The sequence below is a fragment of the Ipomoea nil genome, unplaced genomic scaffold, assembly GCF_001879475.1.
Source record: "Ipomoea nil cultivar Tokyo-kokei standard unplaced genomic scaffold, Asagao_1.1 scaffold0302, whole genome shotgun sequence".
Lineage (NCBI taxonomy): Eukaryota > Viridiplantae > Streptophyta > Magnoliopsida > Solanales > Convolvulaceae > Ipomoea > Ipomoea nil.
Window position 1 is genome coordinate 971,615 of NW_017616730.1, and position 62,775 is coordinate 1,034,389.

The 62,775-nt window shown below is 35.8% G+C and overlaps 6 protein-coding genes and 2 long non-coding RNA genes across 10 annotated transcripts; 4 read left to right on the plus strand and 4 right to left on the minus strand.

The window, feature by feature from the left end:
• The first annotated feature begins 3,631 nt into the window (after positions 1–3,631).
• On the plus strand, positions 3,632–4,856 carry LOC109160766 (adenylate isopentenyltransferase 3, chloroplastic-like). Its single transcript, XM_019309010.1, has one exon. The coding sequence runs from the start codon at positions 3,717–3,719 to the stop codon at positions 4,713–4,715; it is 999 nt and encodes a 332-aa protein (XP_019164555.1). The 5' UTR covers positions 3,632–3,716; the 3' UTR covers positions 4,716–4,856.
• A 5,865-nt stretch (positions 4,857–10,721) lies between these two features.
• LOC109158729 (protein HUA2-LIKE 2-like) lies at positions 10,722–23,851 on the minus strand. Its single transcript, XM_019306630.1, has 16 exons — positions 23,265–23,851; positions 19,847–19,923; positions 17,568–19,307; positions 16,951–17,371; positions 16,542–16,650; positions 16,308–16,420; positions 16,022–16,200; positions 15,393–15,915; positions 14,861–15,323; positions 14,615–14,788; positions 13,331–13,470; positions 13,172–13,248; positions 13,007–13,068; positions 12,752–12,870; positions 11,347–11,514; positions 10,722–10,994 (listed from the first exon to the last, which is right to left on the minus strand). Exons 1-16 carry the CDS (start codon positions 23,382–23,384, stop codon positions 10,962–10,964), a joined length of 4,518 nt encoding a protein of 1,505 aa, XP_019162175.1. The 5' UTR covers positions 23,385–23,851; the 3' UTR covers positions 10,722–10,961.
• A 4,404-nt stretch (positions 23,852–28,255) lies between these two features.
• On the plus strand, positions 28,256–32,304 carry LOC109159293 (CSC1-like protein At4g02900). Its single transcript, XM_019307400.1, has 12 exons — positions 28,256–28,447; positions 28,566–28,910; positions 29,055–29,204; positions 29,310–29,445; positions 29,530–29,631; positions 29,720–29,839; positions 29,918–29,998; positions 30,071–30,411; positions 30,600–30,845; positions 31,014–31,338; positions 31,437–31,670; positions 31,889–32,304. The coding sequence occupies exons 2-12, from the start codon at positions 28,597–28,599 to the stop codon at positions 32,105–32,107; spliced, it is 2,268 nt and encodes a 755-aa protein (XP_019162945.1). The 5' UTR covers positions 28,256–28,447; positions 28,566–28,596; the 3' UTR covers positions 32,108–32,304.
• A 2,150-nt stretch (positions 32,305–34,454) lies between these two features.
• On the minus strand, positions 34,455–52,968 carry LOC109160811. The gene is made up of 3 exons (XR_002050816.1): positions 52,854–52,968; positions 48,863–48,873; positions 34,455–34,465 (listed from the first exon to the last, which is right to left on the minus strand). It is a non-coding gene; the product is annotated as an uncharacterized LOC109160811 (long non-coding RNA).
• LOC109160786 (endo-1,3;1,4-beta-D-glucanase-like) lies at positions 34,566–36,630 on the plus strand. Its single transcript, XM_019309033.1, has 7 exons — positions 34,566–34,825; positions 34,974–34,995; positions 35,518–35,638; positions 35,822–35,912; positions 35,994–36,083; positions 36,175–36,275; positions 36,375–36,630. The coding sequence occupies exons 1-7, from the start codon at positions 34,678–34,680 to the stop codon at positions 36,513–36,515; spliced, it is 714 nt and encodes a 237-aa protein (XP_019164578.1). The 5' UTR covers positions 34,566–34,677; the 3' UTR covers positions 36,516–36,630.
• Positions 34,973–35,511, minus strand: LOC109160817. Its single transcript, XR_002050817.1, has 2 exons — positions 35,396–35,511; positions 34,973–35,161 (listed from the first exon to the last, which is right to left on the minus strand). It is a non-coding gene; the product is annotated as an uncharacterized LOC109160817 (long non-coding RNA).
• LOC109160777 lies at positions 36,606–39,035 on the minus strand. Its single transcript, XM_019309021.1, has 6 exons — positions 38,797–39,035; positions 38,570–38,701; positions 38,358–38,480; positions 38,075–38,281; positions 37,821–37,988; positions 36,606–37,094 (listed from the first exon to the last, which is right to left on the minus strand). The coding sequence occupies exons 1-6, from the start codon at positions 38,842–38,844 to the stop codon at positions 36,771–36,773; spliced, it is 1,002 nt and encodes a 333-aa protein (XP_019164566.1). The 5' UTR covers positions 38,845–39,035; the 3' UTR covers positions 36,606–36,770.
• Positions 43,082–45,831, plus strand: LOC109160794 (cyclin-P3-1-like). Of its 3 annotated transcripts, none has more exons than XM_019309051.1 (4): positions 43,084–43,571; positions 44,410–44,810; positions 45,230–45,477; positions 45,558–45,831. In XM_019309051.1, the coding sequence occupies exons 2-4, from the start codon at positions 44,419–44,421 to the stop codon at positions 45,560–45,562; spliced, it is 645 nt and encodes a 214-aa protein (XP_019164596.1). In that variant the 5' UTR covers positions 43,084–43,571; positions 44,410–44,418; the 3' UTR covers positions 45,563–45,831. The 3 variants fall into 3 exon arrangements, with proteins under 3 accessions (XP_019164590.1, XP_019164596.1, XP_019164587.1); XM_019309042.1 differs by having other exon boundaries at positions 43,085–43,571; positions 45,230–45,493; positions 45,574–45,831; XM_019309045.1 differs by having other exon boundaries at positions 43,082–43,571; positions 44,411–44,810; positions 45,230–45,831.
• Positions 52,969–62,775: the final 9,807 nt, after the last annotated feature.

Genomic DNA, 62,775 nt, shown 5'->3' on the forward strand with positions numbered 1-62,775 from the left:
TTTAATTTATTGATAATGAATAATTTTTTTTTTTGAATAAAGACATTGTGAACACATAATTCTAAATTAAAGAAATGCATATGTATTATTTTTTGTTGTAACTACTAAATTATTATTTATATATATAATTTAATAAGAGTAAAATAGAGTACTAACTATGCCAACTTTGATTGGGATGAGGTTCGAACCTAAGACCTTTTTTTTTTTTTTTTTTTTTTTTTTTTTTTTTTTTTATTGAAATCAATGAGTAAGTTAACGGTGAACTAACGGCAATTCTTAAAATTTTAACGGAATTAGTAACGGTGTGTGGGTATTTTAGGAAATTTTAGTATAAAATTTAAATCTGATCAATCTTTTAATCAATCTGAGCCATTCATTTGATTAAAATCTGTGACCGCCATTTTTTCTACCCATTATAGGCCTAACTCTCTTGGACTCTTATTAGTATATAGTAGATATATATATATATATATATATATATATATATATATATATATATATATATACTGGTTCAAATGTGAATAGTGTTTCATGTGCGGTTGGTGGTGTTTCATGTGCGGTCGGTGTGGATCACTATCGAGTATGCATAAATGCACCACACCTTACCAACCTAATGATGCATTTCCGAACACTTTGTGGTGCTTTTATGCGTACATAATAGTAAGTGACGTACGAGAAACACTATCTGCACTGGAATTTGACCATATATATATATATATAAGAGTCATTATATCATTATTATAAATAGTTAGCTCAAAAATTAAAGTTGATTACTGACCGCTGCACCAATTAAAGCCATTTCCACTAAAATATTCTCCAAAATTTAGAACATTATATTAGTCAGTATTATAATTATTATATTCTGTTGCCAAGCTAGGATAACTACCTTGTGGATGGTCATTTCTTGGATCGCAGAATATAATGCGTTACGTTTTTTAACCTATCCGTTAATTAAAATTTAATTCAAGTTGATGTCCCTATAGGACAACTTAAGCGTGATAAAGTTATAGGTCAGTTCCATTGGTCAACTCAAGCAATATGTTCATTATTTCAAGACTAAATATTAACTTTTTGAAATATCAATCCGAGTCCATTTGGGTGGAGATAATGTTAGGCATGTAACTCCCCTGCTAGACCTATAAGTGTTGCAAATAGTCGACTTATATATGAAGTGTGACTTTGTTTATATATAGTCGTCATAATTGTGTGAGTATATTGACATGCCACTTGACTAGTAATCAAACGACACCGCATTAGCCAATTTGGAATGCGTTATTAGAGCCTAGACAACTTGAATTAAATATACATAGTTCCTCAATTCTACGATGTTCTAGATTATCTTATATCTCTTTCATTGCATTTACTAATATGTATTACCAACTCTATTTGATCGAAGATGTACAATCTCTCAATCTCATTATACTTGACCCTACTTAGTATAAGTTTCGACTCCTACCCCTGTTTAATTTGCATCATCATAACTAGTTAATTTGCAAATATATAAGTATTACTTTTGTTTATTTTACCTGTCTCGTTTATTATTTATGAATTAAACAAAGTTTTTTTCTCTTATTTTATTTTTAATTTTCTTATAACATTCAAAATTTAAAATTTTGGAGAAAATATTTGCATTCCATAGGTGTATATTTTCCAATATTTAAATGCACAATTGAATTCTTTTTTATGATGATAAAATTTCATAGTCACTATTTGAAAATATACACTACATTATTACTTTGTAATTGTCTGTAAATCACACCTGGACCACCCTTTGGAAACTTGTGACTTTTAGATTTTAAAGAAAAAAATAAGTTACACCCACTTGATCACTCTTTTTTAACATACTAAATTATTTAGGGAGGTTTGAGTATTAATAGTGATTTTAAAGATTACTAGATAAAGCAATTGGTGCAAATTTCAATTCGGAATATTACTATATTAGCACTAACTCATCACTATTTTGACAAGAAAGGTTATCTATTTTCTTTTGCAAAAAATATTAATTTTACCTAAAAGTATATATTCCATCACCTAATTAGTTATTGTACATTAATTGACTAGAAAGAAAAGAAAAAGGGGGGAAAAAAGTAAGTTATCAATAAGATATATCAAGATATACAAAGTAGAGAACAAAACGAGAGCATTTTATATGTACATTATGTTATCTTTCAAGATTTCTAATATTATTATTGTTGGTGGTGTGAATTAATTCGACAATTCTAATATAAATTTTTGAATTCGAGTTTAAAATGATTGACAAAGTATGAAAAAGCAAGGAGGAGGAGATGAATGAGTTCTTGGTTACTTGGAAAGCGTAAAAAATATAGTATATTTGTATTATCAGAGCGTGATAATCTAAACGTTACTGATATGGTATATACGGGTATGGGTACGTATACGGGTAAGGGTTGGAGCTCGGGTTCCAAACAATGGATCGGGATTCGGGAAGCTCCGGTACAACCTAATGCCCAAAAGTCCCCCCTAGTAGCATTTAATACGCTATTTATAGGTAGGAAAAGGAGCCAGGTTCCAGGTTTCTCGGCATGGCTGGCACGTGGCGGGCATGCACCGACTGCGGACGGAGCCAGGTAGTAGGCCACCACGCGGCGGCTAAAGTCTGAGGCCTGTCAGGGTCTCTGGCCAGCGGTGCGCCCGGTCTCGGTCGGTCGGGTGGCGATAGTCAACTGGTTTCCCTACGGCTTTGGCCACAGCGAAGGGCTCGATCAAGTCGGATCCCTCGGGCAGGACAGTCGGTCGGGCGATCACACTGGCTGACGACTGGCTCGAGGGGACGTGAGGCGGGAGACCCGACCGTCTTATCTGAAGGACGGTCGGTCCCGACCGTATGGTTGGCTTACCGGGGGTATATCCCTATCAGTTACTAAAGAACTAACAGCTTGCTAACATGTGAATGGGTGCAATTTTGCCTGGTGAAAGACACCCCTTGGGAAAAGTATAGGGCGACTGCAACAAGCCAACAACCTCGTAATCCAGAGGCAACAACATGGTCGGGAAAGTATGTATGAACATATGGGAGGGCACATGTTCGAACCCCATTGGGGGCATTGATTCTTTGTGCTTCAATAGATTGAGAAAGTATGTATGAACATATACTACATTGTAACAAAGTCAATAGTACTAAAAAAAAAAATAGTAATACGAATCCCTAGTACACAAATTAAATTTAGATAAATTTGAGGGTGGAGTACGAGTTGGCCCGTGAGTTACACGGGTCAACCCGGATATCCTTCGGGCCGGATTGAGGAAACCCCAACCTAATTCGTCTAAAAAATTAGTGATAGGTGAACAACTTGAGAAGCCCTCCAACCCGTCAACTCTATGTAAATTGATAACAATAACTATTAGTATAAAATTAGTCCATATAGTAATTTTATAAAATATTATTGATTCAAACTTTGTGATTTCATATCTCTAAAATAATACAATATGTGTAATATGATGCTCAATACACTCCATATAGTTACTTTTTCTTTTTAATGGGATTGTGTATTGTGGCCAATATATAAAGATGCAAATTGAAGTTCGTTGACCGGTATATAGTGATCGATGGACACATATACTCTTTTTGCAACTATAAATTCCCCAACTCTTCTCATTTGGTCACACAAATATATTCACCTCAAAGAGAACACTTCCCATTCTTTGCAATTTTATGTGTCCATTTGTCGTGAAATATATAAATTGAGTGAAACATTATGAGTATGAGATTTGCGCCGACATTTATGTGCAAACAAAAATTGCCTTTGCTGCACATGCCCAATGGCGGCGGGATTGACCTGAAAATTCTGCACCGCCCGCAGAAGGAGAAGGTTGTGGTGGTGATGGGGGCGACCGGCGCCGGAAAGTCGAGACTCTCCGTCGACCTCGCAACCCGATTCTCGGCGGAGATAGTGAACGCGGACAAAATGCAGGTGTACCAGGGATTTGACGTGCTCACTAACAAGGTCACCGACGAGGAAGCCGGCGGCGTACCGCACCATCTGCTAGGGATAATCGACCCCGAGAAGGATTTCACGGCGAAGAATTTCTGCAACGCGGCGTCGCGCTGCATCAAGTCGATTGCCGGACGCGGGAGGCTCCCGATGATCGCCGGCGGGTCGAATTCGTTCATTGAGGCGCTCGTTGAAGACGAGGATTCCAAGATGAAGTCGAAGTACGATTGGTGTTTTATCTGCGTCGACGTTGCGCTGCCGGTTCTGCATTCGTTCGTGTCGGAGCGGGTTGATCGGATGGTGGAGAAGGGGATGATTGAGGAGGCGAGAGGCATGTTTAATCCGGCGAGCAGGGATTACTCTAAGGGATTACGTCGAGCAATTGGTATGCAGGAATTAGACCGGTACTTCCGCATTGAATCCGACGAGGAACACCGCGCGAGGCTACTGGAAGACGCCATTAACGACGTGAAGAAGAACACCAGAACACTAGCGTGCCGGCAGCTAGAGAAAATCAAGCGACTGAAGCACGTCAAGGGGTGGAAGATACACCGCCTGGACGCCACGGAGGCGTTCCTTAAGCGCGGCGGCAGTGAAGCGGATCAAGCGTGGGAGAATCTCGTGGTGGCGCCCGGCACCGCCATCCTCAACAGATTCTTGCACAGCCATGCTAGCTCTGGCTCCTTGTTTTTCACCGCCAACAACCTTCTCATCCCGCCTGCCGCCGCCCGAGCCACCGTCGCCGCAGCCGCAATTCACTAGATCCATAAAATCAAATTAATCAGGGAGCGGCTTATTAGCCTTCTTAATTTGAGTCCAGTTAAATCCCAAGATGAGACAGAATTTATCAGTACACACTTTGATCATCAATCAAATTAAGCATAATTCAATAACCTGCTGTAACACACTATGTAATGTTCATATATAATTTCCACCATTAAACAAAAAGCTAAGCATAATCAATACATAATAATTTCTCTGGGTTCTCCAATGTCCATTTTAACTACGGATAAGGTTAAATTAGAACACCAATAAAAAATAATCGAAGAAAGTAAAGAAGATCACATTTACGTTTTTGAAGAGAATTCCGTTCAACGCTTATCATTTTCCAGTTAGATACACAACAGACAGAGAGTATAAAGTCTGGAACAGGAATGGTGCTGAGTGTATATCCATGGAATCTGTCTTTTAATTTGCTGCTACAGAAGTATCACTAGGAAGAAGGGGAATGGGGTCAAGCACTGATGATCATGACAGAAGTTTCTGATAAAATTCACCTGGAAACTCCACGCGATTGGGCGACACAACTGCTCGATCGATCAATCTCTCTCACACCTAAAATCATAATTTGATGGCGAAAATCTGCCCAGATAGTCAACTATTCCCAGAAAAAGATAGATAATCGGATCGGAATAAAATCTATCATTCATTGAAATGTTATGACCACTACGCTTTTCAATCACTTTCGTTCTGCAATTGATGCGCCAGATCGAATGAAGAAGCTCATGTCTTTTCATTTCTCCGTACGCCATGATCGATTCCGCGAGCAATTGAGCATAAAGGTAAGGTATGTAGTTTTAATGCATGATTCGTTATGCACTTTCGACATTTTTAGGGCATTTAATTTGGAGCATTTGAACGCTCCCACTACTCCAAACACTGTACCCGCTTGCCCGAATACACTCCTAATTTTGTTCTCAAAAGGTTGAATCTCCAACTCTAGAGGCCCGAGTCCCTGTACTGTAGCATTTTGTTCAATTTAGTCCCTGTACTTTAATTTTATTCAATTTAATCCCTGTACTTTAAAATTTAGAACAATTAAGGACAATACTTAACACCGTTAACTTTTTCCGTTAAGTTTATCCACGTGGCGTTGGATTTGCCATGTCAGATTGTGTGATGTGGCATAAAATAATGTAATTCGGACCAAAAGGATGTAAAAAGACTCAAACCTTGAATCATTGTTTTAAAGGATGAGTTCTCCACCGCTAAACTACACACAACACTTATTTAAAATTAGTTAAAATTATATAATATTAGTTATCCTTGTGAAGTAATAAAGAATAAAATAGGAAAAGGCATTCACTGATAACTAATATTATATAATTTTATTATTTTCCTTTTTTTTTTATCACTTGTGAAGGCCATAAAAAAGGAAAAGACCTTCACTGATAACTAATATTATATAATTTTATTTTATTCTATTCCCTTTTTTATCATTGTGAAGGCGTTTTCCTTTTTTATTCTTTAGTACTTCACAAGCATAATTAATATTATTATATAATTTTAACTAACCCTAAATAGATGTTGTGTGTAGCTTAGCGGTAGAGAGTTTATCCTTTAAATTAAACTTAAGATTCAAGGTTCGAGTCTTTTACATCCTTTTGGTTTGAATTACATTATTTTATGCCACATCACACAATCTGACATGGCAAATCCCCGCCACGTAGACAAACTTAACAGAAAAAGTTAACGGTGTTAAGTATTGTCCTTAATTGTTCTAAATCTTAAAGTATAGGGATTAAATTGAACAAAATTAAGGTACAGGGACTAAATTGAACAGAATGCTACAGTACAGGAACCTAGCAAGTACTTTGACCTTCCGGATCACTTTTAAATTGACTATTCACTTTCAAAAAGTCGATCTTACCTCCACATCACAAAATTTACAATTTTTTCAATACGTTCCCTACATCCATGATGTATTCTCTCACTTTCACAATAATAAATTAATATATTTTCCTAATAAATATATACACATATAATAAAATAAAATAATGTACAAAAGTTGCCAAATGCCAATAATAAGCTTGCAATACATGTGTAAACAAAAAGAAAAAAAAAAATTATATGCAACCACATCAGCTTGAAGGGTGTCTCTTTCAAGGATAAATCCAGCCTTAAAAGACTTGATTCTAAAAATGATATCAGACCACACCATTCCCAACTCTTTCTCTTTAAGAATTATTGTGACAGAAACATGAGAGATTATATTAATTAGACTCTCAAACTGTAGCAAATCTCTCTTATGCAGGATAACTTTCTCGACCAATTTATGTATTGTGCTATTATGCTCTTTATAGATTATAAAAGTGACTAATTTCTACTTTCCATCTTTGTTGCATATATTGGTTGAACTTACTAATCAATTCCTTTAATACTCGATCTCTTAGTTAATTTCTTTCCCGTCAAATATTTGGCCGTCATTGCACAATAAGATACATATCATATCCATTTTATATATGCACCTTAATTTAATTTTGAATGATGAGCGAAATCTGCAGCCACTACTCGATGATGTGCACGAGATAAACTTTGCTCCTGTAATAACTTGCAAACCACATATGAGATGTAAACCGTACTAAAAAAAATAATGTACAACATGCTTAGCTTGACTGTGGGGGTGTTGGCAAGACCTCGAATTTAATTTGCGTTATAAAACATGATAAATGGATAATAACTTAATGATTCTATGTAGGTTGGGGAACAAAGTCTTTAACTATTTTCAAACTAGGAGACTGAAAGGGAATCAACTAAAAAATATTATAGGAGCACTAAAATGTAAAGATGATAATGGAGCATCGGAAAGCCTAATCGTGGAGGTTGAGTGGGCATTTGAACTAGCTAGATAGCTTCCACTAGTCCACGACTTGTATGACCTTTAAAAGATTTCAAAGCAAATCATGACATGGTGTAACCAAATGGGTGTCATACCACCTACAAAATCAACATTGGCTTCGACATCACACCCTTCTCCGATCCATTTTCAAAATGACATTCGATTCATACATAAATAAGTATATTGTTATCATTGTTTGACTCATCTTTTTTAGTTTATTATTCACATTGATTTCATTCTTCCAAAAGGCTGAACCCCAACCCTAAGGGCCCCACACACCCGGCCCGACAGAGCATTTGGGAGGATGTAAATCATGGTGACTCAACTGAACATGAACCACAGAGGCTAGACCGGTGCTCACTGCGCACAAGAAGCCCCCCTCACTACAATAAGTGGAGGCATGGAGTTGTTAATCATTAGTCTCTTATAACGTATTTAGTATTCACTATTATAACACGAATTCTTTATCTAAATAAATGAGTTTACTATTTTCACTTTTCGATTCATCTTTCTATGTTTATTATTCATTTTGATTTCATTACTAATTTACTATAAGTGGAGTTGTTAGCCATCAACACTCACCCATCAATCTCTTATAATGTCTTTAATTTATTATCATAACATGAATTCTTTATCTAAAGTGACAATACTCGATTCAGACATGAGTAAGTATACTATTATTGATCACTGCGTAGACTCGTCTGATCTTTTTAAGTTTATTATTCACTTTGATATCATTACTTTACTATAAATGGAGTTGTTGGCCATCATCACTCACCCGTCAATCTCGTATAGTGTCTTTACTTTTATTATTCACTTTGATATCATTACTTTATTATAAATGAAATTATTGGCTATCATCACTCACCTGTCAATCTCGTATAGTGTCTTTACTATCATAACACGAATTCTTTATCTAAAATGACATTCGATTATGACATAAAAAAGTATACTATTTTCAATGCTCGACTCATGCATCTTTCTAAATTTATTATTCACTTTGATCTCATTACTCTACTATAAGTTGAGTTATTAGCCATCAACAATCACCCATCAAGATAATTTTTACTTGGTTTTTCTTCTTGCAAATCTTGGTTTTTAGTAGGGTCTGCACGGATAAAGAAAAGAAAAAAATAAAGCAATTTTTCGCGCGTCTTGCTGCAACATGCACACCCAGTACAGTAGACGTGTGCATGCTAGGCGCATTAAAGTAGACTTTTTCTTCTTCTTTTTTTTTTTTAAAAAAAAAAAATCTGAAATTCTCTCTCTCTCTCTCCCCCTCCCTCCCTCCCTCCCTCCCTCCCTCGGTTGTAGCTGACAAAAAACTAAAAAAAAAAACAAAAAACAAAAAACAAAAACAAAACAAAACAAAGAAACACCATACTATTGAGCTTGCTCTTAGACGTGAAAATTCATGAAGTGTATATTTACGAATTATAAGTTCTTGTTTTTACATTATATATCTCATATCAATATTTATAGCTAAGTTAATTTTAATGTATTCTCTATATAAATACTAGTGAAAATGTATATATAGAACTGAAAATGTAATCCCAAGACCCATCACCCATAATTAGATTTGATCTTACACCTACCACCTATATTATTACTCATAAAAACTTGACCAATATATGAGGTTAGGATAAGAGCAAATACGTAGGAACGTAGCATGATTTGAAACAATTCTAAATTAATTTGTCTGTTCATGTTTGTGAGGCATGATACACTAAGACCCACACACCGAGACTAATTATGTTTGTGTTGAGTAGGACCTCAAAGGGTGATAAAACACTCCTTCATGAGTTTTAAAGTAGTTGCACTCCTAGAACTCAAACTCGAGATCTTTTGTTAGCATATGTTACTTGCATATCATGTGAGGCTAGATTTGCAAGATGATGAATAGTCCTAATTTTCTCTCTGTAGATATGCTTTATATGAATCCGGATTCAACTCGAGCTTCAATGATTGGTCAAAATAGTAAACTTTTGTACCATGAAACTCTATTGTTCTTGATTGGGTTAAACTATTGGCTTTTGTACAGTCCTGATTGCATCAAATCCTCCCTGTTCATAGCAGAAGATGCTAATCAGAAGTATTACCTTTGATGCAGTAAAACCAGAAATGATTAAATATGACAGATAAGCACAACTGCAAAAGCTCATTTCACAGATCCATAACATGAAAGAGACTGTTCCTAGGTTGTCTGTTAAGATTATGAACACCTGAGAGTCTAATGTTGAGAAGCTGGCCAGAGAAAACAGGTGAGTAGGAAGGGATCGAAGAGGGTTTCGATCTCTGGGTATGAAGGAGAAACTGAAGAATTGAAGTAAACGCAGCCTGCGTATGTATTTAGGTGTTTCAAACAACTCAATTTTCTCCAGGCCAACTGTCCCACCCAAAAGAGGTCCCTACAATTCAGCGAGGGGATTAGACACTGTGTTCGACGGTGGAAACCCTGGGTATACCCAAAAAAAACAACCTCAATTTTCTTGCAACTAACACAATTTCTCCTGAATGTTTTTCACATAGTACAGTATACCAAACTATAGACTAATCTACAAATTCATGTGAATATTTATAATTGAAAACTAGGCATTAGTACAATAACATCACTAGTATCTATCTGCACCTAGGTATGAAGTCAGTATCAATCATGCCAACAGAGTAGCAGCACCGTGCATCTCCATATGATGTAGAGCCTTGCCCTTTGCTCCCGGAGTTGCTTCGAGCAGCCACGCCTTGACCGGAGTTTCCAACTCCTTATTGATGACAAAGAAGAAGCTGACATGCTTGTATGAAGAAGAAGAATGGTGAAGAATGGGGGTTTGGTTTTGGTATTGAAGAGCAAGTTTATGGGTTTGAAAGTGAGGATTCAGTTATTATATAGTGCCTGTACTATGAGGGGCTGTAGAAGATATTAGGTGAAATAGAGATCAAGTATGTGGTGGCCCGACATCAAATCATATTATTGAGTTCCAACTTCCAACATCACTGCATTATCTTATCTTACACTGTTACTATGGAACACAAATGAAAGAGTTTCATTTGCATGGTTTTGTCTCCTTGCCATGCCAACCCTACCTTGATGTTTCCAGAAAATCAGCTCGTGCCAACTCAATTATGTGCAATTGTTGTGTCGGAGGAATACATTCATTTCAAAATCTAATTAATTTATATTGAACAAGCATTAGCATATAACACATGGTCATAATTAGTATATTACATGGTGGAATATGATAATAATAGATAGGTTAATCACAGATTCACTTCAAGTGCCAAAACAAAGCATAGAATATAAACATTTAGAAGAACTTAACTCATCTGCTAGACCCTTCACTCTTAGTATAAGTATGACCGTTCTTTTCAGCATAAAGATTGTGTAAAGCCTCTCACTCCTCTCCTAATGCCTTTCGGATATCTTCCTGAAAGAAGAGTGCCAGCAGAAAGTTTAATATAATGTCAGCCGAACTATTATGGAGTTTTAATTTGTAAGAGACTCCGAATAGTTCTAGCTTGCACATTGGGTCCAACCTTATGTTACTCCAGCTCAATTGCAGATAATATCAATCAGTTTGATACTTTGATTTGACAATAAAGTTGAAGTTAGTCTTTGGAATATCCTTTAAAGGCTTTCATTCATTGCATTTACCCAATTTTTCAAGTCAATTTTGGAATGATGGGAGGAAGGGGACCTCAAAAACTTGGGCATATGAATCTACAGAATGTATGGGGCATCAATCCACTAAAACATGAAGCAAAGAGAAAGCAAGATACCTCAATTGCAGATGGTGGAGTATTGCTGCCAAAACGCTTAATAACGATCCCTTCTTTGTCAACTAAGAACTTGGTGAAGTTCCACTTGATGCTGGAACCACAAAAGCCACCTTTACTTGATTTAAGGAACTTGTAGACTGGTGCTGCATCTGGACCGTTAACTTTCACCTGATCAAGAATTCACCATAACTTCGTCAACAATTATTGTGAAATTGCAACGGGGCCTGCTAATATCTTATCATGCACATACAATATTACTGCAAATAAATTCTTGATTCTTCCATATCATGTGGTGAAACGATAAGGGCCCAATTATAAAGGAATCAACAGCTCAGGAGCAATGATAGGGGTTGGAATGTGTTCACGCTTTAGCAACTTGTGACATTATCGGTTGACACAATTTCTTTAGATATTAGTAAAAAGCATTGGGAATGTATCAACATGCACACATATAGAAATGAAGCAGAACTGGGAAATAAACAAGCCAACTAACTGTCAGGACCTAGAAAACCTCCTACAAAATCTTTATGTTTATTTCTATAGAAGGGAATTCCTTTTTATTAGGCATGCAAAACACACAAACACAACCAGGAAACCCCAAGTCCGCAAACTATCAGAACACCAGAGAATGACAAATAAACTACTTATAATCATCTCCATTGATGGTAATTCCTTTGACTAGAATTACTAAAACTTATCACCAAGAAAAATAAAATAAAAATTCCAAAGCCAACTCCAATAGATGCACAATAACAATTCAAGTCTCTGACACCAGTTAATCAAAATATACATCTTGCTTTCATTCCATTACATCTATTAGTTGCAAGAGGAAAATTATAAAGCCAAGAGGATATTATATAAGTGATTTATTCTTAGCTAAATGGTTTGGACAAATCCCTTAATTTCTACAACCATCACAGCTGCCTAAGCATTCCTACTTATACTTCATCAAGCCAAATACTACAATAAGACAAATAAAAAAACAGAACTTTTTATCTGATTTAAAGTGACAGGCAAACATTTGACTCTTTGGTGGCTGTCATGAGAATAAAAGGTTGTCAATGGCTAAGGAATCCGGATATTTTGAAAAGTGATTGGGTCTACAATGTCCCGTACGTCCTCTGAGCAACAAACGAGTGTACAGATTTAATGGCAACACACCATGACCATCTTCCTTATGGTCTCCATCTTTTAGATAACCATCCTGAGGGCATTACTAACAGGCTTTTTACAGATTTAGTTGTTGCAAGATTTTCTAGTCGGTATTTTTTTCTTGTTTGTTCTCTCCCCATATGTTTAAAATAAATGACACGCAAACAGGAAATAAAGCGTGAATAACTGATGGCCACGTTAAAGGGCATGGCCTCGGACAAAAGCAAAGGGCCAAAGGCACGAGAAACACTACTTTTTGGAAGATGGGATATTCAGCTTTGAACCTAGTGCAAGCAAAGTCTTGTGCTTCCTCACTTGTCCCTGGCTCTTGCTTCAGGAATTGATTGCAGGGGAAACCTAAGATTTCAAATCCTGATAGGGAAATTCAAGTCAGGCATGTGGTAATAAAGCTCTTATAGCTTCATACTTAAAAAACAGTTCCAAACTCATACACTATAACCTTAAAATGAAAAGAAAACCAAATTGATGGCATCTAAGAATAAATCACCTTTATCCTTATATTTGCTGTACAACTCAGTCAGCTGCGTGTAGTTAGCGTTTGTGAGCCCACTGGTAAACCACAGAAACCATTACCTCATCAAACCTAGCTCAAAAAAAGGGCGAAAAACCAAAAACAAAAACAAAAACCAAGTGAGAGAAAGAGAGAGAGAACCATCTGGAAGCAACATTGACGACGAGAAGCACTTTGCCCTTGTAAATGCTGAGGTCCACATCATTACGTTTGCAATCCTGCAAATTCGAAGAACAGAAAGAGGATTGGGATTCAAATTCCTAACAAACAACTGTATGCAAAGTGGGAGAAATACGGTACCTTGACAGTGAATTCGTGAATCGACTTGTGTGGAGGGGAATCGCCGGCGGATAGGGAAGCGCCCATGTTTTCCCGGCGGCTGCGCGGCCGATAAGAGGCGGAGCAAAACCGTATGCGTGGGGGTGGGTCTGTCTTTACTCCTTATGGCTAAAACTGTGTCGTCGCCACCTATCTCCTTAATTGTCAACTACTTTGACAGATCACGCAAACACCATTCTTTTACTCACACAAAACGAAAGAATAAAATAATTAATTTACCAATCAATTTTGGGTTTATTTGATCGTTTAATAACATAATAATTAACTTAACTTATTTGACCATTTTATATATATATATATATATATATATATATATATATTTATTTATTTATTTATTTATTTATTTATTTATTTTTTTATAATAATTTATTATTCTAAAATGCTAAAATTCAATATTTCGATTAACTTTTTGAAAAAAATTATTTTACATGTATTTAATAATCAACTAACAGCTAATTTATCAAAAATCAGCTAATGTTTATCAACTAATGAAACTCATTCTCAATCAACTATCAGCTATTTATCAAACACCCCTTTTGTCAAGTAATTAATTAATTAAAAAAGTTGAAAACTTTATGTATCAAATAAATAACTTTATGCAGAATTTAGGGTAAGTGGGGCTAGCAATTAAGGTGAAAACGTTTATTTTGACTAAGAGAGAGAGAGAGAATGGGATATTTCAGCCTTAATTGTTATCCCAGAGATTTAGCTGAAGCCTGAAGGGCAGCAAAACTTGTGAACAGTTACAAGGCCAAGCAGACCTCTGACAAAACTAATGCCATACTTCTATCCTTGAGACTAGTAGAGTACATAAATGTTCCCAAAAAAAAAAACAAGAAAACAGAGTACATATACAAAAATGTCAGCTGCCTAATATGTTACAGCTCTATCAACTTCATGGCTTAGATAGATCTCTCTACTCTACCACTGCATATATATACAACCGCAAACTCAATAACAGAACAGAACAGAAGCAGAAGCAGTAGCGCTGAAACAACTCATCTCGGTCGCCAATATTTAGAACCTGAAATTTAAATTCAAGCACATCATTGGTACACAGTAGAGTTTCCAATCCTCGTAGTATCTACAGTAAACGGGACAAGTATATAGTTACGGATGAAGCATATGTTACTATGTTATTTGTCATTTAACATCACAGAAATATCAAGAAAACAATCAAACGATACCCACTTTCTAATGGTTGTATGTCAAGAATATATTCTCGATTAAGGAAGATTATCATACCTCTACTTGTTACTGGGAGGGGACCTTCGGGGGGTGTTCGGTGAGGCAAGAAATCTCTATAGTTCATAGGTCGAGAAGGGTGAGCCCATCTGTGATCGCGATATGACCTTTGACGAGGACAAGTATATGGACCAGCTGCATAAGGGCCTCTGCTGCTGTCTTGGTAGCATGGGCCTGAGAGGAAAATAGCCATTAAATCTCGATCAAAATAACACAAATAGAATATGATTTAGTTGTGAATTTTACCAGAAGGCAGAGCTGATGTCCTCCAGTACTCTCCAACATCACGATGCGGGAAATCATTACGTTCTCTGTAGAGATCAACGTTATCTGCATTGTGCATATGAAATCTGTTTGGATAAGAAGGATGTGGGACATTCCTCGTTGCTTGCACTTCGGACTGCACATAGGAGAACTGGTTTGATGGAGCAGGGTGAGGTGGGCGCAACCGAAAGTTCTTCTTGAAAGAATCCTCAGGAGGTGGCATGTCATTGGACCCCCAAGCGGATGGATGATGGACAGATTCACTACTGAATGCATGTGAATTACGAGAATCAGGTTTCTGCACTGGCACATGATTTTGTATTCCTCTCCTATCAGGGGCATGATGCTGAATACCATCTGGAATTCTCGATTCAGCTCTTGCATTAATAGATTGCGGCAGGATCGATTCTTCCACGTTGTCTTTCACAATCTGCACTCCAACACACTGATCAAAGATTATATACAAAGACCATTCTACACCAAATCATCAACAGAGAGAAGTGTTGAAATGTACCTCTGAACTTGAAGACAACTTTGAATCCACAGATATTGAGCCAGATGAAACAGGAGCAGGAAGAGAGGACGGTGGAGGGGGTGGAGGAGGTGGAGGCACAGAAGGAGGTGGAGGCGGAGGCATAGACGGAGGTGGAGGGGGAGGTGGAGGAGGTGAGGATGCTGGCAAAGGAGGAGGTGTTACCGGTAAATCTACTGGAAATGGAGGGTGAATGTGTGCTCCAAAATGATTTACAAATGGATTATCTGAAGCCAGCCCAGTGTCTATTCCAGGACCATTACTTATGGCAGGGATTTCAGCTTCACATACAGGAGCCACATCCTCCATTTCAAGTTCACCATCCACATCTTCCAATATATGTGTATGCTTCTCAGTACTTGGGATGACATTTCCCTGTTCTTCAGATTTTGCAGCAGTATGTTCAGGAGTAACAGCCTCAAAACCCTCTCCATCAGAGTCAATTGCATCTTCATCCTTTAGCATTGGAGGCATACAAAAACCAGGAAGCTGAATACTTGAATTGCTGGAAAAAGATAAAGGTCAATGATGACATCCAAAATTATATAAAACAAAGCTACCTTATTCCACTGGGAACAATACATAGAACATATTCAAATAAAATCTAATACCTTCCATATTCATCAACCATCATACCCTCCATTTCTCTAATTGGGTCATCAAAAGATCTCTCTGTTCTTAAAGACCGTCGAGAGTATACACCGCTAGAAGAAAAGGACTCCAGCTCTGTAATACGAGAGCGAATAACTGATTCTGGAAGAATCCTCCTCTCCTGCCAGACCTTCAAAACCTGTTCAACAAATCAAGTTAAAAATCTAGTCTATGTCCATTGCACTGAATGCAGAAAAGTAGCAAGATGAATAAATCCAAATACACAAAAATTATTATTATTAATACTTTCAAGCACTGTCTCTGGTTTTCCAGGGAAGAACTTCCAGGTGGAGCAGCAGCTGCTAACATACGCGGCAATACTGTTTGGATTGCTAAAGGATATATAGCACCAATATCACCTGAAATTTTATAAAATCTCAATACATACACACATAAAAAGATATATAGAACATAGATTGGAGAAATGTGTATGACACACCATCCAGAGAACCTAGCAAAACCGGAAGTCAATAGCCATACCTTTCAAACCCCTTGAACACTGAACGATAGAATCAACTAGAAAAAATAAATCCACTCTTCTATGTAAACTGGACTCACATTCCAAATTAGAGGAAAGAATTTCCACCACCTACATTGATTTAAGGAACAAGAAAGAAGAAAAAACATCATCATCATAAAGAGGCCATAATACAAAGACAGAACCGGATTTATAAGAAATCAATTTATTGCAGGGTCTTAATGCACACAGAAACAAGGCTATTTCCGGCAAGGCTGAACATCAAATGCACACCACAAATTTGAAGCATTTATGTTATTTTAAGCTTTTCGATGCTTCAAGCCCATGGAAGGGGGCTTTCATAATCATAAAGAAGTTCTCCAGATGACCAACTACAAAATATATTTTCAAGAAAATTTGCATGTCACTCACCTTAGTAGCAACACCAAATTTAGCACAGTCTATAGCAACACGTGTTGCTCGACCAATGCTTTCCTTGGTCCGTGTCAATGCTCCCAAAATGGATTCAAAATAAGCTAGAGCAGCACTAGCTTCTCTTTTGCTGCTCATTTTGTCTGCAAACTTCGGTTTATCAAGGACAAAATCATCTGACTTAGACATGTTGCATATTGAAGTATTCGGTGGTGATGCCCGGGCGTTTGAATCCAACCCATCAGTGAGAGATGACGACGACAAGGTAATTGAGACAGGCTTTTCACCCAAATGATCATCAGATACAGAACTTGAACAAGACTGATGCAGTTCTTGCTGTGAAGAACTCATAATCTTTTCGGGTGGAGATAAAGCACATGAATCCTTCAATGTCAATCCAAAACCCTCTTCAGCATTGGATCTGAGATAAAACATGAGATTCATGTTATTGGAGACAAAACAAGCCAGAATAAGGCCAGTGGGTAATGGATCAGTAAAAAGCAACCATCCCAATCAAGGACAGGGAAAAATGTACAAAAAGAAAAAGGGTCAACACCTATTCAGACAATGAACTACAGCTTTGATGAAAAGATAATCAACTAATCAACATAACTTACATTTCATTGTCTTGTTTACTCTCATCCAGTGAATGTTGACACAAATTGTTAGTCTCATCACATTTAACCTCCAAAGTATGCACATGAACAATGCCATCTATTTTGGGTGAATTTGTGGAAATTTTATCCCCTCCAACAAAATCTGAGCACATTTGATGAAGTTCACAAGCCGGCTCTCCAGAAGGTTTTGATGAATGAACATCAACTTCGTCATTGTCATTGAAAGCTGCAAGAGGAGTTGATGAATTATCACTATGGTTTACTAAGACCTGTTCCTCAACACCTACATTAGGTGATTCCACTTTGGCTTGTATCTCCCCTGTATTAGGTGACTTGATTTCAGGATTGTCCATTGACACAGCAGTGGCTGTTGCTGTTGAGAACTGAGAGGCATCTTCTATAGAAACATTTCTGAGAAGCATCTCCGCTTTCCCCATTCCAGATTCATTCTCTACTTTTTGACTATCTGATGTCTCATAGCAATAGCCCACAGAAGAACATTCAGCAAGGGATGTATTTATTTTTGATAGCCCCCCAAGACTTTTTTTATCATCTTCAGAAGTGTTAGCTGACATGGCCTGCAAGGCACGGTGAAGGCGTTTAGATGGAGGTAAAGCAGATTCACCAGTAAGCGAACCACCAAATTTTCTATTGCATAATTGCTCCATTTTAACTGGGTCTTTATTCAGTGGGGAGGAGTTTGGAGCAAAAGAACTATCCCCCCCATGCAATGACCCAGTACCCTGTTCTGCAGTGCTATTACAGACTTCTGTTCTTTTATCCTCTTCTATTGATGTATCAAGTTCCTCCAACACGGGTGATGGCATACCCATGCGAACTCTCGCTCTTTTGAAAATCGGCAAGTGCTCATCACCATCTTCCTTCATATCCTTCACAACTCTTTCAGTTGGCTTTTCAACATCATTCGGCAAGCTTTGCCCAGATATATCCACGTTCATTTCAGAATCTATTTCTTTGACAGGAGCAGCTGTATCCTCAGTTGAATCACTAGGTAATCTTTTCCTATGTGGCTTCCTCTTCTTCTTAAGTATTACAGCACTACCATGGAAATCAAGCTTTTGGCTAAATTCTACCTCGCCTTCACAATGCTCAGGGGACCTAGGCTCAAGTTTGCAACCAGATTCCACACTGCTGCCTTCATTGAAGCTTGAGGTATCAGAATCAGCTGTTACAATTTCAGAATCATTCTCTTCAATGCTACCATTTGAAAGAAAAGTAGGCGAAGCTACCTCATGCTTGTCAGAATCATCAAATAACTTCCTAGTCCTTTTACTCCTCCTCAAAATGCCATCCTTCAAAGTACTAGGACCTCTTTTCTGTGTGGCACAGTTACGTGGTCTCAAAGAGTTCAGTTTCCTTCTTGAAGAATATGTCTTTGTAGCAGGCATAACTTCCACCATGCCACTAGACTCTTTTGACGGTACTTGTTCATCACATGAAATTTCTTCTACCACTCCAGCCAGACCAGTTTCTGTTGAATAGTTCCAACCACTTGTATCTGCAGCAGCATGTTTCACTTTTTGACAAGAATCAAGTGTTGCTGTGGGTACTTCATAGTTCAGTTCATTGTTAGTTGACTCATTTTTCAATTTCTCATAGCAATCAATTATCTCACGCACAGCACGAACAAAATCTGCACCTTTTCCATGGCGTTTTCCGAGGAGAGATTCTTTCTTCTCTTCTGTGAAAGCCTCTACATCAGAAGGGTTGCAAAAAGCTCTGTATAAAAGGGGAAGACATCGGAAACGAAGTAAGAATCAACAGGGAAAAAAAACAAAAACAAAAAACAAAAAAAGATGGTGAATGCTTAGACATCACAAGATCAAAAGGAGTGCCTAATCACTTACTTGACTGGAGAAAGTAAAATGTGAATGGCTCTATCATAAATTGATTGCATACATTTCCCATAAAATGCCAAAGCTCAAAACTTTCTTTGCTAAGGTAGAGTTCATATACTTCAACAAGGTAATACAAACATGAAAAATTTACATGCCTTGGAAATCATATCATAAAGGTCATTAGTAATGCATTTTAACCCATAAGGCAATAATGGTTAAATTTCTGGGAAAAAAAATACTATTATTGTGTGCATAGTCTTAAATGTACTAGAATTAGCATGCTCACAAATTAAATAATTCAATTGTAAGACGAAGGTAAAAAGGATGTATAGTAGCTCAGAAAGCAGGTTTAAAGAGAAAATATGCATATAACCACAAGGAACATATAAGAACAGAACTAAAGTGACATGCAATACTCACATTTGTTGGGTTCCAAAAAAGTAGACAAGCACCTTCTTCCAGTCAGGAGGATAACCCCACTTCTCAGGCTCACTTACCTGCCATCCACCACCAACAAGAACAATTATGCTCTCTTTTAGTTAGTTATGCTATTCACAGATATAGGAATGGAATAAAATAAGTGAAAGAGAAAATGGTGTACAGCAAACCATAATGAAAGCATAAAAATTTAAGTACTCACTAAATGCACCATAGTTTATTAATATGAAGCATGCTTTTTATAAAAGCATTTAAATCCATTAGGAATCCAACATTAATATGTTTAGACCTATTTTTTACATTATCAAATTAAATAATACCTTTTTTTATTATTTGGAGAACTTTAAATGATAAAATTATGAATGATTAAATTTAATTGCAAGTCAATACCTTGAAGATCTTTCTAAGTGATATATCTGTCTCAAAGAAAGTAGGTTGCATTCAATGTTACTGACAAAACAATGCAAGCTGAGAAGTGACTTGCAGTACTTTTAAGGTGTATAAAGATTGATCCAATTCACTGAAGCCAATATAAAAGTTAAAAGAGTGAAAGAGGGTATAGTGAGGGGCCCAATTAGCCTAAAAATTGCTTAAGTGTCAAAATACTGTAACCTTAAGGCACACAAATCCCAAACCATACACGATAGCCACAAGTACATACCAAAAAAGAGTTACCCACTGAAACTTGTCAAACAGAGAAGAAATATATACATTCAGCTCCCTCAACATTTCAATTTTCTGAGAGGCAAAGACTTGGGGTGTTTATTGTTTGTTTTGAGATATGGGGTTTAGGAGGGGGGGGGGGGGGGGGGGGGGGTGTAGATGGTATCTCAAGAAATAGAGTACTCTTTCACTTCAGGAAGGCTGCAAAGTCCAAGGAAAAAAAAAAAAAAAAAACACTAAAAAGCACAAATTTATGGAACATCAACTTCTGTTAAGTGTTTTACAATGTATAGCAAGAACCTGACCCAACAGTAAACTTGCCAAACATAGAAGAAATATATACATTCAGCTCCCTCAACATTTCAATTTTCTGAGAGGCAAAGACTTGCGGTGTTTGATGTTTGTTTTGAGATATGGGATTTTAGGAGGGGGAGAGGGGTGTTGATGGTATCTAAAGAAATAGAGTACTCTTTCACTTCAGGAAGGCTGCAAAGTTCAAGGAAAAAAAAAAACTACAAAACACAAATTTATGGCACATCAACTTCGGTTAAGTGTTTAAGTGTTTCACAATGTGTAGCAAGAACCTGAACCAACAGTGAACTTGTCAAACATAGAAGAAATATATACATTCAGCCCCCTCAACATTTCAATTTTTTGGAAGGCAAAGACTTGAGGTGTTTGGTGTATGTTAATGAGATATGGGATTTTAGGAGGGGGGAGGGTGGAGAGGGGTGTTGATGGTATCTCAAGAAATAGAGTACTCTTTCACTTCAGGAAGGCTGCAAAGTCCAAGGGAAAAAAAACACACAAAGTTATGGAACATCATCAACTTCTGTTAAGTGTTTTACAATGTGAAGCACGAACCTGAACCAACAGTAAACTTGTCAAACATAGAAGAAATATATACATTCAGCTCCCTCAACATTTCAATTTTTTGGGAGGCAAAGACTTGAGGTGTTTGGTGTATGTTTATGAGATATGGGATTTTAGGAGGAAGGAGGGTGGAGAGGGGTGTTGATGGTATCTCAAGAAAGAGTACTCTTTCACTTCAGGAAGGCTGCAAAGTCCAAGGGAAAAAAACACACAAATTTATGGAACACCATCAACTTCTGTTAAGTGTTTTACAATGTGTAGCACGAACCTGAACCAACAGTAAACTTGTCAAACATAGAAGAAATATATACATTCAGCTCCCTCAACATTTCAATTTTGAGGCAAAGACTTGAGGTGTTTGGTGTATGTTAATGAGATATGGGATTTTAGGAGGGGGGAGGGTGGAGAGGGGTGTTGATGGTATCTAAAGAAATAGAGTACTCCTTCACTTCAGGAAGGCTGCAAAGTCCAAGGAAAAAAAAAACTAAAAAACACAAATTTATGGCACATCAACTTCTGTTAAGTGTTTTATAATGTCTAGCAAGAACCTGAACCAACAGTATGTTACATATACCAGAACCAATAATATTTACATATGTCAGAACTCAGAAGCCCAATGGGAAAGCAAAGAACTTCTTGATTTAAATAAAAAGTAATAAAAGAGGTGCAAATTATTGACTAGCAAAAGGAAGCTTCTTTTTTCTTTTTCTTTTTTGTAATTAATCACTTAACTAAAGCCTTTCAGCATCATTCATTTTCTCTTACTTGGCCATACAGTTGTACACTTGTGTTAGGAAGACATTTGCAGTTCCTAATTTCATCCATTGAGGGGAAATAATAATATGAACTGTGGCTACTTAAAAAAGGGAGGAAAAATTAAAACAGAGCTTTAACATTGAAGTTTGGATTTGATTTTCATTTCCTGAAATATTGGAGTCAAGTAAAACTTATCCCAAACAAAAAAAAATGTCTTAGTAATTAAGTAATAATCGAACAATCAAAACAAGTTGTTATGAAGTTCATTTAATTATATTGATATTCTGAGCATTGAATTGAGGACCATATTTCAATTAACAACACAATGGTATCATGATATCATTCATAACTCATCAAACCCTTTATATTCTCAAGTTGGGGAGAACTGCAAAAACTATGTAGCTTTTATTGTCTTGAACTAAATTCCTACAAGTATGATTCAGTCATGTATTATGCTATAACAGTTGAACAAACTCCTAACTCCTTAAAGTAAAAGCTTTTTAGGTTTCCGTCAAACAAAAAACTAATTTGAGCATGCAGTATGTCCTTAGTTGGGGAAAACCAAACAAACTATGTACTTTTTTTTTTGTCTTGAACCCAATTCCTTCAAATGCAATTCAGTCATGTACTATTGCTAAAACACCTGCACTAACTCCTAACTCCTTAAAAGTTCAAAACTTTTTAGGTTTCCCTTTCTATGAACAAAGTACTAATTCAAGCATGCAATATGTCCAACAAAATTAGTTGGGGAGAAACCACACAAACTATGTACCTTTTTTGTCTTGAACTCACTTCCTTCAAATACAATTCAGTCATGTACTATTGTTAAAGCACTTGCCCTAACTCCAAATCCTTAAAGTTTAAAACGTTTTAGGTTTTCCCCTCTACGGACAAAGTACTAATTTGGGCATGCAGTATATCCACACACACACAAAAGTTGCTAATAGCATCAGATCCATGGTGACATAAAATGGGGAGAAAAGTAAAGCAGCAGCCAGATATAACAATGATTATACACTAGTGAGTAGTTGAGTTCAGAGAGCATATCACTAAATACAGTTCAACTAGAACGAAAGCAAAGGTTATCAGAGATGAAGTGTTCACATACCGTAGCAGGCCAGGCCGGAAATCCTTTGACCTTAGCAAGAACGAGATCCCCTATCTTCCACTGCCGCCGAGCGGCAGCCGCCGCAGCAGCTTTACTGGCACCTTTTCTCCTTGGAGCCATAGAAACACAGAAATACCAAAGCAATCAATCAAGTGAAAGGCATGCACGGCCTAAACAACAACTTCAAGAGGCTCCCCGATGAATTCCCACCGAGAGTGCCCACTTCTTTGGGAACAAAAACCAAACAGCTTCGAGTGTCCTAAGGTTTCCAGCTGAAGAATTGGCGTAAAACCCCCCAGGCATTGATAGATCTTTAAACACGGAAAAACGGCAAGTAATTGAAATTCAAACCAAGAAAAACCCCTAAAATTAAGGCAAACAGCTAAAGGAGAGTAGCATATTGATGAGCGGTTGCGCTTAAAACCCTAACCCTACTTTTACAGAGCGGACGGGACGGGGGGTGAGAGTGGGGGAAAGACTTACGGACGCAGCCCATTCACACACATACAACCAAAAACAGATATGAATTGAGTAAAGAGAGAGAGAGAGAGCGCGTGCTAAAGTGCGCGGGGCGTTGTCTAGGTTAGAGATGAGTAGGCTAACGTGCGCGGTGGGCGGACTCTTACATACCGCGCCGCAACACGTGACTTACCAACTTATACTATACGTTACAACTTGCTGCCATAACTCTGTGCCCCTGAAAATCCGGATTATTATTGGGCCGTATTTTACTGTGGGCCTTCATGAAATACGACAAAATAATATGGCCCAATAGTTTCCTTGAACCTTTTAGGAAGTCCAGGCCTGTTGTGCTTTAACGGGTCTTACGGCCCATATCAAACCCACTAGCTACTTTTACTTCGACCAATAATTATGCTGTGGAACTAGAGGTGACCACGGTTACGGTTCGAACCGGAATTGAACCGGAATCGTCTGTACGGTTCCGGTTCCGATTCTTAACCGGAACCTTATAGGTTCCGGTTAAGGTTCCTATAATCTTGGAACCGGAACCGTCGGTTCCGGTTCCAAACCGTGAAATCTAAAAAAAAAACATTAAAAACTTGCCAAAGGTCAGTAGGCCACTGGCCTTGTGGCCTACTGGGCCACGTGTAACATATATAACATAATTAAAAATAAATAAATAAAGGATAGAAATTCCGATTAGAACCGCCGGTTCTAACCGGAACTGGCAGTTCTTGAACCGGAACCGGAACCTTAATATAAGGTTCCGGTTCCGATTTGACCATTTTCGGAACCGGAACCGTGGTCATGCCTATGTGGAACCGAATGCACCATGCGCATGGTGCATACGATGCAAAACGACGTCGTTTTGACTAAAAACGCGCGTCCTACTTAAAAAAAATTCAAGTTCGATTCTCGGCAATAGCATTATTGTGGATATATAGTTATGAATTTCTTGATATTTAGTTCATTTATTGTGGATATTTAGTTCATTCATTGTGGATATTTAGTTCATTCATTGTAGATATTTACTTCATTCATTCACTGTGGATATATAGTTATGAATTTCTGGATATATAGTTATGAATTTCTGGATATTTAGTTTAATCATTGTGGATATTTAGTTCAATCATTGTGGATATTTAGTTCATTCATTGTGGATTTTTACTTCATTCATTCAATATGGATATATAGTTGTGGATTTTTACTTCATTCATTCACTATGGATATATAATTATGAATTTGTGGATATATAGTTATGAATTTATGGATATATAAAAATGATATTGCCGGGAATCGAACCTGATTTCTTCTTTAAGTGGGACGCGCGTTTTTTAACTAAAACGACGTCGTTTTGGACCGAATGCACCATGCGCATGGTGCATTCGGTTGCACAGTATAATTTGCGTACTTCGACCATGGTCCAAAACAGTGTCGTTTCCTTTGGCACTTATTCCGCGTAATTGATTCTGTTTATATAACATATTAACTTCATTTTATATACATTGTAGTTTCATTTCATTACAACTACAATTTCATTTTGTTTCAACTACAGTTGTATTTGACATTATACATACAATAGTTAGACCTGTTATTGAAGTTCATTTTATATACACATTGTAGTCTCATTACAACACCATTAAATTATAATTGAGTTAATACCCAAAATCGTCATCGACTATAGTGGTTTTTCTCAATTTCATCCTAAACGACTTTGGTGACCTAATATCGTCCTAGACTTTTGTGTTTCGCTCAATTTAGTCCCAGACTTTTGTGTTTTTGCTCAATTTAGTCCCTCATTTGTTATTCTGTCCATTTGGTGTTAAATAAATAGACAATTCAGTAATTTTAATATTGGCATCTCTTTACTCATAGACATGTGAACTGCAAAATCCTTTTTTTTTTTTTTTTTTTACGAATTACTCCTAAAACTGCGAATATAAAATTTGATTTGCAGGTCCGGGAGTAATTCTGGGTGTAATTTGTACAAGAAAGAGGAATTTCGCACTTCACAAGTTGAAAGTAAAGAGAGATCAATATTGACATTATTGAATTGTCCCTTTATTTAACACCAATTTGACGGAATAACAAATGGAGGACTAAATTGAGCGAAACACAAAAGTCTGGGACGATATTAGGTCACCAAAGTCGTTTAGGACGAAATTGAGAAAAACCACTATAGTCGAGGACGATTTTGGGTATTAACTCAATTATAATTCTAATTCAACTATAGTTTCATTGGATAATATACACCGAAATATGTGAAACTTTTATTCAGTTTCATGTTATATACACTGTAATTTCATTACAACACAACCAAAGTTTCATTTCCATGTAACTACAATTTAATTTGACAATATACAATCAATATGTGAGACATGTTATTTAGTTTCTTTTTATACATATTGTTGTTCATTTCAGCAAAATTAATGTGTCATTTCAATTCAACTACAATTTTATTTGACAATATACATTCAATATGTGAGTCATGTTATTCAGTTATATTTTATATATACTGTAGTTTAATTTCAACCCAACAAAAATATTATTTTAATTCAACTACATATTCATTTAATAATATGTGCACAATATGCGAGACAAATTATTTAGTTTCATTTTACTTAAAGAAACGATGCCGTTTTCGGACCATGGTGCACAGTATAACAACCGAAACCCAATATGCACAAACAAAATCTCTTTTTTTGTCCTTAATAGTGAGTATTGATATGATAATTTAGCATTATTCAAAGCAACAACAAACAAAGCATGACTTATAAACTTATAAACTTATTTTAGATTAGTTGATTAATCACCCTTTTATTGAATATGTAGATACATGATTGATAGTGCAAATTGCTATCTTAGCAAGTGTACATTGGATCTTAAGTCGTACAAAAGAAAAGCAAAGGATTCTTATCAATTTTAGTTTTTTTTTTTTTTAATGCACCTACTGAAACGAAAATAACTAATAACACCTGCATTGAGGCTTAAACTCACAACCTCTTATATGAGAGTCTAACTCAGACGTCATTAGACCATAAAATATTTGCAGGAACACATGGCAGTTATTTTGTGTGGTAATTAGCATGTGTATCCTATGTATTGGTTGATCAAGTTAGTTAGTTGTGTGATAATTTAATTTAGGCAGTTTGAGAAGTAAGTGTAGCCCTTGAGTAATGAATTTGGTAGTAAGTTAGCTGAGTTATGTTAGAAACAAAACAAGGCAACAGTTATGTAATTGTCCACACCATTCCTCATATAGGGCGATTCTGATCGTTTTGGAAAGATGTTTTATCTGCGACATATGTACTCTTGTACTCTTGTAGTGTTTTTTGTCCTTTATTTTGTTTTTGTTTTAGTGTTGTGTGAGAGTGCCCTCTCATGTTCTGTTACAATGTATGTACTGATTAATTCAGCAGCATAAAAAATTTGTTTAATTTCTAGTTTTAAGTGATTCTCAGTTTTGTACTTGTAGATTTTATATATGATAGGAACCAGATTAATGTGCTTGAAGTAAACAAGATAGACTATGAGTCATGCAATGCTGACCATCCCCTCCACAGGACTAGTGGTGTTGGAAGGGACAAGGTTCCACTCAATAAGATTAAAACTTACTATTTCATTAGTGGTAAGGGATTCTGCCATGATGGGGTGAAAATAGATGTTCCTGTCAAAAAGCCCCCACCCCACCAAAGGCTACCCAGGTGAAGAGCGGTTCTTTAGGATTTAGAAACTTTTTTTTTTAAGTCTTAGATTCAAATTTCCCGCAAAAGTTGTTATATTAACATGCCATTGTAGTGTTTCCTTCCATTTATGCACCCAAAAAAAGTTTTTTTTTTTTTTTTTCATTTTTTTTTTCACTCATAATCTTTAATTTTGGAGCTAACTTTCTAATCATATTTATTCATATTTGATCAATTCAAATTAAGAATGTCAATTCACAACTCTTACATAAAGTCAAATTTGAAATTTGAGTTATAAAGTCAATTGTCTGATCAATTTGAATGGAATTTCTCCCTTGTCACTCCTAATCTTAATTGAACCTTGTGAAATGCGAAACATGACATTCAGATAGAAGGTCAAATGTTTAAGTAGGATAATAATATTAATAATAAAATATAAAATAAAATATACGCATGACATCTCAATCAACAAACATGTTGTTAACATGCTAAAAATATTAATTACTCTTTTTTTTTTTCGAATTCATTGATGAATTTGAAGCTTATTCAAATTCGGTGACTTAATATTATCCCATAAATAATTCAATGGTTTATTTGTATCTTTCTCTAAAAATTACAAAGTCAAACATGTCACAATATCTTTCTAAATTCTATGGACAACTAATTTTCTTTCTAACCCAAAACCAATTCCATTTTCTGTTAGTTCCCAAAGACACAATGTACGAAAACTCCAATTACAAGCATACTACGTTGACAGTATAACCTCAGTAGCAACTAACGAACAACAAAAAATAAATTTGTGAAAATCGAATGACTTCCCATCAACAACAACAATGAGGTCGCCAAGACACGACTCTTTTTATGTCGGATCCAATTTGCCGCATCTTAGGAATAAACGGCTAGCCGGCGCACAACTGTCGTGACACGCATTCTTGCTTAAGTATCATCCTCTGGGCCATCGCTCTTTACAGCAAAGAGAAAGAAGCCGGCTTGTTGCTGACCCATTCCATCATCATCATCATCACCAAATCAAAATCGGTTCTTGAAAGCTCTTTTCTTCCCCAGATTATTGTTGCAGAAATTAGCATTCTCTTCATCCACCTTTCTGTATTTCAGAAGTTAGAAGGAAGTAACATTTTTAACCCAAATTCTACAGGTTGAGAAGAAACATTTGAAGGAAAATATAAATGGCTAGTGAGGGGGACATTGTTGTTTCAGCCATGATCAATCTTCTGACAGCTATTGCATTCCTGGTGGCTTTTGCAGTTCTTCGCCTTCAACCATTTAATGATAGAGTGTACTTCCCAAAATGGTATTTGAAGGGTGTAAGAGCAAGCCCAAGAAGCTCAGGGCCCTTTCTGAGGAAATTTGTGAATTTGGATTTCAGAACTTATCTAAGGTTCTTGAATTGGATGCCCCAGGCACTCAAAATGCCACAACCAGAACTCATAGATCATGCAGGTCTTGATTCTGCAGTGTATATAAGGATTTACCTTCTGGGGTGAGTGCTTACAGTTATAAATTAAGATTGGGCTAGGGTCACTCAATAACCAATTAGATAATCTAACCCATGACTTTATAACAGCTATGAATTGGCCATTGCTTTTGTGTAGATAATCTAATTTGCAGATTCTTGGTTATGCAGGCTGAAAATATTTGTCCCGATTACGCTTTTATCTTTTGCTGTCTTAGTTCCTGTTAATTGGACCGGTGAAGCGTTGAAGCACAGCGAGGACTTGACATTCAGTGATATTGACAAGCTGTCGATATCGAATATTCCTTCTGGATCACAGAAGTAAACATTGAATCTCTTCCTGTTTTTTTTTTTTTTTTTTTTTGTTTTGGTCACCTGTTTGTGGTTAAATTTGCTCTTGTTAATGACCCCGTCATTTTCTTTCAGGCTATGGACACACATAGCAATGGCTTATGTGTTCTCGTTTTGGACCTTATATGTTCTGTACAAAGAGTACAAAATCGTGTCTGCATTGAGGTTGCACTTTCTTGCTTCTGAACATCGTCGTCCTGATCAGTTCACTGTATGTGGGTGCATTCAAATTGTATATATGTTTGTGTGTTCTCGTGTTTCCCCTTCAGCTACTTACCGGTTTTTGTTCTTTAAGGTTCTTGTGAGAAACGTCCCTCCTGACCCCGATGAACCAGTTAGTGAACACGTTGAGCATTTCTTCCGCGTAAACCATCCAGATCATTATCTTACACATCAGGTCTGTTCCTGAACAAATTGTTAGTTAACTTCATTAGTTACTCTCTTGATATCTTTTGCTTCGAATATATGAGTCGTGAAAGTTTCAGGTTGTATACAATGCAAACGACCTTGCAAAATTGGTGGAGAAAAAGAAGAGTATGCAAAATTGGCTTACTTACTACCAAACGAAGTATGAGAGAGACCCTACGAAAAGGCCAAAAACAAAAGTAATGCTTTTCATACTTAAATTTGCTGGTCTGTTAGTATCCATATATATTAAATGCAATGTTTTATGTCATGTATAGACAGGTTTTTGGGGCCTTTGGGGGAAAAATGTGGATGCTATCGATTACTATGCATCTGAAATTGATAAGTTGATTGAAGAAGTAAGTTCCCTTTTGAAGTTATTAGAAGTAATCCTGCAGGATAGTAACAATGGATTGTATTCTTCGATCTAGGAAGATGCAGAGAGGGAAAAGGTTACGAATGATCCCGAGGCAATAGTTCCTGCAGCATTTGTTTCGTTTAAATCTCGGTGGGCTGCAGCCGTCTGTGCTCAAACTCAACAGTCAAGAAATCCGACCATTTGGCTAACAGAATGGGCCCCGGAACCTCGTGATGTCTACTGGAAAAACCTTTCCATACCTTATGTTTCGCTCAATGTCCGAAGATTGCTAATGCTTGTTGCTCTATTCTTCCTTACTTTCTTTTTCATGATCCCCATCGCGCTTGTTCAGTCCATGGCGAGCATTGAAGGCATCGAAAAGGTTCTCCCTTTCTTGAAGCCACTGATAGAATTGTAAGTGATTTCTCGACTGACTATGCATATACTAAAAAATTAAATCCAACCAATTAGTTAATCTAGCACATGGCCTTATAAACCCATATATTCTCTCTTATTTTTTCAATGTGGGACTCTTAACATAATCCACTTCTACTGTAGTCTATATGATCCCCGGTTTACTTGTGTATGAATTTTTGTGACAGGGATTTTATCAAGTCTGTTGTTCAAGGTTTTCTCCCCGGGATTGCACTGAAGATTTTTCTAGCAATTCTTCCCACAATTCTTATGATCATGTCCAAAATAGAAGGATTTACGTCGATTTCATCTCTGGAGAGAAGATCAGCTGCAAAATATCACTTGTTTATACTCGTCAATGTCTTCCTAGGAAGCATCATCGCAGGAGCAGCATTCGAGCAACTCAAGACGTTTCTCGATCAGTCACCAGCCGAGTATGCTCCCGTTTCCTTGTAGTGAGAAAACATCACACGTTGTTGAGCATATAATATATATAAAACATAAATGTGTAATCCAACTATCAGCTTAAGCTTTTAATTGAGATGGAGCACATGCTTCAATTCACGCCAATTATAGTTGTTGAGATCTTGGATTCCTTGCAGGATCCCAAAAACAGTTGGCGTTGCGATTCCAATCAGAGCTACCTTCTTTATCACCTACATAATGGTTGACGGGTGGGCTGGCATTGCTGCAGAGGTTCTTAGGCTGGTTCCACTGATAATGTTTCATGTCAAGAACACATTCTTGGTAAAGACAGACCGGGATAGAGAGCAGGCGATGGACCCTGGTTCGATATCGTTTTCCATTTGTGAGCCTCGTATTCAGCTGTATTTCCTGCTAGGACTCGTATACTCGGTGGTCACGCCTATACTCCTCCCTTTCATCATTGTATTCTTTGCTTTCGCATATATGGTGTTCCGCCATCAGGTATGTTTCCAAAACCGCACGCCCATTGTTTCATAAACTAACGAGAAATCTAGCCTAATTAGCCTAATGAATGATTGAATCTCTCGTGGCAAGACCAGATCATCAATGTGTATGATCAGAAGTACGAAAGTGGTGGAGCGTTTTGGCCAGATGTTCACCGTCGTATCACCATCGGGCTGATAATATCCCAGCTCCTACTGATGGGACTGATGAGCACGAAAGACGCTGCTCAATCAACCCCGGTGATTCTCGTTCTTCCGGTTTTAACCATCTGGTTTCATAAGGTCTGCAAGGGGAGATTCGAGTCTGCATTTGTCAAGTTCCCATTGCAGGTTAGTCCATGCTCCTCTCCTCTCAGCTGGGAATCTGCCTGCTCTAAAGCTTTGATTCTTGATGATCTTTAGAAACTATGATTGGACCAGGGTAACACTAAACTGGGCTATAATGCACAGGAGTTAAACGACACTAAAATATTGAATCCAACCAATTAGCTAGTCTAACTCATAACCTTATAAACCAATATATTATCTCTGGGACTCTTAACAAACAGGAAGCAATGGTGAAAGACACGTTGGAGCGGGCAACCGAGCCGAATCTGGACTTGAAAGCTTATCTCCATGATGCTTATGTTCATCCTGTGTTTAAGGAAGCTGGGGCTGAGGGTTCTGCAGCAGCTTCAATGGAGGAGGAGGATAGCAACTATCTTGTTGCAACCAAGAGAAGTTCCCGCGTGTGTAGTAACACGGAAACCGGGTCCGATGTTGTTTGAGGAATGACATCTTGTCCCGTCTGTCTGGTTTTATTCATTCGTCAAATCAATTCTTTATTTTTAATTTTTTTTAAATAGTTTTTCTTGAAATTTTTGTCACTGCATTTGACTGGCATTCTGTTTGTTACGGAGTACTTTACAATGTGTGCTTGTATAATACCCACGTAAGAACATATGCAAGTTGTTTTGTCGGATTCTATCTGACGCAAGCAGTGATGTCTGTGTGAAGTATTAAGGAAAAGTATATCTTTGACATCTCCGTGAGGACCGTGAGGGTGAAATTAGAATTAAATGATTGAATTGTTCCCTTAACTATAACAAAATTATCAATTTGGTCCTTAATTGTCATTTCTATTCAATTAAGTTCTCAACTTTAAAAATTTTATTTAATTTTATTCTACGGCTTAAATTCACGGGATGACAAAATTGGGTAAGATTTTCAAAGTTGATAACTTAATTTGGTAAGGAGAAAATTTCAATTTTAGTCCTATGACTATAGGAGTCTTATTAATTTCAGTCACTAACTTTTTCAAAAGTGTCAATTTAGTACTTAACTATGCAATTTTTGTCAATTTTGGTCACTCCAGCCAAATTTCGCCGGAAAATTTTAATAGTTAAAATAATGAGAATATTTTGGTCATTTCACGTCTCTTTCCTTCTTATCCGGCGAATCCATGGCTGGCGGCGGGGAGAGACAAGGCCTTGGTGACATTGAGGACGACTCCCAACTAGGCGCTGTTCTTGAAGCCTTCGCAGGACACTTCGCGTTGGACTGGTAAATAGCCGTGAAGTTTCAAACTACTCAATCAATAAAGTATGCATCGCCCTCGAACACACAAATTGTTCGATAGAAATCCTGAATAAACAAAATACCCTCATTATTTTAACTATTAAATTTTTTTGGCGAAATTTGGCCGGAGTGACAAAAATAGAATAGTTAAGATACTAAATTGACACTTTTGGAAGTCAAGCGCTGAAATTAATAAGACTGCACTAGTCATAGGACCAAAATTGAAATTTTCTTATTTGGTAAGGAAGATAGTTGATGATGAAATCGATAATTTTGCTATAATCAAGGGACCAAATCAGTCATTAACTCGTAAATTATTACTCCGTATTAAATAATGGGAAAATGGTCAAATAGACCTAAACCTTACTTTAAAAAACAAGTAGACTCCTAAACATTTTATAGTTGTAATTAAATCTTCAATATTATATTTTGGTATAATGAAATCCAGAAACTGATTAGTGACTCCAACGCTATTTCCGACAACAAAACGGTCGGCGATCGGTTGTCATTGAAGCAAACGCCTTCTCACTCTCAAAGGAAGGCTATTGGTCGCCTTCCAGAGTGAGAAGGCGACCAAGGTTACCTTCCTTCAATGGTGACCGGTTGATGGTCGTTTTGTTATCATAAATAGTGCCGGAGGTTATCAAAACTCTCATGACTTGCTATCACATGTTACTAACAGGTTTTTAGGCTTCATTGCACCATAATACAATGTTGATGTGCTTAATTGCAACTTTAAAATGTTTAGGAGTTTAATTGACTTTTCAGGTAAAATTCAATGACACATTTGACTATTTTCTCTTACATAATTTACTAAACTTGTCTATAATGATATACCTTATCGACTTAAATCCATAAGCTCTATAAATAATAATAAAAATATTGTGATTATTAAATTAATTATTTGATTACATAAGTTAGGGGAAAAAAGTGTCAAATTTGCCCCCTAAGTTGAGTGGATAGTATAATTGGGTCCCCTAAGTGAAAAAAGCTCCATTCAGGCCCCCTAAACTTGTAAAATTGTTCAATTAAATCTAAATTGACTTGTTTATCAGGTTAAATGCATACGGTGTTGACACGTGTCTTTATTTTATTTTTTTAATTAAAAATATTATTTATTATAAATTAATTAAAATAATAATAATAATAATAATAGTTAAAAATTAAAAAAAAATAGTTGTGGCCGTCGTCTAGTCGGCCATGACCGTCTTCCTTAAACAGTCGTGGCCGGACGATCACGATTGTCCTTGAAGAAGGAAGACAGCCACCGGCTATACAGCGTGAACAGCCAGTGGCTGTTATTTTTTTTTTTTAAATTTCTTTTAATTTTTTTTAATTATTTATTATTAATAATATTATTGTAATTAATTTATAATAAATAATATTTTTAATAAAAAATAAAATAAGGACACGTGTCTAACATCGTATGCATTTAACCTGATAAATAAATTAATCTGGATTTAATTGAATAATTTTATCGGTTTAAGAGATCTGAATGGAACTTTTTTCACTTAGAGGACTCAATTGCACTATCCAATCAACTTAGGGGGTGAATTTGACACTTTTTCCTATGTTAGGGTCTTTGGTTGTACAAATATTTGTGGATGGAAATGAAGGAAAAGGGAATAGGAAGGCGTGGAGAAGGACGTATATAATATATATATATATAAATAAGAGTAGCGCTAAACTATACCTACTACCTAGTCGTCGCTCCTACAACGCATTTGAAACTCGCAGCTACTATCTGGGAAGAAGATCGAATTCATCATTCATCAACAACATGTCTGGGCCGCAGTGCTGTGAGAATCCACCCACTTTGAATCCGAGCGCCGGAGTTGGGTCGGTTGTGGAGCTGGGCGGCCTCAAGTCATATGTCACCGGCGCTGCCAATTCCAACCACGCTATCCTTCTCGTCTCCGACATTTTTGGTAGGAATTTCTCAAACACAAATACTTTTATGTCAATTTAGGTTTGTTGATTTGCATTTTTCCAAGTAAAATTGACAACAATTAAGCAAAATAGACCTTTGTTGTTGAACTCCCATTCACTTTCCTTTCCATTTACCTTGTTTTGCAGGTTATGAATCTCCAAATCTCAGGTACCCTCATTTCTCTTCAACCTGCAGCTCTTATGTTGTGCATATCTGCAGATTACTACTCTGAATGTAGCTTTCTCATTCCTAAACCAAGTAGTTAGCAGTGCCATGTAGCTCCTTTTGCAGAGAAGGCATTATTATCTGGTTTTCTGGTTTACTGTTATAATTTCTTTGCCGGTGTTTGGTAAATGGCCGATAGCTGATTTGGTTAGTGGGTTTAACTAGTTGATCTAATCGAAAAAGCTACTTTTGAGCAACTTTTTTAATTTTAGCATTTTGGAACAATAAATTGTTATAAAAAGCTAATTAATCAAACACTCATATTGATTGTTTAACCAAGTCAAATCACTAATAGTGGTCAAATAAGCCAAAATTGGCAGATAGGCTAACTATTTTACCAAACAGGGACTTTGCTTGTTGTTCCCTTCCATTTTTAAGATGACAGCTTCTCCTTGTGGTATTGCTTCACTGTTTGGTTTTCACCAGACTAATTCTGAACTCCTAATGTTACTCTGTGATATGAAGGAAGATAGCTGACAAAGTTGCAGCTAGTGGATACTATGTTGTGGTTCCTGATTTCTTATATGGAGATCCCTATGTTCCTGACAGCAAGCCTCTTGGAGACTGGATTCAAGGGCATGGAACAGTATGTTTTCTGGCTTTTACTAAATGAACCTAGTTGTGTCATCCTGCAATGCAACAATATTGCCATAGATCTCCTGCAATGCAATAATATTCCCATTCTTTATGATCTCTTTGTGTGCTTGCATACGTGTTCTTACCGATATCATGGTGGGGCTAGAACTATAGTGTGTAATTGTTTGTCCAGGACAAGGGATTTGAAGATGCGAAATCTGTAATTGCGGCTCTAAAGAGTAAAGGGATCTCTTCGATAGGCGCTGCAGGGTACTGTTGGGGTGGTGAGTGAACAGAAGTCAGAAATCAGAAGTTGTCTCTCGTTTCAGATTGTATGTAATTCTGACACCCGATTTTCTTTGCAGCTAAGGTGGTTGTGCAACTGGCACAGTCTGGTTATATTCAAGCTGCAGTCCTATTGCACCCATCATTCGTAAATGTGGACGATATTAAGGGTATGGATCACAGCCTTGGGCTCTATGAATTCATTGATATTTTTTGCATTGAGCTATGGATTCATTCCTTGTAACGAAAACTTATTTCCAGAGGTAAAGGCTCCCACTGCTATCCTCGGGGCTGAAATTGACAAAATGTCTCCACCAGAGCTCGTTAAACAATTTGAAGAGATCCTTTCATCAAAACCCGAGGTACATGAAAGGCAACGCTTTGAACTGATTACTTCTGGCTTTTAATTCTTATTTACAAGAAACACATGTCATTCTAAGCTGTTTTGTTCATCAAAACAGGTGGAATCCTTTGTGAAAATCTTTCCGGGAGTGGCACACGGGTGGAGTGTGAGGTACAGTGTTGAAGATGGGAAGGCTGTGCAGAGTGCTGAAGAAGCCTATCAAGACATGTTGAACTGGTTTACCAAGTTTGTGAAATGAATAAATCCACACTAGGAAATGCAGACTACAATTGAGTATTTGAATAAAACTCATGTTATGTTGGTTTTTATGTGAACTGTGTTTTTATGTAAGAACTAAGTAGTACACTTGATTTGATTGGAGTGAAAGATAATTGAAAGTTGAAAGTTAGGAACTTAAAGTTTGCAATACTCTCTTTTTGAATGGAAAAAACATGGCCAATATTAATTTCTATTCTATACAAAAAAGGTGTTGTAGATGGGTGGGGTGCTTGGATCATTCTTGTTTTTCACAGTCTTCATCATCGTAGCACTCGTCCAGGGATTTGAAAAGCCCCAATATAGAGTCTCCAGGAGATGCTGTTGTTTCCAACTCTCCATTTCCATCATTATCATCATCACCCTGCTCATCATCTGCTGTAAAATCCAGGCTCATACCCACACTTCTCAGCAAGTTCTCATAGGATGCAGACAGATCCTGGGAAGCAAACTGGTGGTACTCCACTAGCTGCCGAAGGCACTGGTTCTCCCTGCTCAGGCTTGCATTTTCATTTGCCAGCCTCGATTTCTCCGCCAGAAGTGCCTCCAGTTGAAGCCTCACCTGCACAACATAAACCCCACTTTGTAAATCAATCTAGATTGTCCATGTAATTGATCGGCTCAAATGCTCAACCAAGAAAGTCAATAGGCCGTTTCTGACTTCTTGCTGGTTGTCGAATAGCTACTACTCCAAGAGTCAATAGGCCGTTTCTGACTTCTTGCTGGTAGTCGAATAGCTACTACTCCAAGGGTGAGTCAAGGTATGCACAGGATAGACCTGACCCTAATTAGTAAAGGATCACAACATGCTAAACCTGTCTAGTTTGTTCATAGCAGGTCAGATAGACCTGACCCTAACTAGCAAAGGATCACAATGTGCTAACCCAGTCTAGGTTGTTGCATGTCAGATAGACCCGACCTTAACTAGCAAAATATCACAATGTGCTAAACCAGTCTAGGCTGTTCATAGTCCGTCACAACTCAAATCAAGAAGGCCAATAGGCCGTTTCTGACTTCTTGCTACTAGCTACTACCCCAAGGATGTCGGGGTGTGCACATGATAGACCTGACCCTAGATAACAAAGGATCACAATGTGCTAAATCAGTCTAGATTGTTCATAACTGGTCAAATCGACCTGATCCTAACTAGCCAAGATCATAATATACTAAACCAATCGGCTCAAATCAAGAAAGTGAATAAACTATTCTAGCTAGAATTAAACTTGTAATTTTGGGTTACTCATCAACAGGCTGAGAAAAAGACGGAGCAAGGTGGCAAGAAGCATACCAGATCGTCTTCTTCAGGTGGAACCACGCCTTTGGGGAACCCATCGCGGAGCCTCCTGTTTTCCTCCTCCAACAGAGAGCACCGCTCCTTTACGAAGGTCAGATCTGATTTTAATGTCTTCAATTCCCTGGCAAATGCAGCTGCTTTTGTCGCCATGGAAACCGCAATCTTCATGCACAAAGATCAACCAAGCCTGTGAGCTACAATGTATTTGATCTTACAAGCATAAATAAAGAGAGGGAAATGGTACCAACATTTTTGGCTATCTTGAGCTTCCCCAATTCCTTCTTGCCCTGCACATTCTCATCTTCAATTGGATCATCTGAACATTCTTTCGATTCATACTTCCTCTTTAATCCCCTATTGTCTGCTTCTGGGTTGTTTTCTCCACTTCTAGCATTCTCCAGATTGCTGTGAAGTATTTCTGTCAATGTGGGCGGTTTCGCCAGATCTCTTGCCCCCTAACAACACAACACACAACCCATTCAAGAATATGAATTCCCTTACAAAACTGCAGATCAAATAAGCAATTATTACCTGAAGGGCAGATTCCAGGTTGCTAGAGAGCTGAGACAGAGTGGAAGAAACAGAGTCAAATCCTCTCAGAAGAAGCATACTATCCTCTTTCATTCTTTTCGTTCTCTCCTCAGCTCCACCAGTCTACACATTCAAACAGAAAAAAAGGCGAACTTTTATTGTCAAGCAAGAATAAATACCAGCACGAAAGAAAAACCAGAAAAGCTACGAACTTGATCGAGGGATTTGCGGTTTTCGAGAAGAACATCGACCCGGCTGCGAAGAGTGCTCCAGAAATGTTCGTCTGAGGATGGGCTCCGTGCTGGAGAAGGACCCATGGGTCTGGGTGATGATGATGACGGTCCCTGTAAATTGAACTTTAAGCTCAGTTTTATATTCAAAAAGAAAGGAAAATGAGAAAGAGATTCTTAATTCAGTGAAAATTCTTCCAAGGAATCACCTTGACGAGAGACGGGGATGGTGAAGATGATTCCACTGAGATTGCCATTATAGCTTTTCTGGGTTTGGAAAGAGAAAGTGAAAAGAAGAGTTAAGAGGGAGAGAGAGAGAGAGAGAGAGAGAGAGAGAGAGAGAGAGAGGAGGGGTCCGAGAAGAAGATAAAGCGGAGTTCATAACGGCTAGTTTAGCATTTAAATAAGTGGGTGTTTTTGCTTCTTGGCATTTGGTACCAACGTTCGAATGCTATAGCCTATAAGAAGATGAGCATGAGCTAGTCAAACCTTTTTTTTTTTTTTTTTTGAAAGTGAGCTAGTCAAACCTTAAACTAACTATTATTTTCCAATTAAAAATGAGAATCTTGAAGTTGTGTTTTTTTTTAAAAAAAAAAACCAAAAAAATAGCATTTTTTCCATTAGTACAAAAAAAAAAAAAAAAAAAAAAAAAAGAAGTAAAGATTATAAATGGTCAATGGCGAATTGAGTTAGTTCATGATCTGTTGAATAGTTATGTTCATGCTAAGTGAGATTGAGGCGAGAAAGTGACTATCAAGTTGTTGAAGGAGATGTATGGTTACAATTGCGCAGGAGGTGCAAGGTGTTGAGCATGAGAACACATTGTTACTTTGAGCACTTTGAGTCTCTGATTGAGTGTGATTGCAGCGTCATGTTGGAGTGTGGTGGTTATGAACAATTGAGGCTAACGGCTAACCTCATCCCAAAAATTTTACTACTTTCTAAGTGACATGGCATGAGAGAGAATACATTTTTTTTATGATGTGGTTTCAAAGTTATAAAGCGCTTGCTAATTGTTTCAAAGCTGCAAGGCGGCAACTTTTGCCACTTTTGCTGACAAAAGCTGCCGTTTTTTTTTTTTTTTTTCTTTTAAATCTTTTACTATTATTAATTATTATATTTATAATATAATATAAAAGTGGGACCAATTTAGAAAGTGAGAGAATATTGCAGGGATGTAGAACAAATATTACAAATTTGATGATGTGGAAGTTGGACCGATTTTAGAAAGTGAGAGAAATTTGTGGGATGAGGATAGCTTGACAAGGACAGAGCCAACAGTATGTGTTACACATATCATTGTTCCCGAGGTAAAGGATGCCTTGTGTTTTTGTAAATATAGTTGAGCGTCTACCTATTTAAATCTTGTTTAGGTAGTTGTGGAATTGTACCCAAAAAAAAAAAAAAAAGGTAGTTGTGGAATTAATGTTACTTTTGATGAATATTATAGCAAATTAAGTTATAATATGAATTATTAATGGTGTTAATTAGTGTGGTTGAGGATGAGTTATGAATGTGGAGTGTGGACGGTTGGATTATTATAGTTGGTATTGACTATTGACCACGGGAATTGATGAGGGTAATAAAGTGATGATGACTAGTCTATGTTGTTGTATTGAATATACTATCTTAATTATAATCATGTGAGATATTTATATCTTGAAAATTTGAGGCATATTATTGAATAATTTATTTGAATTTAAAGTCAAATAGGTCATTCAATTGCACACAAAGTTGTAATTAAGTTATCGAACTTAAAAAATAATGTAATTAGATGTCTGAACAATACAAACTCATGCAATTAGATCCAAATAACATGTTTACCTGAAAATATGCTGATGTAACGGTTACTGATTTTAAAAATAATTTTAAATAAAATAATTAATTAAAAAAATTACTAAAATAGACCGGCCAACTTCATCTCCATGACCTGAAGATAAAAATTCCTTCGTCTTCCTAACCATCGAGATGAAGGTCTCTTCGTCTCCTCCATGGCCGATGGTCCCCGACCATGAAAACGAAGGTCTTGGGCTGAATTGTTTTGCCCACAATCCCACATGTTAAAGTATCTGGATTGCAATCGTTATATCCTACACCACGGCGCACATAGCACTGTGCGCCGCGCGCCTCCCAAAACGACGTTGTTTTGGGGTAGTGTTGGGAGGCGCGGTAGGAAGTTGCTGAGATTATGTGTATTTGTTCACAACGTTATGTGTATTGGTTCATACAGTTATGTGTATTTTTTATACAATTATGTACATTCTTTTTATACAATTATGTACATCCGAATTAGAAAATTTGTGTGTATTATGTTAAGAGTTGATGTGTATTATGTTAAAAGTTTATGTTTATTATGTATTATGTTAGATTATGTGTATTATCTTTTAAAAAGAGTATGTATATTTTGTTATATAATTATGTACATTCATGTATAACATTATGTGTATTCTAGTATAACATTATGTACATTCTTGAACAGCGGGTTTTTTTTAAAGAAAAAACTACTGCCATTCACTGGGGTGGGAAATTTCAAAAAAATAATAATTAAAACGACGTCGTTTTGCATCTGGGCGCATAGTGCAACGCGCGCCGTGGTGTAGGATATAAATTGCCTCTGGATTGAGCTGAATAACCATAAACATAAGTTGGGTTGTGATACTTGGATTGGCCCAAATGATTTAATAAATTAAAATAGGTTGTGATGAGTTGACAATATAAACATGTGGGTTGGGCTTGGCACAACACTATCAACATTCATGTCGACAATGTGGGTTTGTGCCATACTATCATGAGTCATGACACAATCACTAGTTACAATTAACTAATTCAAACAATATTTATCAATTCAACTACCAACAAACAATGTGCACAACTGTGATTGACTAGAAGAGATTCACTCATCCTTAACCAAAACTCATGACTTTGAGTATTTAGTAACCTTAAATTTTCAGGTGTGTCTAAAATTCAGAGAGAATAATATTACTTTCGTTGTGAAATTTGAACCAAACACTTGCGATGTAATAATCCATAATCAAAAGGATGACAACTTTCCAACAAGAGTTGGCAATAATGCTATGAAACATGGCATAACAAAGCATTGAATTACAAGAGATTGGACCACAAAAGTAGATAAGTAATGCTTATAATAGTCACATGCAGTAGACAAGCTAGCTAATAGTTGTAGTTGTTTAAATTAATGAAATGGCATTGTCTATGTGCACCACTCTTGACCCATCTTTGCCTCTTATCTTGTTTGTTTCTTGTATAATGGAGTCAACATCCCACCATAAACTTGGTTTGGTTGTTGGGTGATGATTTCATCCCAATATTTTATAAAGTAAAATTAGGTATTTAGGTGTGTGGAAGATGAATTGGAATCTTTGTTGAATATGACCAGACCAAATTCTTCCATATTACCACTTATTCACTTTTCCTTATGAGACAAAACACATTTTTTTAACGAACTAATTTCACTTTTGGTCTCACGACTTTAGAGGTTCTATCATTTTTGGTGCACAACTTTAAATTTTTTCAATTTTGGTGTCTAACTTTGTTTATTTTTATCAATTTTGGTCTTTTCGACCAAATTGACTGCAAAATATTGCCGGATTTTACATTTTAGGGGCAAAATCGTCATCCCAAAGAAAGATATTCAATATCTAAACAAAAGAAAAATCATGTTAAGAGAAATATAAGAGTTTGACAATCGTCGATGCTATAAATCTCATAGATCTGTGTCTAGTTTCTGTCCGTCTTCCCAATTATTCTCATCGATCAAACACCTATAGATATGATTTTAGAGTGATTTTGTTTAGATATTGAAGATGTTTCCTTGGGATGACGATTTTACCCCTAAAAATATAAAATCCGGCAATATTTCGTCGTCAATTTGGTTGAAAGGACCAAAATTGATAAAAACAACAAAGTTAAGCACCAAAATTGAAAACTTTTAAAGTTGTGCACCAAAAGTAATAGATCCTCTAAAGTCGTGGGACCAAAAGTGAAATTAATTCTTTTTTTAACTGTGAAATTTACATTTTTAATTGAAATAGAGCACATATTTCAATTTGATATCAGAGTTATGAGAAAGATCATGAATTCCATAAAGAACTATGGTCCACAAAGTAATTGACTTGCACATACACACGTGAGGACGTGTTAAACATATAATTATTAGTTTATGTTTTTAGTTGAGATAAAACATATACTTTAATTAAAGTGATCAAACATTTTAATCTTTACATAGGATACACACTCAGGTAACAGCTACAAGCTTTTATGGGAACAATAAATAAAAGTAACACATTTTTAATCATATGAGGGAAAACTTCTCCGTCATCTCCGTCATCTCCGTCGGAGTCGGCGGATCGTCGGTGGAAGGTGAAAACGGAGAAAGGTGTGTGGGGCCCACTCACCGCCACCTCGCGCCAATTAAGTCGCCATTTTTTCACCTCCATCTCGACAATGGTGATTGGATTTAGATGATAATTAATGGGGGGAGGGGTCACCGACAGCTTCCCTTCCGTAGTCTCGGCGCAGTGGATTTAGGGCACCGCATTTCGTCTATACGCACAGGCACAGCTGTATATACGCCATAAATTATATACTCAATACCCAGAATATACAATACAGGGAAAAGAAAAAAAAAAAGGCGTTTGCTTTCCATGTGAAGCAACCTGAAAAAGACAATCGATTTGGAGGTGAAAGGTAGATAAAGTAAGAGAGAGAGAGAAAGAGCCCTACAACCACTTATTAAGATTATTATAGATACACTGCTCTGTACTTAACATTGAAGAAGAATACTATCTTTACCTAAAGTTCAAGAATTGTGGAGGAGAGAGAGAGAGAGAGAGAGAGAGAGAGAGAGGGAATGAGAATACCTGCCTGACATGGGTACCATTCTCTCTCTTCCTCTGCAATTATTGACGCTTATGTAGAAGATTTGTACGCCCAGATCTCTCAAGGAACTCTCCTTTTCATCCGTGTATGATTCTCTTCTGACTTTTTCCGTTTATTTTCTTGTTTTATTTAACGCTTTTCTTCATTACTTTCCCTTGTAAATGTGGGTTTTTCTTGATGTTCATGTGAACTATGAGTCTGGGTTTTCTTTTTCTATGCTAAAGTTTAGTTCTTGAGCTTTTCCTGGGATAGATCTATGGAATTCCTGTGAGATTTGTTCTCTACCTGAAATGCAATGCCATGTTTTGTAAACATGGGAAGTTGAGGTTCTTTGAGTTGGGGCAAAATGCTCATTTTAGTCATTTATGAATGTGAAGTATCTAGTTTCAGTTCAGGGAGGATTTGAGGAACTTTTAAGCATTTGAACTGGTGAAGAGTGTTAAGCCTGTGAAATGAAGAAGGGGAGATCTAGGGTTCATGGCCTTCAAGATTCCAGCCTACAAGAAAGAATATGTTTGACACAATAATATAGTTTGTATCAGTGCTTAATCAATTGAGGTGAGATGAAAATGGCGTTGGTGCAGTAAGAATTCGAGTATTTGTGTATGGATGGTGTCTTAAGTGCTAATAATAAACTCGAGTTCTAAACAGATTTTAACAATTTAGGATCTAGCACCACTTAGAGGGACTCTGATCTAGAGTCTAGACGTTTTCCTTAGTTTAGCTTGGAATTCAAAGCTACCCGCTATACTAATCTGTTCACTCGGTTAAAGTATGAGTATTTCATTTGAAGGAGAACCACAATCTCGAGTTTTAGTCAATTTCGGAGTGTCATTTTCCAGTTCCTCTTCACGGGGAATGCATAGGCACTTACAAATTCTAATCTCAAGACTTTGAACATTTATATTATCTAATTCCTGCAGGCACTTGGAATGGGAACATTAGCGTCTGAAACAGATTCTTTAAATTACTTGAGACTGGGGCTCAAGGGATCTGGCAAGGGAAACTTGGGGAAACCCCGAGTTCTTTCCATTCTCTCGATGCTTCTTGAGAGTTCTGTCCAGGAAAACGAAAAGTTTCTGGAAACGTCACAAGTAAAAGATGTCGTTACAATATTTCACGGCTCAAGAGCCCCGTCTCTGAGCATTCAACAATACGTTGATCGCATCTTCAAATATGCCTCCTGTAGCCCCTCCTGCTTTGTGGTCGCACACATATATATGGAGAAATTCATTCAGTGCACCGATGCCTGTTTGACTTCCTTCAATGTTCATCGACTATTAATTACAAGCGTGATGGTGGCAGCAAAATTTATTGATGATTCGTAAGTTTGTTTTGCATTACATCCGTATAATAACTTTTGTTTTGACTTGCAGACTTATAGTTGGCCCAGAAACGTTACCAACATTAGAATATTAAAGGCCTTGCATTGTAGACCCTGGTCCAAAAATAACCTTCAGATTCTGTATCTGTAGTTGACACATTCTGTACATGCAGTTGATAGTTTCTGTACCTGTAGCATATTATGTGTCATCAATTATAGGTTACGGAGTATTTGTTTATATGTAAAGAAATTGTTAACTGTAGGTACAGAATGTGTTAATTGAAGGCACCCTGGTCCATGGTATAACAATTGCATTCACATAGTCGAGTCTGTGAATATATTGTGTGTTGCTGCATGAAATATCTTGCAATCGGAGAAGCTTTCTTGATCTTTGACGTGCTATATGCGTGGTTTTGCAGATTTTTCAACAACGCATATTATGCGAGAGTAGGCGGTGTGAGCACTGCAGAATTGAACAAGTTAGAGATGAAGTTCTTATTTGGATTGGGCTTCCGGCTTCATGTGAATGTGCAGACGTTCGAGAGCTACTGTGGCTCCCTAGAGAAAGAGGGCAACTTAACTCTCCAAATCGAGCGTTCAATCCAGGCGTGCGGAATCAAAGAGAGCTGGTCCACCAACGACGACCCCACCAGTGCCCAAATCGCCAGATGATGGCCATTCATTCTTCCCAAAAGGTTGAATCCCCAACCCCAAGGGCCCCACACCCCGGCCCGACAGAGTATCTGGGATGACGGTCATTCATGATCCTGCAGTGAGTAGAGAGCACTCGGGTTGGCATATATCGGAGCATTATTTCACGATTTTTGTATGTTTTCTGGGTTCCCCTGTGGTGTATAGGTTGCACTGGATCAACATCAGTCCTTTGATGTTGTTAGGCTTTCATCCTTTTTTGTTGTGTGTACCCAATTGTTCCACTTACAGTCAGATTTCATATATTTCTTTGTACAGAATGAGTGAGATGCTCATTGAATACATGAATATTTCTACTTTTTTGGTGTCCGTTCTTGTGCGTAATCTCGAGAATCAATTGAGCTACTCGTGAGGTCTACGATACGATTGAAAATGATTGGTTTTTGTACTTCTCCAAGAAGCTCTTGAATGTGATTGTAATATGAATTTGCACTCTCAACCATTTGTGATTACAATTGACTTTAGAACTGATTGATACTAATTTATTAAAGTTTTTGTTCAACAATTATGTCTATTCAACCATGAGACCATTTTCATAGAAAGTAATATGATGGACTACACATTGGGCCATTTGAAATGAGCTCCTTGTGAGTGGATCTGAGAAGCAAAAGCCTATTGTGATGGACAACGCAAATTATGCTGTGCAACCGAATGCACCTTGCAAGGTGCATACGGTTGCAAAACGGCGCCGTTTTGGTTAAAAAAACGCGCGTCCCACTTAAAGGAGAAATCAGGTTCGATTCCCGGCAATAGCATTTTTATATATCCAGAAATTCATAACTATATAACCATAATTTCATAACTATATATCCAGAATTTCATAACTATATATCCACAGTGAATGAATGAATTAAAAATCCACAATGAATGAATGAATGAAGTAAAAATCCACAATGAATGAATGAATGAAGTAAAAATCCACAATGAATGAACTAAATATCCACAATATATGATTGAACTAAATATCCACAATGAATGAACTAAATATTCATAAATTCATAACTATATAACCAGAATTTCATAACTATATATCCAGAATTTCATAACTATATATCCACAGTGAATGAATGAAGTAAAAATCCACAATGAATGAACTAAATATCCACAATATATGATTGAACTAAATATCCACAATGAATGAACTAAATATCCATAAATTCATAACTATATAACCATAATTTCATAACTATATATCCACAATTTCATAACTATATATCCACAATAATGCTATTGCTGAGAGTCGAACCTAATTTTTTTTTTTAAAGTGGGACGCGCGTTTTTAATCAAAACGACGTCGTTTTGAACCGTATGCACCATGCGCATGGTACATTCGGTTGCACAGCATAACTATTGGATGGACAATTGGTAGGTCCACTATAGCCTATAATGATGAGCCCAACAAAAATTTATGTATATTTTGGCCCATTCAATTTTTCTTTTTTGGAACTATTTATCAAGGCAAATTATGCCCTGGACCCGTGTCCACAATGAATTGTGGCCACGGGCCCAAAATGACGTCATTTTTCAAAAAAAACGCGTCATTTAGTTTTAAAAAAAAAAAATCGAGCGCATTTTTTCGTTAACGGTGTTAACGGCCTTTTTTTTTTTTTTGGATTATGAATGTATAGTTATGCCGTTATGAATGTACAGTTATGCAATTATGAAATTATGAACACAGAGCTTTAACATTATGAACTTACAATTATGAACATATATAGTGATAAAATTATGACCATGGAGCTTTAAAATTGTGAATATAGAGCTTCGAAGATTATGAATGTACAATTATGGAGTTATGAATATACAGTTATAGAGTTATGAATCTACAGTTATGGAGTTATGAATCTACAGTTATGAGATTATGAATCTACATGTATGGAATTATGAATGTACAGTTATTGATCGAATTATGAACAAAGAGCTCTAACGTTATGAACTTACAATTATGAACATATAGTGATAAAATTATGAACATAGAGCTTCGAAAATTATGAATGTACAATTATGGAGTTATGAATGTACAGTTATGGAGTTATGAATGTACAGTTATAGAGTTATGAACGTACAGTTATGGAGTTTTTTTTTTTTTTTTTTTTTTTTTTTTGTTCAGACGGAGGGGGTTACCCAGATACTATCTACACATGATATCCCCTCGGGTAGAGGGCGCCAATCTGATCTCGACTGACTTCTTCACTAACTTCAAAAGGCATGTCCGAGTGGGTTTGTAGCCCGATCGGGTGGGTAAAGGCTACAATTATGGAGTTATGAATGTACAGTTATTAACATGTAGTAATAAAATTATGAACATATACTCCTATAACGAAGCGGTCTGAAATTAAAAAAAAAAAAAAAGAAAAAAAAAAAGAGATAACAGTGCCTAACGACACTGTTACCCGTGTCCAGCAAGCATGCTGGACACGGGTCCAACGCATAACGATTGATTTATCAATTGAAATTCGTTACATTTGTTATATCATGGACCAGTTTTCACCTTGTAAGGTGGACCATGGTCCTAAATTGTGTATTTTTAGTATTTGGAATTGTGAATATATCTAATATATAAATTGTGCTTTTAAATTTTGAGTTTTTGTTTTTAAAAAAAATTATAAGGGGGGATATACCTACATATATATCCAAGTTACGAACTTCCACCTCCCACATAGAGGAACAACTTGGTACCAGTGGATCACAAGGTGCTTGATAAGTTTTGAGAATTTGTGAATACAATACAGAATCGTCACAAACAGTAAATTTCTAAAAAGTAAATTGTGTATCTTTAGACCCGATCCACCTTGCGAAGTGAACCCAGATCTACATAATAATTTGCCAATTAGTTAGTTATTACTCTCAAACGAACTGAGGAGATCATATAGCTCAATAGGCCCAAAGTAACAATGATCCGGAGTATCTAAGGCAAATTATGCTGTGGACTCAGGTCTAAAACGTGCGTCTAGAATAATGGTGCTGTTAATGACACCGTTTATTAATTGTAAATATAGAGTTCAAAAATTATAAATATAGGGTTCTGCAATTGTGAATATTGAGTTTTGTAAATTTTTATATTGAGATCTAAAATTGTGAATTATAGAGTTCAAAAATGAGAGGGTGTATGTGGTAAACCATGTTCTAGTGTTCATGTGTAATGACGTGCGAACCACACAAGAGAGATAAATTACACTAGAAAGATCCTGCGCGACGGATTCGACCGATAGAGTGTTGACAATAATTAAATTTATAACTAAATAAAAAAATTAATATACATTAAAATGTGAGTATTTTTTTTTTTTTTATGTAGCGAGGGAAACCCATAGTCACTATCTGAGATTATACACTAAGTAAACCCTACACACTCCTGTGTCATACCCTGCAAAATGCAAATCACACAAGAAAGATAAACCTTACTAAGAAGACCTTGTGCAACGAATTTGATCGAGAAGGTTTTGACAGTAATCAAAATCGTAGCGAAACAAACAAATTAATATATATAATAAATGACAAAGGAATTTTTATATGGATTATTATATTAATCGCAAATCATTACCCCCATGATAGATATGGGTGTGCAAACTTCAGTGGAAGTTCAGTTAGCTAATCAAACCAAAGAATTTTGGTTAATTATTTTTAACCGAAATACTTCGATTCAGTTAATGGTTAGAGGTTTTGTAATATTTCAGTTAACGATTAATTCAGTTTGAAACTATCAATTAACTAAAATGTTACACACACACACACACACACACACACACACACACACACACACACATATATATATATATATATATATATATATATATATATATATATAATTTTAAAATATCTAAAATTAAAATGAAATCTCTATGGATTATGGATGTTTGGATCGGACGTTGAATTTTGGATTGAAGTTATAGATTTATTATTATAGGTACTGAAGTAATTGGATCTATTATTATAAGCATTATTTTAAAGATTTAAAAATTTAGCTAATTTTGTTTTTGATTAATCGGTTAATTTAAAAAAAAAAAAAAACTTTGATTCATGGTTTAATTTTTTAATTTTTTTTATTAAAACGACTCGGTTAAACGAATGCACACGCCCTAAGGATAAAACGGATTAGGAAACTTATCCAAAGGGGTTGTGTCCATAACAAGAGATGAGATGTCACTATCACCCACTTATAAACCTTTAACAAATTAAACTACAAATCATAATCACTACATTAGTGTCTATAATCATCATTTTGTGGAATTTAATTAAGAAACCACTTCAGTGTTAGCTAATCACGTAATTAAATAACATTTGTCATATGTATGACATGAACATTAATTAACAACAAACAAATCTGTCTATTCATCTCTATTCTCTAGTAGGCATGTGTCCACCTATCAATCTCCATGTCTACACACAACACTATAATTAAGAGAAAAGATAAAAGACTAATCTTCATAAGTTAATCAGTTAATGTAATGAGTATAGTTTAAACAAATCTTGATAGTTACTTTTATTTATATTCGCTTCGTTTACAATCTAAAAATGATAATATATAGTTTATTATTATTATTGTTGTTGTTTGCTTTTCAACTAATTTAATGATCAAAAGAGAATAGTTAGCTTATAATCAACAATCTCATTTTATTTATATTCACTTCATTTACACTCTGAAAATGATGATAGAAAATCATCACAATTATTGTTCATCGACTAGGTTAATAGTCAAAAGAGAATACTTAGCATATATATGGTGAGCCCGCAATCTCTTTTTATTTATATTCACTTCACTTACACTCTACAAATAATGATACACATTAGTTATCGCAATTATTGTATATCGACTAGTTTAATAGTCAACATAGCTTCATTTACACTAATGATGAATTGATGATACACAACCATCGCAATTATTAAAGACTCTGAGGAATGAAAATCATGCTTTACCCACTCGAGTATCATTTTCAAGATTTTTTAATTTATTATTATTTTCTTTAAAAAAAATAATGGGAGAGGAAACTACTCCAATAAATTAAAAAAACATTCAAATAATCACTCTTTAGGCCGGCCCAAGAAATCCCCAAACAATCATCATGCAAAAGCCTCCAAATAGTCCTTGGTGACTGGTAAGGAATCCAAACATTGCAAGCCACAATCATGAATCATGAGCTAGGAAGAGCAACTACAATGCGATTCTACTCTATGAACACACCCTCTAGTTTGACCAAAAGGACATTTAACGCCAGCACGAGCTTAGTTAAGTGATTTAGTAGGCAGTATTTAGAGAAGAAATCAAGATTTGAATTTGGGTGGTTGGTCAGAGAAGCGTTGCCATTGTCTAGTCTAAGGGAAAAAAGTGATTGAGACATGATTGGAGTTTCTCTGTCCATGAAGTGTATATAGGCAATTGAGTATCTCTGGGTAGCTGAGTGTGTCAAAAACTTGCCATAGACCAGACAATAAATACTCCTTATATAGGTGAATCAGAGAACACTTGCCACAGACCAGACATGTCCTCTAGATAGTGGATGCAGCGTGGCTGGTCAGAGAGGCGCTGCCAAGTGTCTAGTCCAAGGGAAAAAGATGACTGAGACATGAGTGGATAATGCGTCTAAGGCTTCACATGCAAGAGTTGAGTGGAGGGGCAATCCATCTAACCGGTCTCGAAGGTGAATGTCCCGGCCGGTCAACCTGGCTAAAAGGTTGAAAAGTCTCGGAGATAATGTATTTATGTTGAGTGAATAACTTAGGAAGAGCATCTGCAATGCGATTCTACTTTGTGAACACACACTCCAATTTGACAAAAAGGACATTTAACACATACATTGTGAACAATCTTTTTTTTTTTTTTTTTTTTTTTTTTTTTTTTTTTTTTTTTAAAGCAAACAAAAATTACAGTATAAAGGGGTTATATATGTACCTCCTGCTGCTTATACACTAGTGTTTTCTTTTCTGATCTGATTTAACCACCCCGTCAAATCTGGATTAAAAAAGTGTGATTTTTTGTCCACATAATCCATCCTTTTTGGGTCATACGAAAATCCACAACTAATGATGTATTTAATTTCCATGTATCCAGACCCGAGTATGCTTTGGAAAGTGTACGTATATAAGTAATCGAGTATTTCTGGATAGTAGTTAAGTTTGTCAAAATGCATGTCCTTTAATTTTTCTAGTAATAAATATATGTCTGATATAGATGAATCAGGGAACACATGTCGTAAACTTGGCATGTCTTCCACACGGTGGATGCAGGGTGGCCGGTTAGAGAGGCGTTGTCATTGTCTAGTCCAAAAGAAAAAGGTGATTGAGATACAGTTGGAGTTTCTCTGATCAGGAAGTGTATATGGGAGGTAGATTAGAGAGGCGTTGCCAGTGTCTAGTCCAAGGGGAAAAGATGATTGAGACACGGTTGGAGTTTCTCTGATCAGGAAGTGTATATGGGTGGCCGGTTAGAGAGGCGTTGCCAATGTCTAGTTCAATTCAAGGGGAAAAGGACATGCATGATTGGAGTTTCTCTAACCATGAAGTGTATGTATATGGAGATACAGTATCTCTGGGTAGCTGAGTTTGTCAAAACTCTATTTTCTAGCAATAAATACTCCTTATATAGGTGAATCAGAGGACAATTGCCACAGACCAGGCATGTCCTCCACATGCTGGATGCAGAGTGGCTGGTTAGAGAGGCGCTGCCAGGTGTCTAGTCTAACTGTCTAAGGAAAAAAGGTGACTGAAACATGAATGGACAATGCATATAAGGCCTCATGGCTGGCTCACATGCAGAGAGTTGAGTGGAGGGGCAATTCATCTTCCCGGTCTCAAAGGTGAATGTCCGGGTCAATTTGACCGGTGGTCGGAAAATCTCGGCCATAATGTATTTCTGCCGGGGTGAATAACTTAGGAAGAGCATCTGCAATGCAATTATACTCTATGAACACAGCTCCAGTTTGACAAAAAGGACATTTAACACATACATGGTGAACAATCTTTAAAAAAAAAAAAAATTATATATGCACTTCATGAAATTCTAGTTCTATTTTCAAAAAGAAGAAGAAGAGTATATTCACTTCATTTACACTAAAAATTATGATACACAATCATCAAAACACTTATTTATTGACTAATTTGATAGTCATACGATCGAGAATATTTAACATACAACGAATAATCTCTATTTATTTATACTTCATTTAATTACATTCTAAAAATGATGCAGTATCACCTTAACTATCATTTATCAACTAGTTAAATGGTATATATATATATATTATGGATTCAATTATAAGAAATTTTTGAAATCAAAAATGAATATTTGTGAACAATGTGGATATCATTTTCAAATGAGTAGTTCAGATAAAATTGAACTTTTGATCGATCCGGGTACGTGGGATCCTATGGATGAATACATGGTTTCTCGGGATCCCATTGAATTTGATTCGGAGGGGGAGGAGGAGGAGACAACTAAAGATCATATTGATTTTTATCAGTACTTCATAGTTTGTTATCCGGAACTTCATTCTAAGGATGTAGCTGCTGAATATAAAATAGTTTACTTAATAAAAGTTCTCGGACATTATTTGAAAAGAAAAAATTTAAGCTACCCTGCCTGGCAATTCACTTAGACCCCAAGTCACCACAATACGCTGCTATGCCCGCCCCTACCAGCTCCAAGACTGACTTCGGATTCGGATACTTGGATGATATATATATATATATATATATATATATATATATATATATATATATATATTTTGTAGAGGGAGGTAATTAGCTATTTTTTAAAAAAATTATTTGCTCTAGTTGTCTATAGTAAGCTAGCTGTTAGTTGAAGACAAAGTGTCTTTGTTGGTTGTTTAAGGTTGTGTTTGGTTCATGCTTTTACACATTAGGTAACAGAATCAAAATCATAGTTAACTATGTGATTTGATTACCCATTTAATTAAAAATCTCATTTAATTCCATAATTAAAAACATATATCATTCAATCTCATTCGTAATCTAATTTTGAAGTTTGGATTAGTGTTTTAGATTTTTTTTGTCTATATAAGTGCTTTAGATGTCATTATATTATGATCAATTGTCTTGATTTTTTTTTTTTTGTATTTTTAAATCATTTATTCCCATTGTAAGGTCATACACAACCAAACATCAATACTTATAATTATTCCGTTTCCACTCTCTAATCAAACATGTAAAATACTTTCACCAAAATATACTACAATTTTTAAGTATTTGATTGTCATTCTGATTCTGATTTGCATGTGTGCAAACCAAACATCCCCTAAATTTAGACAATGACAATTCATTTTTATCCTCAGAAAAATTAAAATTCGATGGAATAATTTTTTAGTATTTGTCTAAGAAGAAGTAACCAACATGTAGACGGAGCTCAAGAGCTCTTTATCTTATTATTCCAAAAAGGCTGAACCCCAACCCTTAAGGGCTCCACACCCCGGCCCGACAGAGCATTTTGGGAGGATGTAAATCATGGTGACTCAACTGAACATGAACCATAGAGACTAGACCGGTGCTCACTGCGCACAAGGAGCCCCCCTCACTTTGAAAGGTTGCTCCCACACTGCCGCTGGTAAGACTCGATCCCTGGTCATTATTCACTGCGCACAAGAGCTCTTTATCTTTCTTTAGGAAGTAGTTGTGATAAAAGACATATCAGAGATTCAATGTTTTTATTTATTTATTTATTTATTTATTTATTTATTTTTTTATTTTTTCAGAGTTGATCGAGTAGCTCTGTCCAATGCCTGCAACAAATTAAACCAGATTTGGCATGTTGCATAGCATTTAATTTCTTGTTACAGGTAATAATATAATGGGTCATTATAGGTTATTTTTACTAGTTTTGATCAAACCACTATAATTGACTTAATTAAACTTGCAGAACATAATACTTAATTAATATATGTAATTATATACACGAAATAAATAATAGGCCACTGTCCTCTTGGTCGAGTTATATCACACATAATCTTATTAGTATTCCCTCCGTTCCATTTTAGGTGTCCGGTTCAGTTAACGAGATTTGATTGAAGTTATTTTAAATTCAATTTTTCAAAATATTAAATTTAGTATTAGTATATAAAATTTATATATTTAGAAACTACACTAAAAGTACTATTAAACACGAAAAATCAAATTTAAAAATAAGTAAAAGATACTAAAGAAAATAAACAAATAATAAAGAGTTGGTTTGACCAATGAATAGTAAGTATGACAGATAAAATGGGACAGAGGGAGTATAATTTATCTTTCCGTATAATTTACAAACTTATAGAACGTTAATTGGGGTCATTTCATTTATAGACGGAGCATGTTCTTTTTTTTTTTTTTTTTTTTTTTTTTTTTTTTTTTTTTAAGACTAATTTATTTATTATATGTTCAGGAAAAAAAAAGAAAAAACAAAAAAAAAGGGATAAAACTTAGGATTATGATCTTGATATTGTTATATATATATAACTAGTATTTGTCCCGTGCGATGCACGAAAAATATGTTATAAAAATATACCTTATATGAGGTTTATTCATATATAAAATTTTTGTTATTTAATAATTATTATGTGTGAATTCCTATGATAAAATTATGAACGACATAAATATATTTACAATTAAAATAATATTTAAGGTGGGTGATTACTACAAATCTTAAACTATATTAAAAATTTAGAACATAGTATTTAATATTACAAATTTTTAAGAACTTAGTAAACTACAATAGTAATTGAATTATAATTTTAGAGTCACCACGGATCAAAATTTTTAGACCTTTGAGATTTCTAACTCTAGATGTAGCAACATACAATTGACCTTTAAAGACCAAAATCACAATTTTAGTTCGAACATTGATTTTTTCTTCCAAATACTATCGAATTAAGTGTGCAATCAATAAAAGATAGAGAACTAATAATTCGAGAATATAATCTTAATGTTACTAAGCCTACATCACGTCAATTAAGTTGGATAGTATCCGATGAATCCACGAATAACGCATCTTTGTCTCCGTAGTCCTCAATATGCACATCAACAATCTTAAATATTAGGTCGCCTAGCTATGCCATATATTATTTTCAAACTTATGAACTTTGGGGTTGCATGCAATAAAAAGTATATTTTATGTGGTCTAATGGTACCCGGGTTGGACTTCCATTTGGAAGATTATGAGTTCGAGCCTTAGTGGAGGCGTTATTGGTTCTTTGTGTTTCAGTAGGTTGAGAAAGTATATGAACAGATAAAAATACAATTATGTGGATCATCGTTCACACAATAATTTGCCAGTAGAAATTGAAATATATATAATTATTATTATTGTTATTGTTATTATAATTAACAATATTATTATGGTCTTGTGAAAATTAAATGTTGATTATCATCATTTAATTTTCACAAGACCATATGACTTTATTATATATAGGATTTTCAGAAAAATGACACTTTTTCTCTTTAGTTTATAAGCTTATAACGCTTTTGCCCATTGAATTATTCATGTATATACATTAGCCCTCTTAATTATTTTAAAGTAATGATTTTTCCTCATTTTATGTTAAGTGGGTATTTTTACCTTTAAAAATATGGGCAAAACACTATTTCATTTATTTTCCCTCTTCAACAAATTATTGCTTATATATTGGAATCATAATAAATACAAAAAAAAAAAAAAAAAAAAAAAAAAAAAAAAAAAAAAAAAAAAAAAACATACACCAATAAGTTTGCAAATTGTGTCTTTTTTTTTTTTTCATTATTATTAATGATAAAAATGTTCATTTAATAGAAAGTGAGAAAAACTACCACGTACTTTCAAAATAATTGAAAGGCTAATATAAATACATTAATATTTCAAGAGAAAAATATTGTATAAACATATAACTTAAGGAAAAAAAAAGTATCATTTTCTATATAACCTTCCAACATCCATTGCCTTCTGCGTAAAACAAAATTTCGCCAAGCTTAACTAAAGAATCAAAAAATTATATCATGCATGAAAAGACTACGTATTAATTTTGAAATATTATATTGTTTATGTTAGTTCTTTTAATTATTAAAATATTAATAAAAAAAAATAGATGACGTGATACATAATTAATCAAATAGCAATTGGTTTCTGACACGCATGAAAGGCCCAAGTATTAATTTTGAAATATTGGTTTTGTTAGTTCTTTTAATTATTTAAAATAATAACAAATATATGAAAATTTTAAAATAATAACTTATTTTGAAAGTGTTTTAAAATAAGCTTTGATTTTTTAATATTTTTTTATCTTTATTAATTTATAAAAATGACAGGTCAACTACCTTGTAGTGTAATAACATTTTTGTTATCATTTCAATTAGATGGTTATAGATTTGAACTCTGGTGGCTTTGAGAAAGTATAAAATAAATATTATTTTGTTATTAATCCAAAGTGTGCACTAAGAATATATGTATTATATATTTGACTGAAAGGATGTTGACAAGTGAACCGCATGTTTTTTTTTTTTTTTTTTTTTTTTTTTTTTTTTTTTTTAAACAAGACATGATTCGTGTATATGGTATGTACTTAGTAGATAATACAAGTCCTAGCTATTATAGCATCTTTTTTATTTTATTATTATTGATTCCCGTTTGTCTAGTTCGTATGACTTTGTACTTCTCATATACAATAAAAAAATCTTCGTCAACTGTGTATATAATACTCCGTATGATACAATTCCATGCAAATTGAGTTCTATAGAAATGGAATTGAAGTAGTATTACATTTTAGATTAATTTTTTTTTTTTTTACTTTTAAATGAACATATTTTTAGGGTGAATGTAAGACCTTATTATTAGTGTTTTTGTTGAGGAGTCGGGTGCATATAAAAAAAAAAAAAAGATTACTTAGAAAAGGGTCATTCCGTACTTGACAAAGTTTAAAGTGATAAGTGCATATCATTCGGCATAGACAATCTTTAAATATAATAGTCTTATCAGAAATTATCTCTTTTCCGTCCCACTTTACTCCTAACCTTTCTCTCTTTTTCTCCCCAAATTTTGTTGGCATCCCTAAGAGTCATATATTCAATAGTATCTCTATTCCTTGAAAAACTTTTATGATAAAATTAGACCGCCTATTATATATGGACTCGAATACTCGATAGCCTATTTGTAATATTATAGTTTACAGTATAAAGGTGTTGTGAGAAGCAATAACAGAACACAGTGCAGACACAAAAGATAACGCATATATATATATATATATATATATATATATATATATCAGTCTCGTCATTTCAGTTGCATGAGCCAAAGCACCGGCTGGTCCACCGCCACAGTCAACCAAATAATTCCCACCCGCACAGCTTTTTCTTCTTCTGATCTTCTCAATTTGACCGCACTCCATATATAATATATATACATTAGCCTATTATCTATCATTATTATTCACATCCACACACACACACACACACACACATATATATATATATATATATATATATATATATATATATATATATATATATATATATATATGTGTGTGTGTGTGTGTGTGTGGATCATATCGATATCATGCCCTCACGTACTGCTGCTACAGCAATGTTTTCGATTCTGATCTGATTTAACCCCCCCTCCAAATCTGGATTTAAAAAGTGTGATTTTTTGTCCACTCAATATATTCTTTTTTGGGTAACAAGAAAATCTACAAGTAATGATGTATTAAATTTTCGTGTATCCAGACCGGAGTATGCTTTGGAAAGTGTATTAAGTGCATGCATGTCCTTTTTTTTTTTTTTTAGTAATAAATATATACCTGATATTGATGGATCAGGGAACACATGTCGTAGATCCGGCATGTCTTTCACACGGTGGATGGAGAGTGGCCGGTCTGAGAGGTGTTAACAGTGTCTAGTCTAAGAGAAACAGGTGATTGAGACATGATATATATGGTTGGAGTTTCTCTGACCAGGGAGTGTATATGGGTGGCTGGTCTGAGAGGCGTTGCCAGTGTCTCCAGGCTACCTATATACACTCCTTGCTCAGAGAAACTCCAACCATATATGGTTGGAGTTTCTCTGACCAGGGAGTTATATGGGTGGCTGGTCTTGGAGGTGTTGTCAGTGTCTAATCCAAGGGAAACAGGTGATTGGGACATGATATGGTTGGAGTTTCTCTGAGCAATGAGTGTATATGGGTGGCTGATCTGAGAGGTGTTACCAGTGTCTAGTCCAAAGAAAAAAATGAGAGGACATGGTTGGAGTTTCTCTGATTAGGGAGTGTAATCAAGTAGGTCTGAGAGGTGTTGTCAGTATTTAGTCCAAGGGAAAAAATGAGTGGACATGGTTGGAGTTTCTCTGATTAGGAAGTGTAATTAAGTACCTCTGGGTAGTTGAATTTGTCAAAACCTCTCCTTTCTACCAATAAATACTCCTCATACAGGTGAATCAGAGTACAATTGCCACAGGCCAGGCATGTCCTCCACATGTTGGATGCAGGGTGGCTGGTTAGAGAGGCGCGCCCAAGTGTCTAGTCCAAGGTAAAAGGTGGCAATTCAGGACATGATTTGACAATGGGTCTAAGGCCTCACATGCAGAGAGTTGAGCGGAGGGGCAATCCATCTTCCCGGTCTCGAAGGTGAATATCCGGGTCAACCTGGTCCGGTGACCGGGAAGTCTCGGCAATAATGTATTTCTACCTAGTCAATAACTCGTATGGTCGGTCGCCGGTCAGTTACCTGGTCTGCTCGGTTGGGCTTATAGCGTATGCATCATCAACCACAAATTGTGTGTGTAAATAAATCACTCACAGATAGATAAATTTAGTAGACCGTACTAGGAAAAACACGTTTCTTCTATGAGCAAACCATCACATAATATCTAGATAAATTGCACTTAGAACACCCTAGCAGGCAAATCACCACATAAGAGAGATATAAATTGCACTGAAAAACTCAATTAATATAGACAAGTTATCATAAAAAAGATGCAAACTGTACTAGAAAGACACTGCTCTTATGGGTAAACTATTATACAAAAGAAATAAATTCCAGAGAAAAATCCCACTAATATATACAAATCACTATACAATACTTGTAAACTGTACTATTATTGGAAGTTCCAACCTTAATAGGCAAACCACAACTGCACTAAAAAAAATTCTATGTGACAAACTGAATTGACAGGTAAATATATATTAAACTCTCGACTTTATATATATATATATATATATATACCTTTTGATGACCATTTTCGAGGCCAATCAATCCATCTTGTTCCCTTAACCATCGAAAACAGCAGTAACAACGTACCATTCACCTTATAATTCGTACGTGGATTTAATTAACATATGATATGAAATAATTATACTGATGCAGTATTATATTATATTCTAAATCCTTGTTAATTATGAGCCCTTGAAAGCTAATTAAGCAAATGATTATCCGTAATATAAAATTATGTGTTCAATTCATTATTGTCCTTTAGCAAAAAAAAAAAAAACTTATTTATTGTAATATACCCCTAACATTTCATATAATAAGTTGCACTTTCAATCATTGAAGCAACAAATGACTATACTCCATTAAAGTTATATTCGTTTATTAAACAAAATTGTAACGCAATTTAATGATTATATTACTCTATTTCTAAAACTATAACTTACTTGGAAGGATCTAGACTTATGTTAAGTACTAAAAAGTTTACTCTCTGATTAAAATTACAATTTACTTAAAAGAGATCAATGAGAAGTTAGGTGCTAAAACGTTTTCTCAAAAATTAAAACTATAACACCAAATTGTACACTTATATATAGTTATACATACATACCTGCATGGGCAGCTCAATTGGTCACAGAGGTGAAATTTTGGAAGAATGACCAGGGATTGAGTCTCACCAGCGGCAGTGTGGGAGCAACCTCTCAAAGTGAGGGGGGTTCCTTGTGCGCAGTGAGCATAGGTCTAGCCTCGCCTTTGGAAAAATATAGTTATACGTAAACTTTATATTTTTGCTTATAAAAAGTCTTAACACAAATTAACACAAACTCACATCCTCCCAAATGCTCTGTCGGGTCGAAGTGTGGGGGCCCTTAGGGTTGGGATTCAGCCTTTGGAAGAATATAGCCCAAATGCTCTGTCGGGTCGGGAAACTCACATCCTCCCAAATGCACTGTCGGGTCGGGGTGTGGGGGCCCTTAAGGTTGGGATTCAGCCTTTAGAAGAATATAGCTCAAATGCTCTGTCGGGTCGGGGTGTAGGGAGCCCTTAGGGTTGGGGTTCAGCCTTCGGAAGAATATAATTATACGTACAAGGAGCCCCAACCCAAACGTACGTAAACTTTATATTTTTGCTTATAAAAAGTCTAACACAAACTCAAATCTATAATATTTGTGGTAAGAATTAAATCGTCTTTAAAAAAAAAAAAAAAAAGCATGCAAGTCTTAATTAAGTTGAACTTCCCATAAATATATTCGAGCAATTTCTTCACTCATGAGGTATCTCTGTTCTTTATTATTGTTTCTAAAAAGATTGAATTTCCAATTCCAATGAGTCTCCATGCTCTGACCTGACAGAGAATTTGGGAACCATAAATCATAGTAATTCAACTGAACAGTCGTTTGTAAGACTCAATACAGGATCATTATTCCTAAATTTCACCAATGTGACCAACTGAACTGTCCATGCAGACTTCGTTCTTTATTATTGTTATAGTGAGTTGAAAGGACCCACTAGTCTAATCACACTGTACGTTGTGCAAGATCAACATGGCCGGGCTGAGAAGCATATTCTACTAGCTAGTCTAGATCACTTGTCAAAAAATTGGACAACCAAAATCCAAATTGCCCCAAGTCTCATTTGCAATCACCTTTTCTCTGACTTAATTTCTTCTTCTTCTCTTCTTCTATCTTATCTGACTTGATAAATCAATAAACATCTGAATCTCTTCTTTGACTTGGAGATGGGGATAATATAGCTCAAATCCAACATCGTATATTTTATCAACATAGGTATTGTCGTTAGACTTTATTTATTTATTTTTGTTGTATAGGAGTTTTAAAAATTTGTCGATGGTCATGTAAAGGGAAAACATTGATGACCTACATAAACAATGGTCAAGTCGCACCACATATGAGAAATTGTAAAGTACAATCTGTAGCTAATAGCAATTCTCACTCTTGTAAAAAATGACATAGGTGTCAATTAGGTCAATTAGGCACTAGACGCCCTTAAGTCGACGTGAGACCAAAACTGCAAAACCCTCAAAATTTTTTATGCACCTAGACTTTACTTTTTTACATTTGCTTTAGTATTTATGACTGAAAGAAATGAAAGGTCTTCTATGTTAGTATGCTTTGTCATTGAAACTTTGAAGTAAATGAAAGGTCTTTTATACTTTGGCATTGAAGTCTAAAGTAAATCAAATGTTTTTTATGCTTTGATATTAAAGACAAAAATAATAAAAGGCAATTTTTTTTAAATTTTATATATCTAAGCACCTGCCTAAGCGCCTATCCATCATCCGATGATCGCTTAGCGCCTTTTACAATCTTAATAACTATAAATCATTTAGAATGGGTCCATCAAACACCTGCAATTCTAACAATAAATACTGAGAAGGAACATGTAGCATCCTACAACTTCAATCTCTCCTAAACAATTCCATTATAGCAAGCTTAATTAATTGGACAATATACAAATAAAGGTCCCTAGCTATTATTTGAGTTTGGTTGAGGTGGGTATTTGGCCGAATTTAAAAAGTTGTGGATAAAAAATTACTTTATATTTAATTGTATAAATACTTTTTTTAAATGCAGGGAATGTATAAACCTAGAACAAGACATTAAGAGTGTTGACAGAACAAATAAGGTAATGAAATAATAGAGGACTTCATACAATGAATAATATAATATTAATGCTCTACTTAATTCTAAATTAATTCACATGCGTGTTACTAATTGACTAAAACCCAACAAATTAATAAACAACTCTCAAAGAATATTGAATTTAGAACGTTGTGGTTATCAAGTCAATCATCCAACTAATTTGGTCAAGGATTGCCTCCTAATATACTTTTGATTTACGAAATGTAGATAATACTTATCCCAAAATGTATATTGATAGGAAATAATCCCCAAGTGTACGACGGCATATCTGCTCAGTACTACTGTGTGTCTTGATGAACATTTCCCGAGCGTAACCGACCTCGTGTGGGCCCAACCTGACCCGAGTTGAGCTATAGATTCGACCTTTAAGGTTATTAGTCAACAAATAACGTCCTCTCAGCTTGACCCCGATCTCAACGCTCGGATCATATACTCCTAACAGAT

Excerpts from the sequence above, each read along its gene's own strand:
- LOC109158729 (XM_019306630.1), bottom strand. The coding sequence starts at position 23,384 with ATGGCTCCAAGGAGAAAAGGTGCCAGTAAAGCTGCTGCGGCGGCTGCC. Across the intron at positions 16,421-16,541 it reads GTGTTCAAGGGGTTTGAAAG|GTGATATTGGTGCTATATAT; the intron begins GTATGGCTATTG and ends ATAAAATTTCAG. Across the intron at positions 15,324-15,392 it reads AGTTGTCTTCAAGTTCAGAG|TGTGTTGGAGTGCAGATTGT; the intron begins GTACATTTCAAC and ends ATCTTTGATCAG.
- LOC109160794 (XM_019309045.1), top strand. The coding sequence starts at position 44,419 with ATGGGAACATTAGCGTCTGAAACAGATTCTTTAAATTACTTGAGACTG. Across the intron at positions 44,811-45,229 it reads GCAAAATTTATTGATGATTC|ATTTTTCAACAACGCATATT; the intron begins GTAAGTTTGTTT and ends GTGGTTTTGCAG.
- LOC109160766 (XM_019309010.1), top strand. The coding sequence starts at position 3,717 with ATGAGTATGAGATTTGCGCCGACATTTATGTGCAAACAAAAATTGCCT.
- LOC109160786 (XM_019309033.1), top strand. The coding sequence starts at position 34,678 with ATGTCTGGGCCGCAGTGCTGTGAGAATCCACCCACTTTGAATCCGAGC. Across the intron at positions 34,826-34,973 it reads TCTCGTCTCCGACATTTTTG|GTTATGAATCTCCAAATCTC; the intron begins GTAGGAATTTCT and ends CTTGTTTTGCAG. Across the intron at positions 36,276-36,374 it reads TCCTTTCATCAAAACCCGAG|GTGGAATCCTTTGTGAAAAT; the intron begins GTACATGAAAGG and ends TCATCAAAACAG.
- LOC109159293 (XM_019307400.1), top strand. The coding sequence starts at position 28,597 with ATGGCTAGTGAGGGGGACATTGTTGTTTCAGCCATGATCAATCTTCTG. Across the intron at positions 28,911-29,054 it reads ATAAGGATTTACCTTCTGGG|GCTGAAAATATTTGTCCCGA; the intron begins GTGAGTGCTTAC and ends TTGGTTATGCAG. Across the intron at positions 29,205-29,309 it reads ATTCCTTCTGGATCACAGAA|GCTATGGACACACATAGCAA; the intron begins GTAAACATTGAA and ends ATTTTCTTTCAG.
- LOC109160777 (XM_019309021.1), bottom strand. The coding sequence starts at position 38,844 with ATGGCAATCTCAGTGGAATCATCTTCACCATCCCCGTCTCTCGTCAAG. Across the intron at positions 38,702-38,796 it reads CATCCCCGTCTCTCGTCAAG|GGACCGTCATCATCATCACC; the intron begins GTGATTCCTTGG and ends TTCAATTTACAG. Across the intron at positions 38,481-38,569 it reads ACCGCAAATCCCTCGATCAA|ACTGGTGGAGCTGAGGAGAG; the intron begins GTTCGTAGCTTT and ends TTGAATGTGTAG.